The sequence below is a fragment of the Artemia sp. Qi Xiang Cuo genome, chromosome 15 (assembly GCF_049724085.1).
Source record: "Artemia sp. Qi Xiang Cuo chromosome 15, ASM4972408v1, whole genome shotgun sequence".
Taxonomy (NCBI): domain Eukaryota; kingdom Metazoa; phylum Arthropoda; class Branchiopoda; order Anostraca; family Artemiidae; genus Artemia; species Artemia sp. Qi Xiang Cuo.
The window spans coordinates 4346657-4407604 of record NC_142808.1 but is presented as its reverse complement, the minus strand read 5'-3'; the positions used below and the strand labels follow the sequence as shown (position 1 = coordinate 4407604).

At 34.9% G+C, this 60948-nt stretch overlaps 1 protein-coding gene across 1 annotated transcript; it reads right to left on the bottom strand.

Moving 5' to 3' along the window:
- Positions 1-509: 509 nt before the first annotated feature.
- On the bottom strand, positions 510-36734 carry meigo (Solute carrier family 35 member B1 homolog meigo). The gene is made up of 8 exons (XM_089101887.1): positions 36598-36734; positions 28069-28172; positions 18831-18961; positions 16546-16737; positions 7695-7821; positions 5569-5675; positions 3826-3979; positions 510-2123 (listed from the first exon to the last, which is right to left on the bottom strand). The coding sequence occupies exons 1-6, from the start codon at positions 36678-36680 to the stop codon at positions 5572-5574; spliced, it is 741 nt and encodes a 246-aa protein (XP_088958013.1). The 5' UTR covers positions 36681-36734; the 3' UTR covers positions 510-2123; positions 3826-3979; positions 5569-5571.
- Between the last annotated feature and the right edge of the window lie 24214 nt (positions 36735-60948).

Here is a 60948-nt window from a genome sequence, read left to right as displayed (position 1 = left end):
CACTTTTTCACTGTTGTACAATTTTTTCAAACAAAATTCTAAAAAATGACCATGGATTCAACTGCATTTTTCCGTTTTCAAATAATCTATATATGTAATTAAGCACCACCAGTGCCATCTAATAATTCCTCACAAAAACATATTGATAAACTAATAATGATAAATTAGGATAAGTTAGGTTAGATTAGTTAGATGGCGGTTAGGCGTTTGCTTATAAACGATTCTCAAGACTTAGAGAATAGACACAAATATTTAAAATATTATAGAAAAACTGGAAAAACAAGGAAAGAAGATGAAGTAAGAGTCGTTTTCTCAACATATTTTCTTATGCATTGGTAAGACTCTTGGCTTATACCACAAGGCCGTATCCAGGGGGGGGGGGGTTTACTCGGTTTGAACCCCCCCCCCGAAATTTTTGACCGAGTCAAAAATTAGTCGAAAACTGCGTCAAAAAATCCCCCTCCGAAAAAGTCAAAAATTAGTAAACCCCCCCCCCCCCGAAAAAAAAATCCTGGATCCGCCCTTGTTATACCAAATATTTTTTGCCGTTGCTTCATTTGGATTGTGTTGCTAAAAAATTTTGTAGATTTTTTTTAAGGTAAATTAAACGCGGCATTGCTGCGTAGAAAGTATCCGGAAACAATATAAAGTCATGAGTATATTGAAAAGGTTACAGAAGAACTAATCTAGGAATAATACGGCCAAAGCAGTTACAAAAGGTGTTTCCATTTATAGTGGATATCCAAAATTACAAAAATGATCAAGCAATGTCAACTAGAGAAAACCAAACCTAGGCGCACAGAAATCAAATTTGTGAAGTGATTGCTATTGGAAAAAAAAGAGAACTAGTGAAAATAAAGCGAGACTGCCAAATTTGCAGCCATTTGCAAAAAAAAAATAATTGAAAATAAATAAAGCAGCGGCCAACTGGTCGTATAATAATAAATCTAATTCAATAAATTTTTATTTTGGATTTTATTTAAGCAATAATAAGTTCAAATGAGCAAATAATTTTACTTTAAAATTTCATCCACTTTGTACTTTATAGACTTATATCAACATAGATAGATATCCAAGTTCCACAACTGTGTTTATAATGATTAAAATAAAAAGACTCAGAAACGAACTTAATACATGAGAAAAAAAAGGTGCAACCAGCAAATATTTTTTCTTTAAAATTTCATCCACTTTGTGCATTATAGACTTCGATCAAAATAGATAGATACCCAAGTTCCATAATCATAATAACTAAAAAAAAGAGTTTAACTCAAAGCTTAATCTTTCAAAGCTTAATCAACAAAGCTTAATCTTTCCCAAAAGCCAAACTTTTCAAATTTCCGAGATAATCAATGAATAAAAATATAGCAAAAAAACCTTTCACATCAATAAATTTTGAAAATTACGCATTCTTTTCTCAGTTAAAGAAATATAAATGACAAGGTGTTCATACCTGATTTTAAATACAAAACCAAGAGAAAAAAGGAGAAAATACACTTTAAAAAAGGAGGCGAAATATGAATTACAAAACAGTTATACGTCATAAAGCCCAAAACAAAAGGGAGTATCTGATAGTTATTTTACATGATTAGGAAAATTAAACTTTCCAAAATGATCTAGCTCCTACAGGTGACTGATTTCAACATCTAGAGGTGCACTACCTAAATGAGGTGCATGACCTAATGCAATTGAAGGAAAAATATTCTAGTGCCTCTTTCAACTAAACACAGAAATTTTCGTTGACTCATCCAATTTTAAAAGAATAGGCTACCCTCGCGGGGAGCCTAGAAACGCTAGTTTCACTTTCTTGCAAAATTATGAAATGTGATACAAGCCCTTTTCGTTTGGGCCTGACGATACTTATAGGTTTCGACAGGCCTTACTGAAAAACATTCAGAGCCAAGTCCAGCTTGCAACCAATAAGTCATAATACAAGCAATGTCACAAAGAAGTACATATAAAGCAAAAATATATATATAAATATAGCAATAATCTTAATTTATCAATATAACATTCCAGTTGAATAGACTAGTGAAAAATTCTTAGGATAAATTAGACTAGGCTATAAGCATGTCATTCAGGTTTCTTCACGCTCGATTTACCATAAATACTATCCAACGTCAAGCCTATAAGAAAAAAGGAACTTGTTAAAATCAAGAAAATAAAATAGAAACGTAATTAGATTATGCCTTAAAGGGATGACTCAAGGGCGTAAGAAGAAACCTTTGAATAGAAGCGTTATTAGATTACGTCCTAGACGAATATCTTTTTAACTTTTTAATCAACATTTTTCAGTTAAATTATTGACTGACGAATGATTATTCATTCTGCTTTTTCTTTTTTTCGTTTCGCATTCTTCTTTGACTCCGAAATTCGACTTCAGCCCTTCGGGGCTTGTGATAGTGATTCTTTGAAATAAATATCTTATCTTATCTCAAGGACGTAAGATGAAGCACTTAAATAGAAACGTTATTAGATTATGTCCTAGACGAATATCTTTTTAACTTTTTAATGGATATTTTTCAGTTAAATTATTGACTGACGAATGATTGTTCATTCCGCTTCTTCTTTTTTCATTTTCGTTTTCGCATTCTTCTTTGACTCCGAAATTCAAATTCGGCCCTTCGGGTCTTGTGATAGTGATTCTTTGAAATAAATATCTTATTTCAAGGAAGTAAGATGAAGCCGTTAAATGGAAACATTATTAGATTGTTCCTAAAGGGATGATTCAAGGACGTAGGATAAAGCCCGTGAATAGAAACGTTATTAAATTGTGCCCTAAAGGAATGAAAAACTCAAGGGCGTAATTCTCTTAAGAAGAAAATAAAATAAGTGACAACATTCTTGTCTATGGCATTTTCTGAACGAAACAAAAGTCTCACTTTATTATATGCAGAAAATTTACATTGAACGGATTTTCTGGGTCGCTTTTACTTTCATCCTTATTTTCCCGCAATAATTTTGCTTTATTAGACACAATAGAGTTATCCAACGATAATTTTTCACGTTCTCTTATTTTAAACATTTTCAATATCAAACGCCATCTATTTCATTGTCAACGAAGATTCACATATATCTGATTCAAAGATATTATAATTTTGAAAAAGCATTTTGTTATATATTCAGTTGGACCATATATTATGGTTCAACTTTTTTTTCTAATCAAAATTAATTTGATTAGTTTCCCAAAATATTTGAAAAACGAGTACGTGCAAAATATATATTTAAAAAAAATATATATATATTAAAAAAAGTATATTTAATATATATATTTTTTAAATTTATTTTAAAAATATATTTAAAAAAAGGTGGACAAAAAATGAATTAATGTGGAAGCAACGAAAAACCCCGTATGATTGAAATTTTCTACATATAAGGTAAAAGCGTGGTATTATTGCGTTCCATTCAGAATATGCCATAAACTTATTAAACTAAATAGATTTTATTCTAAATATAATTTATAACAAAATAAACGTATTCTTCAATAAACTGGGAGGAAAATTTGTGGCTTAACGAGACACATACGTGACAGAAAAGAGTGGGAGGGCACCTAGCCCATCCCTCCTGAAGTGACTGCAAAAGCTCAGATACTCTGACCTATCGTTTTAAATGTTTAGTTTTCCAATAAAAGATTTTCCCTTTTGGAAGAAAAGCAATGCTACTGTATTTATATACTAAAGTGAAACGTGTACGAACTGTCAGAACTTTAAAGAGTTTGTTGTAGCGGGATAGGGCCCTGATGCGTAACTTAAATGGGCGTGGCCCTTTCGTCAAACCTCCCCCACCCGTTCCGTACATATATGTAACAGAACATAAATAATGTTTTACCTGTAAACACTAGAATGGTTCCAACCCATTGGCGGTTGAGAAGTGAATTTCCAAAGAAAAGAACAGATGCTAATACAGTGAAGAACTTCCTCGTCGTTGTAACAATTGAACAAGGCAATGGACCATATTCGGTTACCATCAGAAATATGAAGAACTAGAAAAAAAAATAGCAATACGAATTGATGGTTTGGTTCACAGCACATTTTAAATAATATTTAGTTTTTAATTTTAGATTAATTTTTAAGTTTGTTCTTTGAAACCACCCAAAGAGTAAGGGGAATTGACAAGAGGATACTCAAGTTTATCTTAGAGACCATAAAAACATAATCTAGCGTTACCCGACTAAAGCATAATATTTTTACAAAAATCAAAGTAAAAATATAAGTAAATTTTATTTTTTATACAATTCTTTATTTTACTTTTGCTTTGAGCTAGGTCAAAGATTAAAAAAAACAACGTTCGGGCAAACATATATATTGGTAGATATATTCTTTTTTTAATTAGCTAGCGTTCTTTATAAGAACCTAACCCAGATTATTTTAAAATCAAAAAGAAACAGGTAAATCAAAAGCGCTATTACGTTGTATTTGTATAAATTCGGACACTAAAATATTGCATTTCCGAATTTGTTATCATCGGGGTTTCAAAACATAAAAACGACAAAATTTAGGAGGAACACTGCGCTGAAACAGCATGTATATGTATATGTACATATACATATATGTATAAGTACAAACAGCATATGTATTTGTACCAGGATAACTTACGGCCAGCAGTTCAGAATTAGATGGGACAAAGAGGGATGACTAACTTTGGGTTATTTTATTTCTGGGTATGGCTCTACTGTACTGTGCATATTAAAGTATGCATGATAATCCTATTATTCTAAGTAATCCAAACTTTATCAGATAATACATATTTGGACCAGCATTTGCTGTTACCAGTTATAGATTGTATCCAGATATGCTAGGGCTAGCCAGATAAGCGATCCTCGGGACGTTGAATGCCGCTCAGTAAGTAAATGAGCCAAATTAAAGCTCTGCGACAAAATTAATTTACACTTGAGGCAAAAGATGAAACTTTATTAGCCTGTTTTAAATTCAAAAATTATAAACACTTCTTCGGTAAATGTACACGGCCATCCTTACAAATCGTAATTTGGCTAACGGAAGTAGAATATTTTCGGTTTGGATATTTGCGTTTTTTTCCTTCTTCTGTAAATGTACACGGCCATCCTTAGAAATCCTAATTTGGCTAATAGAAGAAGAACATTTTCAATGACAATATTGGCTTTATTTTCCTCTAAATTATGTTTTACCTCCTAATTTTATTTCTACTCTCCGTGTGCATCTGTTTCCATAGCAACAAGTACTATTACAATACGACTTTCTAGTTACAAGAAATAAATAAAGTTTCACCTGTCAAAAAGCGCGGGCAATAGAAAAGACAAGCATGTCCCAAAGAACATATGGATACTTGGCAACCAATTCACCAAAATCTACTATTTTCGGTGAGAATATTGGCTTTATTTTCCTTCATCTGAAAATGTACACGACCCTTCTTACAAATCGTAATTTGGCTAATAGAAGTAGAATATTTTCAATGACAATATTGGCTTTATTTTCCTCTAAATTATGTTTTATCTCCTAATTTTATTTCTACTCTCCGTGTGCATCTGTTTCCATAGCAACAAGTACTATTACAATACGACTTTCTAGTTACAAGAAATAAATAAAGTTTCACCTGTCAAAAAGCGCTGGCAATAGAAAAGACAAGCATGTCCCAAAGAACATATGGATACTTGGCAACCAATTCAGCAAAATCTACAATTTCACCCGTCAATAGAAGAGCTAAAAGACAAACAAGCGAGTATTATTGTTTATTGAGGACATGAAATGCCTAGAATCTGGTAACATAAAGAAAAAACTAAATTAAATTTGATCCTAGACTGAATTAACACAATTTACAGATCAGGTTGGATTATTCCCCCCCCCCCCCCATTTCTCCCTCTTAGTAGTTCATACTAAAAAACACCTCATTTGTCTGTTGTTTTGCTTTATTAGAGTCAGCAATCCTCAATAGCTGGAGCAATTCAGCTGAAAACATCCTTTAAAATAAGCTAAAGTGTGGAAATAATAATTAAATTTCAAGTTGAGGCGGTTATCCAAAGTGCAATGTAGGTAATTAAAGAGAGTTGGTGATTAAGATGTATCTTTACTTCGGGAGTATTATCAGTAACAACCGGGGTTAAAAGGAATATGTAAAAAGTTGGATAGCAAAAGTACGAAGTGATTTTCTCGGAACGCAACGACAAACGAAAAGGTCCACATAGAGTCAAAACTCAGGATATCTGAAACGACAGTGTTAGCAAGTAAAAGCTAGAAGCATTGACACTAAAGAAAGAAGAGAAACATGTGCAAAAGTTTTTTTTATAGAAATCGTATAGAGCTACTTTTAGCCGTATATACAGTAATATATAGAGTTTGGGATATAGTAAAATATAGAGTATTATATAGTAATGTATATAATACATAGAGTGTGTAGTAGTAGCAATATAAACCAAATGCAATATGGACTTAAGATTAATTTTAATCGGAGCATGCTGTTTTTTGTATTTACGTAAAACACTGGCACATTGGGAAAACGCTTTTGATAGAGGCCTTATTAAATATACTAAATACAGTTATAAACATACTAAATATGTAATAAATATACTAAATATGTACTAAATATACAAATAATATTAAAATACTGGGAGCCTGGCGGCTTTGCCGCTGAGCCCCGGCACTCGGCAGGCTTCTAATAATAGATTACCACTGTCGCTTGTCTTCAAAACACAGACAATTTGAGCCTTTTATTGATGTCATGACGTTCAAACGGACCTTAAATTAGAAGTGGTTCCTTTGTAAAATTACACTTTTTTTTACTGGACCGTTAACGTTTGCCTTGGCTTGTCTTTTGTCATTATAAAAAAAAATTCATCGAACCCTTGTTTCTTTTAATTGTTCAGGTGGTGGGACAAAAAACTTCTTTTTCTTCCAACGATTTAACTAGTCCAGGTTTCTGATTTTAAAAGGTAAGGAAGGCATTGACAACCACCTTTGTTTCTTTTAATTGTTCAGGTGACGGGACGAAAACTTCTTTTATTGCCTTGGCTTGCATTTTGTCATTATGAAAAAAATATCACCGAACCCTTGTTTCTTTTAATTGTTCAGGTGGCGGGACAAAAACTTCTTTTTCTTCCAACGGTTTATCTAGTCCAGGTTTTTGATTTTCAAAGGTAGGGAAGGCATTGACGACCACCTTTGTTTCTTTTTATTGTTCAGGTGGTGGGACAAAAGCTTCTTCTTCTGCCTTGGCTTGTATTTTGTCATTATGAAAGACATATCGCCGAACGTTTGTTCCTTTTAATTGCTCAAGTGGTGGAACAAACATTTCTTTTTCTTCCAACGATTTATCTATTCCATATCTTTGAATTTCAAAGGTATGGTAGGCATTGATGACCTTTTTAATACGTTTTCCCATTTTTTTTCCAATGCTTAGCTCGATATTTTCAAAAATAATTTCTAGGATTGTCTCAGAAATTGGGCATTGTTGAAGTTAAGATAGAGGATATTTAAAAATGAGGAAAATGAAGAAGAAGATGAAGAAGATGGGCGTATATTTATAGATTCTTGAAATTCACCGACCGCTAACTTAGGTAATTAGCAGAAAATTTCGGAAATGAAAGGAAAAATTGAATTGGAATGAAAAAAAGATTTTTATAAGGGCATTTTAATTGACAGAATTATTGTGAAATAAACAGAAATATAATTGCAATGCAGTTGATGGGTATATTATAGTAGGGAGCATGTCTTCTTATTACTTACCAACAGCCAGGTAGCCGACGGACCAGAGATTCATGTTACTCATCATGTGACCAGATCTTGTCTGGTGCTCTGACTTCATTCTTTCTTGAACAGCACCAGTAAGGCCATCCATCGTCAGTGAAATAATCTATTATAAAAGTATATGTATAGTATTGGTAGAAAAAAAATACCAAAACAAAAACCTGTAACAAACTTCATGCTAGTAAACCCTTTTTAGAAGTTAGCGGCAGAGCACTACATAAATTGTTTACATTGCACCTTCTCAATAAATCTTAGCCCTAGGAGTGTGTAACCCAGGTGTAATCCAGGTCACGTTCAACTTTACAATTATCAAAATTTATCTTAATAATTGATATTGATAAAGTACGAGGGCAATTCAGAAACTAACCTCCGGTTGATTGAAAAAAATACACCAAGTTAAGTAAAAATATTTTAATATATACATCTTACAACTACATCTTTGCCCTATTTTTCGACATAGTCTCCATAACGATTGAGGAACTTATCGTATCTTTTCACAAGCTTTGAAATTGATTCTGCATAAAAATCACCTGCTTGTGCCTTGAGCCAGCCTGTGACCGCATCTTTGAGCTCTTCGTTGTCATCAAACCGCTGGGACCCGAGCCATTTCTTCATGTGCATGAAGAGGTGATAATCGCTTGGCGCCAGATCTGGGCTGTAAGGTGGATGGTTGAAAACGTCCCACTTGAAGGACTCAAGAAGGGCTGTTGTTCTGAGAGCAGAGTGAGGACGGGCGTTATCGTGGAAAAAAACGATACCAGAAGTCAGCATACCACGGCGTTTGTTCTGTATAGCCCGTCGTAATGTTTTTAGTGTTTCACAGTACACGTCTTGATTAATGGTCGTCCACGTCAAGAGTCTTAGAAATCTGTGGAAAATCAGTAGACAACTCCGCCATTGTGAAACGTCGATTTTCACGAACTTTTGCATCAACTGTCTGAACGAGTTCGTCAGTTACCAAGGATTGTCTACCACTCCTCTCTTCATCATGAACGTTTTCTCGTCCACTTTTAAATAAACGTACCCATTCACTGACAACTCCTTCACTCATAACTTTTGGTCCGTACACGGCACAAAGCTCACGATGAATAGCTGCTGCAGAGTATCCTTTGGCTGTAAAAAACCTTATAACAGCACGCACTTCACATTTGGCGGGATTTTCTATTGCAGCACACATTTCAAACTACCACAATAACTAAACTAGTGCAGGTACAATGTTCACTCAACTACGGCTTGATGCCGACTGACCTGCTGAGTGCGTGAATGCACAGGTGTCGCGCTACTCCCCCCACTACACGCACTGTGACCAATCGGAGGTTAGTTTCTAAATTGCCCTCGTATTATTGATAAAGAAGGTTATCAATACATATGATCAGGAGCTATTAAATAAAAGCCATTAAACATCTTACTACGATACTGAAATCGCCTGCTAATTCTCCTAGCCAGCAGATGATTTATGGAACTTAATAAGACTGTGCGAGGGGTAGTATATAACATGGAAGCGTAAACCTGTGGTTAAATCTTTTCGATGATAGATATTATATTAGTACCTTTTTATGCTTCCCCTTCTTTCCTATTAAGAAGTGGCAAGAAAAAGTCCCGCTTTTGGTACCATATGGTTCTCGCTGATGGCGTTATCTAAACATATTTATAAGAATCACGTAGATATGATTGGTAACTTTTAAATGAGCCATTGAAAACGTCTCTACGATATTGTGTAAGCCTGCTAGCATTGCAAAAAAAAAGAAATATATCAGTGCTACCCAGGCAAAAAAGTGATTTTTTTGGTCGTTCAAGGCGAGGGACTGTAATCATCCTGTCTGGTTTTTTAGGTCCCGAAAAAAGGGACATAAGGCCCTATTCTTATTCGAAAAAAAAACTCCCTTTTTAGACCCAAAGTTGAGTTTCAGAGGACCATGGGAAAGAATGAGGCATAATAATAATAAAATTAGTAATTATAAATATATATTAAATATATTAAGTAATTATAAACATATATATACATAATAATAAAACTAAAAATTAAGTCTTGTCTGAAGGAGAAAACAAATGAGCAGAATTTTTTCACTATTCTTAAAAAAACCGGGATGATGATTTACACAAATCTTTCCATTATCAGAATCTCTGTAATGACTAAGAAAGTGACCACCTGAAAAACGTTATATAAGAAGTGTACTTTCATGAGCTATTCTAGTTCTTCTAGAATTTCTTTCTTTATGTTTTATTCACGTTTTAACTTTTTACTTCCGAATATACTGTACCAAATACAAAGAAAACATCAAAGCAATATCAACAAGTAGAAAATCAACTGCTCTTAGACTTTGAAAATCAGCAACTGTTTCTTAGACTCTATCTGCTTTCAAACGGATTCGAGAGCGACTGCTACCTTTTTAATTTAGTGAGCATTGACAAGGTTGGCGTATCACGACCTTTCCCACTTGTATCTCAACCATGTTCTTCTTTTTAATGTCATTCTTCAGTTGGTTTTCGGGTTCCCTTTGGAAACTCGTTGAAAGCCAGTCCCTTGGAATAGACAGCTTTTTTGCAGGTCTTTTCTTTTATATTAAATACGGGGTTACTAAAAAAAAGCTCTCGCTTGCTGGGGCGTATCAACCCCTTAAACATACATAATACCGTTAAATAAGGACTAAAATTAAAAAACGCTAAGAGAAGAAAAGAAATAAAAGGGGGGGGGGTATCCTGCACTTGAACAGCTCCTGATCGGAACAACCGTTCCAACTAATAATTCATTCCATTTACCAACAAACCCAAAATACCTACTTCCATCCAACAAAGAACTAAATTTTACAACAAGTTTACATAAGCTATTGAACTTTTGCTCCAAATCCTGCCACTCTTTCACCCTTATTCATTCAAGGCTTTTTGCAACTCAAGGTAAAAATCACAACTTTTTCCAGCAGATTTTGCCAGTTCCATCAATATCTTCACGGTTTCCTAATTATTAGATGCATCATTACCCCCCCCCACCCCCGAATTGGCCCAAATCATCCATCATAAGTAATTTTGCATTCAAAGTCTGCTAATTAATAAAAGGCTGCCACATTTTTTAGTATTGGAAAAAGTGAGTAAAAATCAAATAATGACAAGAATAAAGGCAGCTTGCGTCCATATTTCTGTATGTTACTGCTTTATTAGATTCTATAAGTTTTGAGTTTTTTCTCTTCTTTTTTCCCCTCCTCTTATGTTTTTTCTGTTTCGTTTTAGTGTCTATTATATTCTATGTGTTACTCTGTAACCGGTTTCCTTTGATTTCTATATTGATTTGCGTTGTATTTTTCTTCGTGCTACTCCACATATTATACCTTTGTATAGTGTGGGTCAAAAATAAATAATAATAATAATAAAAGTTCATCATTTGCTGAGCATTCTCCAAGAGAGAGAAAATATCATACCAGACTCATCACTGGTAGACCCATTAACATAACTATAGTTGTCATTATGACTATACACAAATTTGAACATTTTTCTTCCTCTATCACCTAGTTTCAGCAATAATTAATCTTTCGCAGCACTGACGAAAGTGAGCATAACTGGGCTATCTTAGATGGGTCTAGCCTAAATTGTCAAATTGTCTTGCAGCAAGTTCTTTTGTACCAAAGAGGTGTGCAAGTTCTTTTGTGCCAAACTTCCTTGAAATATGAAATACTCTGAGGAAAATTCAGTTCGGAAAGCCCCATTGGGGTGTAAAGAAGTTCTAATATTTGGGAGATGTAAAGTATCTCTACAGAGAATCTCCTTCAGATCATATGCTAGTGCTACACAGTATTATATCTGAGTATGCATCGTTCATTAAACACAGCATAAAATTTGAGCAGACAGTGTTTTTAACGATTCTAAATCTCCGGTTAAGAGTTTTCAACAGAGCAGAATCAATAGCTTCTTTTTTTTTTTGGATATCATGTTTGAGGTTTTTGGCTCTTATATGAAACTTCTACCATTTAATTTTAGTAAATAAAAATTCCTGGTGTTCCCCTGAATCTAGATAAATGTCAAATTTCACAAATTGCATATTTTCTTCGTACGGCACTTTCACTGCTGCAACCATGCCTATCCTGGCTATTTTGTCCAAGCGGCAGTGCTACAGCGTTTCTCAACAGTTCACATACAAAATGAGTGACACTGAATTATCTGCAGAAGAAATTATCCAGGCTCTACATCTCCACGTTAAATGTTTAAATAAATGTTTATGAATGGGCTAATAATTAACAGATGTCAAAGGAAAATGGCTAGGAAACTCCCTTCCACCTTGAGGACTTTCAAGAGATTTTGGGGTAAGGAAGAAGAATCTTTATATAATAGGCAATAAAAATAGAAACGTTACAACATAGAAACGTCATAAAACAGTTGTCACAGAAAAACGGCTAGGAAACTCCCTTCCATCGAGAGGAGTTTCATGAGATTTTTAGGAAAGGAAGAAAAATCTTTATAAAATTGGTAGTAGAAATAGAAACGTCACAAAACAGTTGTCACAGCAAAATGGTTAGGAAACACACTTTCATCTTAAGGACTTTCAAGAGATTTTGGGGTAAGGAAGAAGCATCTTTATATAATTGGTAATAAGAATAGAAACGTCACAAAATAGAAACGTCAATGAAAACATCACAAAACTGTTGTCACAGCAAAATGGCTAGGAAACTCCCTTCCATCTTGAAGACTTTGAATATATTTTGGGGTAAAGAAACTGAATCTTTATATAATTGGTAACAAGAATAGAAACGTCACAAAACAGTTGTCCAGCAAAATGGTAAGGAAACTCCCTTCCACCTTAAGGACTTTCAAAAGATTTTGGGATAAGCAAGAAGAATCTTGTATAATTGGTAATAAGAACAGAAATGTCACAAAATAGAAACGTCAGAAAGCAATTGTCACAGCAAAATGGCTAGGAAACTCCCTTCCACCTTATTGAGTTTCAAGAGATTTTGGGTCTAAGGAAGCTGAATTTTTATATAATTGATTATAAGAATAGAAACGCCACAAAATTGAAACATCACAAAACAAGCAAATACAGAAGATGCAAAACGGGCTCGCCGCATCATCCTCGGCCAAGTTTAAAGTTATACGAGGAGAGTCTCCAGAGATAAATTCATGAAGATATGCGCTACTTATCTTCATTTGTACCATATTTTGTCGAATCTTCTAATAATTGTACATAGTTAGTTGTTTTAGTGCTTTAATTTGATGTTGATATTTGTTGACAAGGCCACTGCTATTTTTAATAATATTACAGCGCATGAAATAAATTGATTGATTGATTGAAAACAGTTGTCACAGCAAAGTAGCTAGGAAACTCCCTTCCAGCTTGAGGACTTTCAAGAGATTTTGGGATAAGGAAGAAAAATCTTTATATAATTGGTAATAAGAATGGAAACGTCACAAAATGGAAACGTCTATAGAAATGTCACAAAGCTGTTGTCACAGCAAAATGGCTATGAAACTCCCTTCCATCCTGAAAACTTTGAAGAGATTTTGGGATAAGGAAGAAGAATCTTTATATAATTGGTAATAAGAATAGAAACGTCACAAAATGGAAACGTCAATAGAAATGTCACAAAGCTGTTGTCACAGCAAAATGGCTATGAAACTCCCTTCCATCCTGAAAACTTTGAAGAGATTTTGGGGAAAGGAATAATACTCTTTATATAATTGGCAATAAGAATAGAAACGTCAATAGAAACGTCACAAAATTCCAAAATCTCTTGAATATCCTCAAGGTGGAAGGGACTTTCCAAACCATTCGGCTGTGGCAACTGGAAATGAATTGGAAACTTTCGTCCAACTCAAGAACTTTCAAGAGATTTAGGGGTAAGGAAGAAGAATATTTATATAATTGGCAATCAAGGAGGCACACTTGTGCCTCTTTAAAGAAGCGACCCAGCACAATGTTAAGCGATTTCCGGTCCTAGCGGTCGCAGAGAGACGGCGGTTATCGCATATTGTAGCCTAAGCTCAAACTAAGAAACGTGCAAAATTTCACCCCCCTCCGACTTTATCTTCATGGGGAAAAGTGGGCCGGAAGTTTCGACCCTCCCACCACAGCCCCCGTTCAACTCTGTCCGATCGGGCTGAAATTTAGAGGATAAGCTGTCCTAGGGCCTGGGAGCTTATTCTCAAAATTTCAGCTCAATCCGATCACTCCTTCCTGTTTTCCAAAAACCAAATATAGCCACTTAATGTTAATCAGGTATTTTTTTTTATCTGACACGCCTACAGGCCACAGTTGGCAACGGATCCGGGTGAATGAAGCCTCATTCGCAGCGAAATTCGACCTGTTAGGGAGTGGCAGATTTTTCAGAGAGAAAAAATTATTTCTCTAATTGACGTTTACGAAAAACCTCGTTTTCCTAACAGAGCCAATGTTAAATTTTCCCGCCACAGTCGCCCTTTAAAGTTGTCCGATCGGGCTTAAATTGAGAGGATAAGCTTTTCTAGGGCCTGGGAGCTTATCCTGTTTTCCGAAACCAAATATTAAGTTATTTTTTTTAGCCACGCCTACAGGGCACAGTTTGGAACGGATCCGGGTGAATGAGGACTCATTCGAAGCGGAATCCAACCTGTTAGAGCCTTCTTATATTTTCAGACCGAACAAATTATCCCCTTAGTTTACGTTTACAAAACACCTTATTTTTTTAGCCAGGCCAACAGGCCACAGTTGGCCCCGGATCCGGGTGAAAGAGAACTCATTCAAAGCGGAATTTAACTTGTTAGAGTCTTTTGACATTTATAGACTAAAAAAAGTATCCCGCAAATTTACATTTACGAAAATCCTCGTTTTCCTATAAGGGCCCATGTTAATTTTTGAAATTCCTAAAAGCATAACATGTCATTTTTAAATTAGATAAAAATAGTCCTCTTAACCTGAAAAGACCGAAACTACAAGCTTCGAAAGATTCCAGCTCTTTCCCAGAAGTTTTTTTTTCGAAAAACGAAAATCTTACTTTCTATTTGCTTGCGTCAAGAATAGATTGCAGAGACTAAAAATTATTTAACAATAGTATCTGATGGTACAGTGGTCACTATTGCTGTCAGTCATGCGGAAGACCCGGGTTCGATTTCCTTTCAGAGTAAATTTTTTATACATTGAATTTAAAGTAGTATCTCTTAAATTTAAAGTTTAAAAAAGAAACTCAGTTTCTTTTTTAAATCCAATCTATTAAATCCTTCGGCTCTACAGGCGTCTCCAGAATGATATCACAGTCGGCCTTCAGCTTACAGGTAAGTCTCCACTGCTTTGATAACATGCCGTATACCCGCATGCTCGAAGAAAAGTTGAAAAAAGAAAATCTTACTGTGCCTTTGATTTGAGTATTCAGGAATTAAAAGGCTTAACAAAAGAATCTTCAAAAGCGGGGGGTTTGGAGGGCGGCAGCCCCCCAACTTTAACTCCTGACACGATCAGCTAACAGTTAGTCAAGCAATAATAAGTAATAAACTGCGCAAAAACGTGCAGAAATTATTTGAAAAAAACTACGTTTTCTAAAGAGTTAAAGAGGCTGAGTCACAAGTTCGAACCTTAAAACGTACAGGAATTAGCAGGTACAGTACGGGGGATACCAGACCCCCCGCTTTTGCAGCCTTTAAATAAAAAAAAACAAGTTTTTTAAAATGAAAGTAAGGAGCGACATTAACACTTAAAACGAACAGAAATTATTCCGTATATGAAAGGGGCTGTCCCCTCCTCAACGCCTCGCTCTTTACGCTAAAGTTTGACTTTCTCACAGCCCTATTTTTGTTAAACAATGAAAAACTTTAGCGTGAAGAGCGAGGCGTTGAGGAGGGGACAGCCCCTTTCATATACGGAATAATTTCTGTTCGTTTTAAGTTTTAATGTCGCTCCTTACTTTCATTTTAAAAAACTTGTTTTTTTTTATTTAAAGGCTGCAAAAGCGGGGGGTTTGGTACCCCCGTACTGTACCTTCTAAACCCTGTACGTTTTAAGGTTCGAACTTATGACTCAGCCTCTTTAACTCGTTAGAAAACGTAGTTTTTTTCAAATAATAAGAATAGAAATGTCACAATATACACTACTGAAAAATCAAATTATTTGCGGTAGAAATTGATCACTATTTTATACTTGAAAATAAAAAATATAGAAAGGTGTGGTGGACCTCATTAAAGTCACACTTCTCTTTGTAGAAAAAATTTGCACCTATTTTAACATAAACATTTATATTAAAAATTACTAGAAAGTAAAACACAACATTTTACCACGTTTTTTCTTTTTTTTTGTAATCAAGTTTTAACGTTGGTATGAGCTTCTGATTTTGACCCTGGGAATAGAAATACAATCAATGCACTTTAAAATTATCTGAAGGAAGATATGGGCTCGCAGACCCCCCCCCCCTCTTATATACGCCTCTAGAACTTGGTAATCAGTGACTTCATAGTGTATTTATCGTTTTTAATTATGGCGAAGTTTGGCATTTTTCAAATACTAGTAAAAGATGGGTTACCTCCATCATCCAGAACATTACTAGGATTTTTCCAGTATTTTCAAAACGCAGAAGCTCACTACTAACAGACTACTAACGGAACTAACAGACATGAGACTATAAATCTACTTCGTTAGTGCTTTCCAATCTTTTCCGATATTTTCCAATGACAATGACAAAGAATGACGATGAAAAATAACAACATTTTCCAATGACAAAGTTTATCCCTCGGATTTTTCCATTAAAAATCCGCTAAAAAATTATTATGATGACGCGCAAAATTTAGATACTGTTTTTTTCATTAATACAAGAACAATCAATCTGTTTTGCACACCTTTTATAGTAACCAGCATTGAACTAGGGAGATAAACTTCTCTTACCAGCATTAGCTCCCCCATGCCTAAACCAGCGGGTTCTGTATTCTTAGCTGCTTCACTGTCCTTGAACATAAACATAGCTACTCCAATAACTATGATGAGGACAAACATCAGTTTCTGAATCGGGTATGATTTTCGACCAAAGAGGAAACCAAGGATCATAACTGGTATTGGCTTGCAGGATTTGCCAACCACCTGGAAAAACGATAATGATTAAATAAGAACAAGGATAATAGAAAATCAACATATAAATAGGTCTAAAAAAGGTTACGCTGTGAAGAAAACGGCTAATTTCTTTAATAAAGAAAAGAACAAAAGAGTTGCAGTTCTGGCATGCTAATATTAGTTATCCCTATGTGAGAGTAGGTGTTCAATCTTTTGTTAGTAGAAGTCCTGTCTACTCCTGCGTTAATCTAAGTGAGCAATAGTTCATTCAGTCAGACCTATACACGGGTCTGCAGGAGGAGGACTAGCTCGCATTTGTCATAAGACACTACTAAAAAAAGAATTGACGGTCTAATTCATTCATTTCTCCTCGAGGAATCAAAAGCCATTTTTTCACCACCATCAAATTAATCAGGTTCATTTACTTTTACAAAATTCACAAATACTTTATTTTCTTGATTTCAGGCTTTAATTATCAGGTATATGAAATGAATTTAATGTTTCTACCTGATTTCTAACTCACAAAATCTATAAATTAATGACAGATAATCATGGTAATGTTCTATAAACCACGAAAATATTTGTTTAAGAATTACATAACACCGAAGATTACATAATACCGACGTTACGTAATATTTACATAGTGAGATGAGAGATTTTAGCCAAACCTAAACTCATATTGCTCTAAATGTGTAAAGCACTGATTCCCAAAATGGTCCCGGTGAACGCCAGGGGTCCCCGGCAGATTCTACGGGTCCATGATGTGAGAAGAAAAAAAAAATTAGGTTCAAAATTCACAAGCGGGGGTCTACAAAAATTTATCTGGTTTAGATAATACAGAAATAAAATGTTGGCTTGACTTCACCTATCAATGTCGGTTGATGATATTTTAAGAAGCCCAGCGACTGTTACGTTTAAGTTAGCGAGTGTAATGTTTAATTTCAATTATATTATGACTTTATTATATATTAACGTAATATGATAAAAGTGATAATAATTAGTGTAACAAATACATAGTAGATTTCTGAATAAATAAAAAGAATTGATGCGTAGATGTCAAAACAGTAGCATGATCAATTAATTAATTAACCAATCACTTCTTACTTTTTTTTTTAAATTGTTAATTCGTGGTTGGAACTGACTCGCAACACAAATTTCCATAGTTAGCTATTTTGTCGAGTTTCGGGAATATGGTAGAAATGTACTGGGGGGATCCACCGAAACCACCAGAATTTTGAAAGTGCTTTTTGAGAAAAAAAAAATTTTGGATCCTCTGGTATAAAGGGATATATAAACAAGGAATTGCAACGGTTGAAGATTAATCATTTATCACACGGGAATTCTGTGTGAGAGAATGGGTGCTTGCCCTCCAATCTCTTGGTACTCTTAAAATGGGCACGAGAATCTTGAATTTTGAATTTAATTAGCTCCTTTAAATTTTCAGTGATATTTGTAGCTATTATAAAGTGGTGCTGCCTGTGATATTGCGTATATGCGCAGCCTACTTGCGCACAATTTTTTCATTTAATTGAAACTTATTTTTATCGTTAGCAACTCAAATGTGCAGATGAATTGAGGGACAAAAACCCATCGCAGTCAGAATATCTAAGATCGTGCGTCGGCAAGAATGTGCGTTAAAAAGGTGAAAATTTTGAACTCCTAAAAGTTTCAACTTAATACTCTTAGCGTCATTAGTTACAGTAACTGTAGTGGTGGTATTAAAAGTATACACATAGTGTTTTTTGGCTAGTTCAAAATCCCCCCCCCCCCACAACTTACTCTTAAAGGTCTAACTAAATAATATGAATTTTTCTTCAGGTATTGTTTTTCACCTTTTTGAAAGTCCACATGCTCATAGTTCCCACGACTAGCCAAAATAATAATGACACAGTATCAGGTTGGTGTTTCCGTCTCTGAAACCAAGATGATCTTACCAAATACTCAGGTCTACAAAACGAACCTTCAACCCTTCTTTTTCACAAGAGATATAACTCCTAGCAAAGTTCAAATTTTACTAGAATATGCAGGGTCGTATCCAGGATAGTCTAATCATGGTAATCTAAAGTCGTTTTTCTTTAATTTAATTCATAATATAAAATTATCAGTATTTTCTTTATTCATACCTGTGTTGGATAATTTACCCATTGCAGGGCCATATTACTAGTAATCATGGCAAGAAGATAGGTCATTGCGGATGATGCATAGTAAACATTCCTGGTTGTGTCTTCACCTTGTTTGAAAACAAATTTGAGCACTAAAAATAGAAACAGTGATAACTTAGAACACAAGTTGGCTTATAGAAACTTACAAGTGAGACTAAGTTAACAGAATATCACTTAAGCATCAAATGGAAAAGTTGGTTAAGCAACATGCGCGTACATATACGTTAAATAAAATAAGAATAAATAAATAAAAGTACAGAATAAAACATTGGCTTTTACAGTCCCGACCAGCGGTGCTGATCTCCGTTTCATGACCATTAAGCAAGGAAGTGCTTTAGCATAGTCTTTTTGTTTAAATTTCCCGGATTTCTCAAGGTATCCATTTAGAGCTGGGTTGACTCTGGCTGAGCTTACAGACTCACGCCACTGGCCCACGTTAAAACGCAATAACCAGCGACAGCAGAACTTGAACCCCTATGCTCAGAAAAAGAATTTTTAAGTCTAAAAAAATAATAAAGAATGCCTAAAAAATAATAACTCTTAAAAGAATAAAATAATGACCAGAAAACAAGAAGCTATTCCACGCACCGTAATGGAAAACATGGATCCAGCCGTTAGTATATCTCCAGTCCCATAACTCCCTACCCCGATAACAAATTAGATTATCCCTGAAGTTTGAGGTTGTGTGTGTGGGAAGGGTAGAATATGTTATGCTAGCCTTTTTTAACCTATTCAGAGAGGAAAAGAGATATTACAGCATTTTGTGAGAAGGTGGGAGGGGTAACCAAAAGTAGCTTCTTTTCTGTCCCAAATTTTATGAATTCTTTTGAAATGGGAAGAGTCCTTTGACGATTTTTTATTTTCTATGGTATTAAGGCCCTCTACAAACACAAGTGGTCCTCTACTTTCCAAAATAATTGATCTCTAATCCGTGTTCGATTGTTTGAGAGACGTCAAAAAACGTATACCAAAGCAGTATTTAAAAATATTTTTTCATTAATACGTATACATATACAAGTTAACAAGACACGTTTAAGGCTTTCAACAATTGTCTTTAATCAGATGTCAAAAGTTATTCGAATATGCGACTTTCTCAATTCTTATTCATTATTTATGTGACATAGTTGTATTTTTTTTCTTTCTACTTGAGGTCTTTTTTCTTTTTAATTTCTCGGCCGAAGGCCGAGCCCGGGTCCATTGATTACTGAATTAAAATCAAGCTGAAAGATGGCCAAGTAAAAAGTTAGAGCAATGGCTAAATGCAGAAAAAGCCAAGATAGATAGTCTGAGTCAGAGGCAAAGAATTGTATAAAAATGATGTCATGTTTTCAATGATGTCATGTTTACAATGATGTCAAGCTATTAGTGTTTGAAATGACGAACTAATCGAAAGTAGAGGCGGCCTGGAATCCAAAGCTATGATAAAAAAAAAAAATGTGTAGTAAAATTCTGATTAGATATTTAGAACAAAGACTGACATTGTTGGTAGAAATGTAGGACAAATTTAACAACACTTTCAAATGACAAATACAAATGGCAAAAGTCAAGCGAAAAACATCTGTAAGCTACATATATTCAGGAATTTATTTTGGGAGTAGGGGGAGAGATTAGGAATATAACAAAACCACAAAACACCCAAATTATAAAAAAAAATCAAGGTAAATTTAACTTTACAGAGGTATAGGACCTAGAAGTGTAGTTAGCTGGTCAGGTTCCCAATAATGCTGTGAATGAAGGAAAACCTGAATATAGTTTTGAAGCCAAGAAACAAATGTCAGGGTCAAGCATGCCAGGGGAATTTGTTTTCACATCAAGGAATTTGGAAAAGAGGAATTAGCTTTGATGATGTTCTTTATTTGCTCAACATACTGATAGTGTTGAATGATGGCACTTTTTTGCTACTAATCACAGCAAAGAGGCACTTTTTTTTATTAGTCATGGCACTTTTTTTTACTAGTTGTGACACATTTTTTTTACTAGTCACAGTAAAGAGGAGGGTCAGCTGAGATGATCAAGTTGATGAAAAAATTAGCATGCATAAAAAGGCACGTGGAAACTAAACTGGAAAAAAAAAAAAATCTTTGCTGATTTACAATGCAAACTATAGCCCACAATTTAAGTGAAATAGACGAATAGAATAGAGTTCTATTTTAAAAATTTCTCTCACAGCATGGTTGCCGAATTTGAATTTTACGTCAAAAAAGCACAAGTATATATATATATATATATATATATATATATATATATATATATATATATATATATATATATATATATATATATATATATATATATATATATATATATATATATATATATATATATATATATATATATATATATATATATATATATATATATATATATATATATAATTCATTGCACAAAGTACACACAAAAAAGAGTCAACACTTAATTAAAGTAAAAAATAAATAGATAACTTTAAAATTAATGACTAGATTTCCTGCTTATTATACAGCTCAACACAACTCGGAACAAAATTCTTGCAATACCTTTCATGTTTAGCGGGGATGGGTGTCAGTTTGGGGACTTTTTGGGATTTTATACGGGATGGTCTATTGCGGGAGGGATGGTAGGGTTCGGGATGATGGAACGTGATGGGAGCAGACAGGGTCTTGGTACCGAAACGAAGGCACAAGATGTTGCTTCTGTCGGCCACCGTGGTGAGCTTGAACGTACCTAGTACATAATGATATGGAACCTTCCCTTGACCATTTATGATCCTAAGTACTCGTTTTCGGACATTTACAATGATATAGGTATGCTCTGAAGAAAGACTAAAATGCCACATTGGACAAGCAAACTCGAGTATTGGCCGGATAAAAGAACAATAAAGTTGGGGAAGATCCTTAGGGGGCAAAAATTTTATTAAATGCTTTAGAAGGGAAACCAAAGGGGAAGCTTGCCTGGGGATGTTTTGAACATGGGCATCCCACTTCAAGTCAGTAGTAATTGTCACCCCAAGTAGTTTAATGCATGTGATAGAGATTTTGGGAGGAATGGGTTTTGTGAAAGTGGGGGATGATTTAAAAAATTAACTGTCATAACTGACGATTTATTAGAGTTTACTTTCACCTTCGACAAAGAAGACTTCTGTTTGACATCGTCAAGTAATGTCATAATTGAGCTATTAATATTTCTTCGGCAAACCTCAAGTGCAGACAGGTCTGCCACATACTTCCATCGCTCTGTGTGGTCAGTCATGAAGCTACTAACCATTGTAAGGAATAAGATGGGACCCATCAGAGTTCCCTGGGGCACCCCACAAAACATAGGAAGAGGATCGGAATAAAAAATTATATATTTAATCACTTGAGAGCGATTTAGCAAAAAGGAGGCAATAATTTTAATTAGAAAGGGACTCACTTGAAGCTCCGTCAGTAATTTATTTACAAGGATATTGTGGTCAATTAGTTCGAACGCTTTCTGAAGATCAATTAATAAAAGATTTCATGGTTTTATTATTGTTTTATTATTGCTCCTGACTTGCTGTTGATTTTTTTATTTAATTTATGACGGTGTTTCAAATAACGCTAGAAAATCCTCCTTCCCATCATGTAAAATTTCCCCTGGAATGTGCCCCCAGAAACTTTCTTTCCCATGGGAAATCCCCCCTACAAAGATCCCACCCTGAAAAACTGTCCGAATATTTCCCAATAACAAATACTATGCTATATGTGAAAAGGAGGCAAAATGAGTAACTTACAACCCTTTCTTTGGAGACTATGGGGACCGAAAGAAACAATGAATTGACAAATATGTACACCTTGATTTGGTTGTTTTTGTTTGTTTTTGTTGTTGATTTGATTGTTGTTGTTGTTGATTTGTTGTCTGTTTTTATTGATTTGCCTATCTTTGCTGTTGATTTGATTGTTGTTGACTTGTCTTTGTTGATTTGGTAGTTTTTTGTTTGTTTTTGTTGTTGATTTGATTGTTGTTGTTGTTGATGTGATTGCTGTTTTTGTTGATTTGGTTGATTTTTGTTTGTTTTTGTTGATTTTTTTTTCTGTTCCGAAATACTAAAAAAAACTCAATTTGTTTATCAAGGAATTATCAGAAAAAAAAAATCAATTTTGGCAGTTATGAATGTACAGTACTCTTAGCACTGCTGTCAGAATGAAGCCTGAAATCAGCATTAAGTTGACTGTTTTATTTGCGAGAGTAATTTTGTGGTTTGATGCTAATTGCCTGGCATTATATGTTGCTAAATTGAACTTCCTGAATAGCTTGCAAGCTTCTCAGGCTTGACCCCCAACTTCTAGAAGTTCACCTGTCAAGGGGTTCTCTCATTGCACCTAGTTATCGTTATTATCAATTCCTGGGTATTCTTCTTGATGAGAATCTTTCCTTTAGGCACCACATTAGTCAAATTAAAATGAAGAAACAAGGAATCAAATTAAAATTAAAATCAAGGAATCAAGGAATTCTTAGAAAGCTCAAACACACTTATTCTGGGTCGATTATCTTAGATTCACTAACAAAAGCATGAGAAAGAAGGGAAAGTTTCCTCACTGGTGTAGGATGGCTAAAAATACATCTAATAATGTATGATATTAAATTTATACAAAAAATTTGTTTTTGAGAAAAAAGTCAAAGTAAGATCCACTCTCTACCTGAAATGATCTTTCTCTAGAGCCTTCCAAGAATTTTTTTTGACAGCTCTACAAAAAAATAAACATTCAAAAATTAATAACAAAAATTAATTGTTGAAAAAATAAGAGATGGCTACATCACTAACAAAAGAGCATGTTGACCGGCGAATGGATGATTTAACTGCTACGATTTCGATGCTACAACAAGAAAATAAGGTGTTGAAGACAGAAAATAAGCTGTTAAAATCGGAACAGATTAAGGTGAAATCGTCTGCACTTCGAGTGGATTTACATACACGGAGAAACAATATTTTGCTTCACGGGATCGATACGCCAAATGGATCTGAAAATCTTCTTGATACAGTAAAAAATTTCCTCGGAAAAAAACTCGGGATTGCAGACCCTGATCAAATAGGTATCAGTGTTGCGTATAGGGTCAAAAAATTCACCGCGTCTGATGATGGTGTTGGCCCTAGTCTGTGGAGCGGTAGGAAAAAAACAGTTGAGCCTATTTTCGTGCAGATCAACAGTTATAATCGTTCATTGATTCTTAAAGAATGTGGTAAACTAAAGAGGACGGGCTACAGCGTGTCAACTGACTTACCTGCTGAATTAGGAAAGCAAAGAAAGGAATTATTGGCTCTCGGTTACAAGCTAAAAATGCAAAGGGAGCAGAAGGTCAGTGAGAGTCGTGTGGTCCAGCGTAACGTAAAACTCTGGCTGGAGACAAAAAAGTCAAAAAGCTTACAGCAGTGGGTCAAATACGATGATGACTGTTTCGATCCGCTAAAACTGTTTGCCAAAAATGACCCAGAGGAGGTTGTTTCCGACCAGTAGTTTTGTCATTTCTTTTTTCTCCGATATTTAATTTTTATGTACGTGATATCGTGAGAAGTTTTTTGAAGTATTGTTGAAGACGCACAGTAATTCTGTTTTAGATTATATGGCAGAGAAGGATGTAAAGCGAAAATTTTGTTTTCTTCTTTTTTTGTTTCATCTTTGTTCAATTTTCTTTTCTCTTTTTTCATCTTCCCAAAATTCAAGGCATCTAGTTTGTTGTTGTTTCCTTTCAGTGCTCCATAAAGAAGTTCAATCGGGTATGTTCATTGTTTTCGATTCCTCGCTCTTCTGGAATTTTCACGACGGACCGCCGATTGCAGTTGGTAAGTGATGACTCTTTCTTCAGCTTCATCCCCGAGAGGTATTAGAGATTTTGATATAGACTGATTAAAGAATTTAGAAGAGTCTTATTTAAATTTCAAGCTTATTTTTGATCAAGAAATTAGTCAAGAAAATGATTTCCATTTGTTTGATGTGATGATAAAAATTTTCCTAGAAGTAAATATGTAATTTCTAATTTAATTACTGGGAGATTTCCGATTCTCGGCTTTCGGTATTTCATTTGAATTGCCAAGGACTGTATTCCTCCTTTTCTGATCTAGAGTCGACATGTCAGGAGCTTAGACCAGATTGCGTTGGTCTATGTGAAACATTTATTACACAACAAACCGAAAGCCTTTTGGATATTCCAGGTTACACTAGCCATTTTTTCCACAGAAAACAGATGAAAAAGGGTTGTATAGCAATTTATATCCGCGACACACACACAGTTCAAACTAGGCAATACCTTACACGAAATATTGAAGGAATTTTCGAGTCGCTGTTCCTAGAAGTATGGCTGCCCCTAAATAAAAAAGTTATTGTGGGTGAAATTTATCGTTCTCCGTCAGGGTCAACGTTTCAGTTTATGGAACATATGGCTCAAGTTCTGGAGCTAGCAGAGTGTCGAAAAAATGAGCTTATTCTCATGGAAGATTTTAATATTAACCTCAGTATTCCGCTAACGGCCGAAACAACATATTTGCTAAATAATATGGCAGGCTCAGGCCTATATCCTGCTGTTACGATTCCAACACGAGTTACTGAGAGTACGCATTCACTTATCGACAACATATTCAGCTCCTTGCTCCCAGAGTCGGTGACAGTCCTCGTCAGCAACACATCAGACCACTTCCCCATTCATGCAACACTCGCCCTTTCAGAACCAGCTAAGATAAGATCACGAATCAACCCTATGTTACCGATTATATGTTTAACAGAGGAAAACTTGAAGAATTTAAAACAGGAACTAGAGCAATTAAACTGGGATAACGTAATGAAGATTCAAGATGTAAACGAAGCATTTGGATCATTTCATTCGACGTTCTTGGATGTATACAGTAGATGTTGCGTGAGAAACCCGAGAACTAATAAACAAAAAAAAGACCAGCCAATTAGACCCTAGATGACGGATGGTCTTCTGGCCTGTGTGAATAAGAAAAATCACCTTTGGGGAGAGTATAGATGCTTTCCGAGCTTAGCACGGCTAGAGGAGTATGAACAATACAGGAAATTCCTTCGGACTGTGTTACGAAGGGCAAAGCCTGGCTACCTGCAGCTAAAGCTGACGGAAAGCGGGAAGGACAGTCGAAAAGTTTGACAAATTATCAACTCGGTACTACGGCCAACCACTAAGTTTTCCACATTACCAGCGAAATTGGTCGTGAATGATGAAGAAATTATAGAACCTACACAGGTTGCCGCATCGCTGAGTACATTTTTCGCAAATATCGGCGATACCACAGCAAATTCCGTCGGGATACCATCTAAATCATACAAAGAATACCTTGGCCCGAAGTGTATGAAATCAATGGCAGTGAGTCCTGTAACACCAGGTGAGCTCAAATTACTCGTAAAAAATTTGAAGGGCTCTTCTGCTTCAGGTTTTGACCTGGTCCACACAAAGGCACTGAAAGCAGTAGTGACGACCATTGCTGAGCCGCTAACTTACCATGTAAATCTTTTATTAGATAAAGGGGTCTTTCCTGAAATGTTAAAAAAGGCAAAGATAATACCTCTTCACAAAGGTGGAAGTCATAAAGACACAGAAAATTTGAGACCAATCTCAATCTTATCAGTTTTCTCGAAGGTCTTTGAAACGCCAATGAAAAACCAGCTTTACCAATATTTAGAGGCCAAAGGCTTTTTTAACAGCCGCCAATTTGGGTTTAGGGCTGGCCATTCAACCGAAGACGCCCTTACTTCACTAAGTTTATTCGTAAACAGAATCCTAGATTCGGGTGCTTTACCGGCAGCAGTGCTTCTAGATATTAAGAAAGCGTTTGATAGCAAGCACCACGAAATATTACTAGGAAAGCTGGATCATATTGGAGTTCGTGGCAAAGTCCTAGATTGGTTTAAGTCTTACCTGGAAAATCGTCGAATGTACACAGGAAATGACCATAAAAATGATGTCGTAGTTAACTGTGGGGGGCCTCAGGGCTCTAAATTGGGACCGGTATTGTTTCTTGTTCACGTAAATGATCTTCAGCAAGTACTGACTCCTGCAAGTCGTAGCCCTTATTGCTGCAAACTATGCCACCCACAAACGACGCCGGGGTCTATAGTAGTAGCCGAGGACGAACTAACGGCATTTGCGGATGATTCACTTATGGCAAGCTCAGAATAGAATATCAAGTCTCTCAAAACGAATCTACAAGACATTCTTGAAGAAACGTACCTGTGAATGGACGCAAATCGTCTACTCATCAACATTGACAAATCGAGTGTTTTATTTTTTTCACGTATAGATTCGTTGGCTCCTGATGTGATTGGTATTGAAACCTCTCGTGGACTTATCAACAGACCAGAAAAAGGACACGTTCGTTACCTAGGGGTTTTAATCGACAAAAACCTCTCGTTCAGACACCACATAGCAAGTGTCGAGACGAAGCTTTCAAGGAACCTTGGAATCTTGAGGAAACTCGGTCACCATTTCCCTAAAAAAATACTGATCCTGATTTACAGTGCAGTTATCAAGCCTCACATTCAATATTGTTCTACAGTTTGACAATCTAATTTCAAGACACATTTACAGAGACTAAACTCACTTCACAACAAAGGACTTCAAATTTTAGGCCCAGCACCAAACAGACTATCAATGGCATCACTTTACAGACTATCTTGCACTGTTTTTTGTTTTAAATATTTTTCAGGAACACTCCCATCACCATTTAAAGGCTTATTCACACTAGCATCACAAATCCATAGTTTAAATACACGATCTTCATCAAGACATTTATATACCCCTGACACCAACAGCTAGGTCGGAATTTTCTCCTAGAATTGCGTGTGCTAGAGAGTGGAATGCACTTCCGCAAGAGCTGAAGTCATATGGGTCTCTCGGCTTCTTTAAAAAGAATGTAAAAAAATATATAAAGATTAAAAATTTATTTACTAGATTTATTTTATTATTATTATGTTTAGAATTTTTTCAATTTAATTATTATTTATTATATTTTAGCTTGATACTTCAAGGGATGTGAGTGGAACAGAACTTGTGCTAAATTATTGGTATTTCATGGTGGTTCGGAGTGGAAATTGGAGAAGACACGAAGCCGCGTATTTAGAGTGTGAAATTATTACGGGCCCAAACGTGCATCAATGCACAAGGAACTGAGTTAAGTGTATTTTTATATATATTTTTTTTTAATTAAAACCCATATTGAACTTGAACTTGAAAAGTGTAACTAATGGGATGCACTTACTGAATTTTGCATACAAATAATTAATGATGCATTGGAAAAACACCAAGGCCAGAGTGTATGTAAATTTCTCCTCATTTTCACCTTCTCCATATTTTCCTCGAGTTCTGAAAAGCAAACCATACCATTAAAAACTGTACAATAAAAAAAAAACACTGCATATCTATAATTTCAGAATAGTAAAAATCACTAGGCCTAGAATTTAGCTTACTATTACAAACAAATTCTAAGCCTGTGGGTTGTAGGTTTGCTATACGTAATGATTTTGATTTAATAAAAAGACCTAACCCTAAGATTTTGCTGGACCAGATGATGCTGTTAAATAGACACAAGAATTCGTGTAGGGCCATTTTGTCATATTAATCCTTTAAGTATGATGGTGACCCATCTCTAACCCTCCAGACAATGATTAAATATGTCATCTATTGGATCTAAAACTTCAGTGCATTAGATCTCTGGTTTGCATTAATTGACAACCCTGCTGATGTAACACCTTAGATGACCTAAGCCGAAAATTTTTCCAAGTTTTCCCAACCAAGATATCCCTATCTCCCATCCGCCATTCACGTTGTAACAGCCGGAAGTCTTTGTTTTAGTATCTGAGACAGTCTACATTTGCTAGATACTGCATGAATTCATCTATGCTAACTATGCTTTCAATAAGTTCAACCTTAGTGCATATAGAGGAGTGCTTAGAGTGACAAATAGTCCCTGATAAAATGGAGAACTTATATTCGTTTTAAGTTTTAAGATTGTGCTTCACTTTCACTTGAAGAAAAACTGTTTATTAAATTTAATTTCTGTCTGTTTTGGCTATCATATTGAAAGTTACAAACTCCCAGGTTTAGATATTGAAAAACAAATACTTGGGTGGGAAATTTTGCCTAACAAAACAATTTTTTTGTCTTTTAACAAAAGTTTAATCTGTTCTACAGGCTACTGTTAAAGATATTTTTATTTACAAAAGGACCAAAGGAAAACTAAACAGTAAATATGATTTTAAAACAAATGCATACTTGCAACTTATTTTCAGAAAAAATCCTAGGAATATTCCACAAAATTTTCTACCAGTCTAGATTCTTGCTGCTAAGGGTCTATATTCATAAAAAGGACCTGAGCATCAATGCTACACACAGCAGAATGAAGGTATATGGAAAAAGAATCCTAATTCTTAAAAACACAGCAACTTATCTTCAGAAAAAAACAATTCTGGGAACCTTCTACAAAATTCATACCATGCCACTCTTGATTCTTGCTGTTAAGTGTCTGGATTCATGAAAAAGGACCTGAACATCATTGCTCCACACAACAGAATGAAGGTAGATGGCAAAAGAATCCTAATTCTTAGAAAATTTCCAGATTCCAAAGAAAAATTCCAAGGAAAATAAGTGCATTGCATCTATTGATAAGCAAACTAAAGATATTTCCTTTATTTTTCAGGATCTTTTATCCATTAAATTTTTGATTATATGCAGACGATTTCAGAGCAAAGTAAGTCTAGAAAATCATGTGGAGTGTTTCCAGGCATCTATGTTTTATGTTTTATACCATTGTATAAACTTATGTTTAAAATTATTGTATAAAACTATGTTTAAAACCTGTGTATAAAACTATGTTTTATACACAGGGGGCTCAACATAGATTGTTACAAGTCAATAGCCAAGAAACCAAGCATTGAGGCAAAAATAACTCATCCAGAATATTTAGTTGGCATATGCAGAGAGATCATTAGGCCAGACTTTTGAATTTTCAATGATACACTTTTAATTTTATCTATTTATAGCTGCAACCTAATAAAGAACAAATCACAACCCATAGTAGGCAAAAATTAAAAAGAAAATATTTGAAAGAAAATCTGTCTTGTGACAGAAAAATTTAGTATATGTAGCTGATTCAGTTGTAGTAGCTGATTATTCTAATTAGCCACAGCAGTAATTAATTTTAAACAAAACTTCACAGAAAATCAATTTTTCAACAATCACCACAAATCACCATCAATAAATAAATGGAACCCACATGACCAGAAATTATAATAAATAACCAAGTCAAACTCAATTCAAGTGAAAACTAGTATGAGCAGGGATGACATCCCCCAAGCCTTCTAAATACCCGAAACAACCTGCATATTAATATGTAAGTTGCGTACATATATATATATATATATATATATATATATATATATATATATATATATATATATATATATATATATATATATATATATATATATATATATATATATATATATATATATATATATATATATATATATATATATATATATATATATATATATATATATATATATATATATATATATATATATATGAGGTGTCATAAAGCAATAATAATAAGTTAAGAAAGTCTGGTGTGAATTCAATTCCTCCTTCCTGTTAATGCATCAAGGAATCACGCATATTACAAATCATGTGGTTTCTTTTGGAGCTTGTTGTGATTCTCACTGTTTCTTCTCTTCTTCATTAACGTTAAAAAACAGAAAACATTTAAAATATATTTTGTTTTCAGTAAAGTGTTTATTTTTTAGTTACACAACTCCTTTCATTGGTAAAGAAAAGAACATCTTAAATCTTTCTATAAGAATCCATATTTTGGCTTGCTCTATATAAGTTGGAAAAAATTTTCAACAATTCTAATAATATGCACCCATTTGAAAATCTGGACAAACATAGTGTCCTTTGAGTTAGTTTTTCAAGTTTCCCTAAAAAATTAAAATCGATACCATTCCTATACCATTGTATTTATGTTATTTTTACAGCCTGGATGCATTTACACTCTTTTGATTTAGTTCAATTGTAAGAGCAGAGGCAGTAATAGTAAAAGACTTAAAAGTTTCGACTTAATGGCCCCAGTTGTTCTTGGTATATGGCTGAGACCTATTGTTGACGACCAGCATAAAAATAGTGCCTTTTGATTAAGATTTAAAGTAACATAAACTTTTCATGAAAGTTTCTACTCTACACCCTATTCTACTTATAAGATGTCCCCCCTGGATATCTTGAATATGTGGATGCACTTAAGCTATTTTCATTTAATTCAATAGTAGTAGTAATAGTAGCAGAACTATTGGTAGAAGCAGCAGCAAAAGTGGCAGTAATATTGGCAGCCCTGAGTTTCAGCTTACTATCCTATACCATTTCTAGGATATTGCCAATACATCCCTTCAATAACCCATATATACATAGTGTGTTTCATTTTAGTTCAAAACCACCCTTACCATTTTCTGAAAATTTTACCAGTATCCTTAGGATTAGCAATAGTTGTAAGCATAGTAGGAGCAATAGGAGTAGTAAGTTCCAAAGCTGCCAGTAGCAGAATTTGACCAAATTCCAAAGGCTGCCAACACTTTAGCAGCACAACATGTGTTTTGACAGCTTTTTGAGGAAAAATTATTTCTATATGTAAAAATGGTATTTTCAGACAAAATTTGAAAACTGCAGAGTAGCACTGCTACTTTGTTTCCTTGCTTTTTCCATGATAGGTGACAGCAGTAGTAGTATTAGTAATATCATTCACATTGTGCCTTTTTCGTCTAGTTTAATATCCCCTCCAAACACCCTGATAATTTCAACTTGATGCTTTAAGCTGTTTCCAAGATGTTGCTGATATATCATATTGATAGCTTGCATGCAAATGATGTGTTTTGATTTAGCCCACCATCTCCCTCAATAGTCCCTGAGAGTTCCACATTAATACCAGTAGTCTTAGTCATAATAACAGCATAGACCAGAAATGTTCCCAGAAATCAAGAGGGATTAAATTTCAATATTAAATTTTGATGTGTTCCCCCCCCCCCAGGGAAAAATAACCCCTCAAACAAAAGTCATAAATAAGGCCCTGAGGATTATACATCCATTCTACCTCCATCCTCCCCTTGTCTGTTTCTCATAACTAATTTTGTATTAATCTGAAGACTCAATGAGACTTGGGATGTTTTGGTATTAAAATTCACTGTTTGAAGCATTTCCCCCCTCCCTAGCAAGCCAAAATATTTTTATGGTCTATACAAAATTACTGTCTTAGGTAGATTCTCTGTTGTTTTACAGTTACAAATATTTACATATAAGGGCTTTAAACTTCTAAAATGGTGTTCTGTCTGTCTAGAGCCATATCAAGGACTTTTTCTGGGAGGGAGAAAGTTTAAAAACCATCAAAATGTGAAATTGATATTTAATCCCTCTTAATCTCTGGGAATATTTCTAGTCTATGCTATTATCATGAAAGTAAAAAGTAGTATTAAATTCCAAAATGAACAGAATTTATTCCATATAGGAGGGGGACAGCCCCTTCGTCATGGTTGTAGAAACTTCAGAGGATACTCATTTGATCAGAAATTGATCAAATGAGAATTGAATCCTTTTTATAAGTCAGAAGTGATTAAACCCCGCCAGCCATGGGGTGGGGGTTTTTTTCCAGGGGAGGGTATTTACCAGGGGTGGGATAAACGCCTAGACCAGTAGACACTGACAGGGTGAAGGGAACCCTTATTAAAAAAGACATAAAAAAGGGAGAAATAAATCTAAGTTTAATGGTTTGTGATGTCCAATTTTCTTTGTTTCTGTGATAACAAAACAGCAATTTCTTATGAATCATCTTGACAGGCATTTATATTGTATATGACTTTAATAAACAAACAATTCCAACAAGGTTGAACAAGTAAATATTCTAACTTGTGTTTTACCCAATAATATTGCCTCATATTTTTAGAATACTGAAAAACTGAGTATGGTAGTGCAGTTGCAAGGGGGTTCAATTGCAAAGGTGGTTCAGTAGCATAGGGGTTCATTTAAATGGGGTTGAGTTGCACGGGGATTCAGTTGCACAAGGGTTCACTTTAATGGGGTTCTGTTACATGGTGGTTCAGTTACATGTACACCAAGGTTTAGGCATGAGAAAACTGAGTGTTGTGTTTCCTCTTTGCTGGCATTGAACTAAAAACATTTTTAAGTGAACATTTTCAAGACATTGTTGTCATAGTTTAGGCACAATAAATCCAAGCTTTGGCCCCGTCTAATTACTCTAAATGAAACTTGGACCATTATTACATGCCTGAATCAAAAGTATAGCCAAAACAGTGAGCTAGAAAGGAAACCCAGCTCCAAAGAAGCAAAAACTATTGTCGTTTTTTTAGCTGGGAAAGTGATGGTGACTAATTTTGAGATAGTCATGAGGTTATCTTAATTAATTATCAACAAAAAGGGAAAACTATTACAGGAGCCTACAACACATAATTACTTGACAAGCTGAGGACAGAAATTTTGAAAAAACAGTCACATTTGAAGAAATAATCCTACCAGGACAATCCACTATCTCATACCTATATAGTTACCCTTGTAAAAATCCATTAATTAGAGTTTGAACTGCCTGACTATTCACATTACTCACCAGATCTAGCACTAAGCAAAATTTTTCAGTTCCCTTAGCTAAAATTGCACTTAGAACATTGAGATTGTAGTTAAATGAGGAGGCAACCATCCTTGTGAACATTTATATTGCACAGAACACTAAGAACTATTTTGGTGGATTAAAAAGATGAGAGTATTTCTGGGAGAAGAGTACAAAGTCACAAGGAGACTTTTTAGAAAAATCAAAGAAAAATAGAAAAAAGTCTTGTATTATTGTTAAGAAACTTTTCAAATCAGCCTTGCTTATATGTAGAAGCAGGATTATTCAAAACCTCTCCTGTGGGGAGACCTATTTTGTAATGGAATATATTTTGAATTTTGTAATTTCTAAGTTTTCTCAAATAATTTACTACATAAAAAATGAGCATAACAACACTTGAGTGCAGGAGAGGTGTGCCCTTTTAAAAATGTAAAAACAGACCCTTGCATAGAGCATATTTTTCCAAAAAGCCACTGCCTAACTAAAACCCTGTCATCCTCAGGTTGTTCCCACCTTGTCCCCCATCTGCTGCTATACCTCCTTATAATTACAAAACACATTTATAAAACTTCCTACTAGTTTCCTGTTTATTATTACCTGGAACAGGTGATGCCTATACTTTTCATTTATTTGCTTGTTTTTTTTTTTTTAATGCCTCCTTTAATTCCATATATTTACACCTATTTTTTTATTGAGGTTCTTTGTTTAATTTTTTTTTTTTTTTTGGTTATTACTAACCTCAGTTTAAATAATGACTAATGTCTTCATTCTGAGAGTCACTATTTGGGCTACATATTTGCACAATATGAATGAAGGAGAGGTTAAGCAAAGCAAAGCAATTTAAAGAATGATAAAAGTAGGAATTTCAGGATTTCCATTGTTATCAGAAGTTTATGTTTACTTTTGTGTATGCATAACTATAGACTAATGCCTTGCCTTAGCCTATTGATGAACATTTTTGAATTTTTTATTTGTCTTCATTTGGTAGGTTAAACCAATGATTAATGATAAATTAGCCCAAAAACAATAATCTAAACCAACATCAGACAAGTTTTGTATTCCTAGCCAATAGCTAGGCTATATCAGACCCCATTAGGGGATATGCTTGGATTTATCAGTTTGTCCACTAGGCCTGGCCTAGGGATGCACAAACCAAGGGAAAACATGAATTATCATTGAGTAATTTTTTTCTTAACAAAAACTGGACTGATGTGATTTATTATAAAAAGAGCCCAGCATAATCCACTGCCATGCTGTCTATTTGCAGAAAACCAATTTCAAAGCAACATAGGAGTTCTGTGATCACTTATAAACAGTCAGATGTTTCCTAAGAATGGCAGCTGAGGGTTTGGTATCACCTATCTCTTTTAATACTTTTGGCTCATCAGCTGCATTCTGTTCAGTTCTTCCACTATCCCTGAATTTTTTGGGATTCCCCAAGAATCTTGCAAAAATGGAGTGGCAAAACACTTGGGCATAGTAGCATTAAAGCTTTAAATTTGACCATATTAGGGGAGAGAAGCTGGTTTATATTTGTAAGGGTAACAATTGACTTAGGCTGTTTGAAAGAGTGTTAAAACGCACACTGAGTGTTATCATAAACTAATGTTCATTCTTTAGGTAACAAATTAATTGAGGAAACCAAAAAATTGTCTTTAATTTCAGTAAGACAAACATCAAATGCACACTGGTTGGTATCCTAGGCCTCTGTTTATCTTTTTGGTGACAAATTAGATTACACCTATGTCTTTAGACATAAGTGTATGATCATAAGGCAAAATGTTAAGAAAACAATTCTTACTTCATAATATGCAGAATAATCATAGTTAACACATTTTCCATGGGGAGGACCTTTATCTTCACTTTTTTTTCATTTTTTTAAAAAAAAAAAAAAAAAAAAATTAGGCACCTAACAAATCTCTAAAATATAAGCATGGATTCAACTAGCGTTTTCTCCATTTTCAAATAGAAATTAAACACTATCTGTGCTATCAAATTATTTCTCATGACACATGAAAATAGAAAAATAGTGAGAAATTAGGTCATAAATTTTGATCAAATCATATTATTGATTTACAAATAAAGTGAATATACCACTTGATGCCTTTTTATATGCTCTTTCCAAATAGAATAATCATTTTTGTCAGAAATGAATTGAACCCCACCTCTATATATACCAATTCAGGGTATATATTTGCACATTAGGGGGGGGGGGCAAATTTTATTTCTGATGTAAATGGGAGGTAAGTTTAAACTTTACCCCCCCCCCCCACCTAATGTGCAAATATATACTCTGAATTGGTATGGGGTAAATACACAGGGGTGGGGGTAAAATTCATTTCCAAAAAAAATGATTATTATATTTGGAAAGAGCATAAAAAAGGCATCAAGTGGTATATTCACTTTATTTGTAAGTCAATAATATGATTTGATAAAATTTTGGTAAAGTTCTACCAAATCATATTATTGAGTTAGGAATAAAGTGAATACACCATTCAATGCCTTTTTTATGCTGATTACAAATATAATAATCATTTCTAGCGGAAATGAATATCAGCCCCCCGCCCTATATATACCCAACCCAATCTAACCTAACCCTGAATTGGCATTTATAGGGGGGGGGGGGGTTTAATTCATTTCTGTTAGAAATTATTATTATATTTGTAATCAGCATAAAAAAGGGCATCAAATGGTGTATTCACTTTAGTCCTAACTAAATAATATGATTTGGTAGAACTTTACCAAAATTTTACCAATTAGGTTAGGCTAGATTACATGATGGCTGGGTGTTTGTTTGAGCATGTTTTAGACACACAAATTTTAGAAATGTGGTAGAAAACTGGAAATACAGTGAAAGAAGTGAAGATAAATGTTTTCTCTGTGCAAAATGAGTTAACTAGCCTATGATTATTCTCCATAGGCCTATTATGAAGTAGGCCTGAGGATTGTTTTCTTAACATTATTCCTTATGTGGAGTATATTTTCTAGAAATTAGCCTTTAATTTCAGTAGGATGCACTTCAAATACTCTTTATTTAAAGTTATACCCAAGTTTATAGGCACCAGCAGGCCATTTAATTCTACTAGTCAAATACAAAAAAGTTCAGAGGCCTGTAAGAAATTCACCTACATCCTCTCTTGAAGTATTCCAAAAAAGAAATAACATGTAAAAATTCCAACTGCATAAAAGAAGAATTTTGGCTCGTTGTACATGTTAAAGCAGAGGAAATGTCTTTCAGAGATTCAGAAGAAAATTATGGACTGAGACACGTCATCTAAATTTGAATTTTTTGTACTACCTCAGTTGCGTTTTACGTCAGATGTTAAGGCCGTTAAGGGCTGGACACACGTAGCTTTTTAAAGCTAAACAATGCCGCGTTTATTGAATATGCCCGTATTCTAACCCTTTCAGCCATTGTGTCCTATGTTTAAACTGTGTTCTGTTTTCACGAAAAAAGCTTTATGATATATATGTCTAACAAAGCAATTTTATGTAATCCAATTTTTTCCGAAAGAAAATCAGACAATTAAAAATAGTTTGTAAATTGGTCACAAATATTGACGAGATTATTCATCAATGTTAATCATATCATTGCGTGGCAATATTTTTTTTATTAAACATGGATTGATTGTTTCAATTAATTAATGATCTAGTAATTCTTGCATCCCTATCTCCCAATGTACACTATAACCATCACAAACAGCTCTGAGGCCAACTTAATCTTAACACCCTCTTTTTCGTCGTTTCAGGATATGCCAGGTAGACATTTGTTTTATATTACTTTTGTCCTTGCCTCTCCTTGAAAGAGAGGGCCCTGTAACAAATAGTAAGTGTGTAGTCTCTTGGATTATTCACTAATAACTCAAAAATCTACCAGATACACTACAGCTACTACTAACAACTTGTTGTAGCACGAAGCCTACTGATGTCGATACAGCTGTGCACGCTCATCCTGTATCCCAATGTATCCAAAGCCTCCCTCTTTACACCATCCTATGAATTTCAAGTGTCCTTGAAATCCTTTTTGGCGGCTGCCTCCCACCCCCTTCGGGGATTAGTTGCTTCTCGTTTGGTCATAGATGATTAGTTGAGAACAACTATATTTGGCAATCGGTCATTTTCATCCCCATTAGGTGTCCTAGCCATATGAATATCTTTCTCTTTATAGCCCTAGTTAGTAGGATAGAACCATATTTTTTGTACAGTTTATAGTTTGAAATGTGGCCGGTCAAACGGCTATGGTCTCTGTCATCACAGTTGTTCGCATCTTGGTTCATGATCTTCCAGTTCTTTCAAACTTTCTTCAACTGAAAGAAAACAACCTGGGTCTTCGCTATTCTACTTTTACATTTTCATTGCATCCGGCATTGTTACTAATAATACTACTGAGTTAAGTGAAGCTATCCACTTGCTCCATTGTGATATTGAATTTTACAAACTATATTCTACATACAATATACACTAGCAAGCTATTGAAGAATACTTTGTTGCAGGATAGCTGCTACAAATCTACATTGTGGGGGCAAGACACAGAGTCCATTTTTGAAATGGATAATTGTACTGTAATATGACAATATCTAGTCCATTTTGTCATCCTCTCCTATATACTTTTTTCATATAGTCTACTGATAATTTGAGGTTTACTCACATCCACACATTCGTTCAACATCTTATAGAACTTGATTACCACACTGACTTGTCTGCTTCCAAAAAAGCTCTAAATAAGAGCGACTACTATGCAATACAATTACTTTAGAAGACATTTATGTCACTTGTAGATTCATAAGAAGTAGTTATATATATTTGCCATCAGTCTCCAGTTTTGTGCAAGATTGTTGTTTTGTGTAGTTATAGTTTCATGTAATTTTCTTTAGTCATTTTCCCCAGTCAAAGCTACGGAAAAAAAAAATAACTTGCAAAATCGAGATTGTATTATAGTCAAATCCAAGTTCATTCAAAAACGGGCTAATACGATTCTTCCGCTGATACAAAAATTTTTCGTTCTTAGCTGATTTGTGTGTTTTTGCCTTGGTACACCTCAGAAGTGAGAGTTTTTTCTTACACTAGTACAAGCCGAAAAATTTTCATTTCCCATGGCTTGAGTTTTCTCTTATCTATTGCTTCATGTTTTATCTTATGAATTGTGTTTCAGCTCCATCAAGTCTGTTCGTCTACTTTTTATGGTCAGATACAGTGATTTTCTTAGTCTTTTTCTTAACTTGATTGATTATTGACAAACATATCTATATAATGGAGATATTTTGTATTGCATTTCTTTACTCAAATAAACACTGGAAGACGCACTCAGCCCCTGCCAATTTATAGTCTAGTTTGCAGTTCATTTCTATACCCTAATTGAGTGTTGTAGAGAACAATTTTACAAAAGCAATATCCTTCTCTTGTATCTTCGTAAAGAGGGAATAAGGAGGGTTACCTCTAATCATGGTGGCAGCACCAGCTCTAATCTGTTAAAGAACGAACCACGGCCCATAGTAAAAGAATCCTATTTAAGACATCACCTCTTCCTAAGAATCTTGGTCTAAAAATCCACCTTTAAATTAGTTTTCAACGTTCTCTTACTGGGAAAATCATAATACATTGTTTAAACAGTCAATGTTACACAGAATATTGGTAAGGTTTGTGTGTTGTATTTTTTTTTTGTAATCTTTAAACAACCACCACATACCCATTTGGACAACAGAATAATGCTCCCCAATATAATCAACAAAAAAGTTCATATATCTATTCTTTCAAATCGTATCAGCTGGTCGTCATTCCTGAAATATAGCAATATTATTGATGCACAAATATAATCATCGTTTGAAATCTTGTTAAAGGCGTGCCATGGTTGCAGCGGTAGTTGCAACCAAGTAAAGAATGGACCACGACCCGTAAAAGTCAAAAATTTAAAAACACGTTACAAAACCCTGCTAGTTAGGAAAATTGTCATTTGTAGCTTATTACGGAATAGTAACTATTATCTGGATAAGTCATAATAGTGAAATGTTTTTTCGAGAACGAATTTATGGAAATTTAAAAAAAAGCCTGAAACAGCCCCGAATCCAAAGAAAAAGAAAACAACTAGAATCACAATGGCCAGAGACCTTAAACAGTAAACTTACAGATACCTGGTTTGAACAAAAAGGAAAATTACTCTTTTGCATGGTTAGCACTAATGTGTTTTCTTTTTTCCTCCAATGCTTGCAGAGGACTGAAACATAATAGAGAGCATTTTGGTGGCTCATTTTAAAGGGAATCGACATAACTAGGACCTTTTGTAATTAACAAAACGTAACATTAAAATAAATAAAATGTTGACAAAAAACTTCATCTTTGTATGCAAGATAATATTGTATTGGGCATGATGTCATATTTGAGTGACTCTGCTGCGTGATTCCCTGTGGTTCGCTGTTTCTATTTTTAACCAAGGAAAAGGCGAACAATTTTTTCTGCGTGTGATACACGGCGTATGTGCATGTCGAACACTATCAAATAAAGAGTTTAAAACTTAAAATATATTATTACATTTGATTATCCGTACGGTAGCACAGTAGATTGATACTGTGCTTAGAAACACAAGGACCAGGGTTCGATTCCAACAGCCGTAAGGCTGGGTGACAGGCTTTTTGCTACCTCCCCCTGTAAAAAATTGCAGTGGACAAGTTAATTTGACGCTATACATTATCAATGGCTTTGGAGGATCTGTATCCTTGATCCTATTATTATATAAAAAAACATTTTCACAAAATAAGTTTTTCAAAGAAAAGTAAGGAACTCCCCTAAACCAAAAATGCACAAGAATAAACTAAATAATCTACAAAGCGTGATACTACCACAAATCAGCATCGATAAATAAATGACTCCCAAAACGAGCAGAAATTACAATAAATAACCGAGCCAAATTCAAAACGAGCAGAAATTAACATGAATAGGGCTCAAAATCTCTATGCTTCCCAATGCCAGGACATAATTTGAACTTTACTGAAAAAATATAAATGTTTTAACTTTAACTTTAACTTTAATAAATAAAATAATATTAAAATTTTGATTACTAAAGATCAGCATATGTATATTAAACTGACAATGCACATTCATTTGTATTTTTCAGTAAAATGCAAATTATGTTCTGGCCTTGGGAAGGCATGGGGGTTTTGAGCCTTACTCAAAACCTCTACGTTAAACGAAATGGCTATCTCAAAATTTTGATTGGATGTGTTTGGGGAACTGATGGGCGTGAGAAGGGCGTTAGCTGCTCTCCAATCACTTTCAACTATTAAAAAAGGCACAAGCCCTTTCAATTTCCAATCGAATCAGCTCATTTAAAGTTTCTACGACAACACTTTCAATAAAACCTTATATGCCCCCAGGGCATAACTTACAATCCTTACCCTGAGGGCTGGGGGCTTGTTGTCGTCCTCAAAGACATATTGTCCAAAACCTTTAACAACGTTGAACAAATTTGCTATCTCAAAATTTTGATTGGATGTGTTTGGGGAAATGGTGGGAATGAGAGGGGGGTTAGTTGCCTTCCCATTACTTTCAAATATCAAAAAGGGCACTAGCCCTTTCAATTTCCAATTGAATGAACCCTTTTTGAAGTTTCTATGACAACGGTTTTCTATAAAAACATTATATTCCCCAGGGCATAACTTACAACCATTGCCATGAGGGCTGTGAGGGGGTTTTCATCTTCAAAGACATAGTTTCCGGACCTTTCAACTACGTTGAACAAAATGGCTATCTAAAAATTTTGATTGGATGTGTTTGGGGAAATGGTGGGCATGAGAGGGAGGTTATTTGTCCTCCAATCACTTTCGACTATTAAAAAGGGCACTAGCCGTTTGAATATCCAATTGAATGATTCCTTTTTGAAGTTTCTACGACAGCGCTTTCTACAAAAACCATATATGCCCCCAGAGCATAACTTACAACCCTTGCACTGAGGGCTGTGGAGGGAGTGTTATCCTCAGAAACATAATTTCCCGACTTTTTAACTACATCGAACAAAATGGCTATCTCAAAATTTGGATTGGATGTGTTTAGGGAAATAGGGGTGTGAGAGGGGTGTTAGTTATCCTCCAATCACTTTTGACTATTAAAAGCCACCTTTTAAATTCAAAGCGAATGAGATATTTTTGAAGTTTTTACAACATAACTATCTATGAAAACGTTATATGCCCCTAGGACATAACTTAAAACCCTGGCCCCGAGGACTCTGAGGGGGTTATAATCCTCCAAGACCTAATTTCTGAAAATTTTAACTACGTTGAACAAAATGGCTATCTAAAAATTTTGATTGGATGTGTTTCGGGAAAAGGTGGACGTGAGAGGGGAGTTAGTTGCCCTCAAATCACTTTCGTCTATTAAAAAGGGTGCCAGCCCTTTGAAACACTTTCTATAAAAAATTTACATGCCCCCAGGGCATGTAAGGCTTTCTAGTTTCTAGTTTTTTCTAGAAACTAGTTTCTATTTTCTAGTTTCTATGATAACAATTTCAATAGAAACCTTATATGCCCCAGGGCAAAACTTATAACCCATGCCCTGAGGACTCTGTGGGGAGTGTCCTGATCAAAGGTATAATTTCTAGAACTTTCAACTGTGTTGAAAAAAATGGCTATCTTAAAATTTTGATTGGATGTGTTTTGGGAAATGTTGGGCGTGGAAGGGGTGTTAGGAGCCTTCCAATCACTTTCGACTATTAAAAAGGGCACTTGCCATTTCAATTTCCAACCGAATGAGCCCTTTTTGAGTTTTTACGACAACACTTTCTATAAAAACCTTATATGTCCCCAGGGAATAACTTACAATCCCTGCCCTAAGGGCTGGGGGGGGGGTTGTGATCCTCAAAAACCTAATTTCCAGAAGTTCCAACTACGTTGAAAAAAATGGCTAGAGGGAAAACAATAACGTATTCAAATTACTTGTGATATTTATTAATTTCTTATAATAATTCTAAGGAATCAAATATCCAATTTCCTGCTTTTCCTGGAAAATCTTCATAGCCAATTTTTGGGTTGCCTTCAATAACTATCCAACGATATGTACTGTCCCTTGACCTCCTATTTCCTGTTAAGCCAACTGAAATTCTCCTTGCCTGAAAAAACCCTGAGTGTCAAAGTTGAAGAATGAATACGTGCTTAAACTTTGTTTTATACAGATGGACAAATTTATTCTAGAGATTAGCCCCAGTGAGCCACATATAACACAAAAATATTAAATTAGCACGGTCAAACAAATATTGTAATATGCATTGTATCAAAACTCTTAGAACTAGGTCTGAGAAATCGATTCTTTGAACTTGCTGTCCAGTTGGCTGTTAGGTTAAAAAAAAATATTTTTTTTTGTGTTACAACTTGTTTCGTTTAAAAATTAAAAATTTATTGCAGAAATAAGTGCCAGTGGCTCAATCACTCACAGAGATATTTTATTTCAATTTAGTTCTGTCAAATTAACATTGTAAGAAACACTCAACATCTACCAGTTTATAGTCTAGCTTGCAGTTCATTTCTATAAAATTTTTGCCTGCCACCCTGTTTGGGCTTCGCAGAGCACAACTTTGACTGAATAATTATTCTTCTCTTTTACCTGAACACAGAAGAGATAAGGGGAGTCCCCGTGATCTTACTCAAAAGACTCCCCTCTCCATGAAAGTCTTGGTCTGAAAATGCACCTTTTTCATTTGATTTTAACCCTTTCCTTCAGGGTAATATCTTACAATCATTAAAAAAGGCAAAATTATGCGCACCTTTGGTTTAGCTTAGATATTAGAATATAAGATATAAGATTAGATTGTTGTTTATTTTTTAAAGTAATTTATGAAAGAGCAGCACATACCATTTGGTCAACAGGATAAAGCCCCAAAAATCGACACTATGGCACATTCATATATTTATTTATATAGTGTTGTTTGACAGATTTTCTATAATTATATCATAACGATCGATCCATGAATATGATTATGTGTCTAAAACTCGGTTCTTAATTTATCCAAGATGTAGTAATACATTTTTTACTAATAACACCAACACCACCTTTAAACAATTTACAAACTAGCAACACCCTTGTCAGCGGTGTGGTTGTATCTAAGATACATTTGTTTTGACTTCAAAAACAAAACATGATGTCAAATGAACTATGGACCTGAACAATTACTAGTAAAGTGAGTGGAGTAGGGTAATTGAGGCTATATTTATGAGGAAAGGGGGCTGAAGGGTGGAGATATATGCGACTAAATTTGCAAAGCCGGTTGTAAGTATTCACATGATTTGAAATGTTATGTTATACGGGGGTTAAAAAGTGGGCTGAAGGGAGGAGATGTATGCGAATAAATTTGCAAAACCGGTTATTGAAATAGAAAGTTCGGAGATTATTAAAGAGTAAAAATTTCCACAATTTTGCTTCTTATTTAGCGCATAATCTCCAGTGTTTGGGGTCCATTTGTGATTGATGTAAAGCCTGAAGGTGCTTACTATTTCAGCCTTCTTATATTTTTCAGAAAATTCCTAATCGTAGGAATTTTCTAATCGTCTTATATTTTTCAGAAAATCGTAGCTAAGAATAAGCTACAAAAGAAAAGTAGATATAGATTTTCAATATGCACTATTATTAACATCCGAAATTTCAAATATTACCAGAAGTGCCTTGAGACCAAGATTTTCCCGATCTCTAGTACTGTGCTGTGCAAGTGGAAGGCTTGTATATATGTGATTCTCGTTGTCCCTTGTTTTCTAATCGCAGATTAATGTGAAATTCTTTTCTAATTTTCCCCAGTTATTATTTCTGCTTTATTAACTATGTTATATAATTCAGAAATACCCAGGCGTGTTTCATTGCACACATCCTCTGGAATATCTACGTATTAGTATAATCATCGTGTTACTCTTAAGTTGTAAGCCATGGAGTGGGAAATCAGCAATTTTGTTTCATTTAAAACATTCTGGCGTGAATTTAATGATTTTCTTTATTGACGAATCAATTGTTTCAGTGAGGCTGCTTCGAAGTTGAAAAAGTAAGCACTGACAGAAATCACTGCAAAATATTGCAAAGCTATTGCTGATGCTCGTTCATTAGCATTGGCAAGTCTCGTTTATTACAAACCCAAAACAAAGTAAACCTGCTTTAACAAAAAAAATTTATTATTTTTTTTCGTTTTTTTTTAATTTTTGTTAAAGGAGAGAACAATAGTAAGTATAATACCTTTAGATAATCACTTGAGCTGAACTCTGCCAGTGTTTCGTAAGAGTAAGTGCTTCCCTTCGAATGCTGTAGTGCCAATGTTGAGTTAGTTTCAGAATCAGATCCAAGACATTTCTTCAAATCAAGTTTAACATACCGAAGGACAAAAAGTATCTCCCTACATAAATAAACATATAGATCAAGTGACAGCAAATTGATAGCAAGAGAAAAATAGGAGACAAGCACGTAGATAGGGAGCTTCTAAAATAGCAATGGTATCATTGCCTCCTAAAATAAAAAAAAAATCATATAATAGTTTCTTAAAAAATGTCGGTAGGTAAAAATTGTCGCAGCCTTGGGGCCCATTAGGATCTCAAGCCCCTTTCCAAAAAAAATGGATTAACCTTAATAAAATGTTAAACAGATTATGACTCAAAGATTCAAATTGAAAGGCAGTCAATACGTAATGAATGTTGTATGCTATGTTTTTGGTACGCTTTCTATCTTTATTTCTATAAAGTTTTGTTACTCCAGCGAAATTCTCATTTTCTTATAAAAATGGATTAAATCCCCCTTAGTAGCTGTCTCAGCAATAGGCCACCCATTTCCATTCAGAAGTTAAATTAACTCAGTCCATTTTTTTATATATCAAGCGTCATGAGAGGCACGGATTGACTATAAACTACAAGAAGTCACAAACATATTTGCTAAAAAAAGGGGTTTTGAGAAACCTTACCTTACCTTAAATCCTCCTGTGCCTTAGATCCTTAGGATATCTGAAAGAGTCGCAAGTCATCCCTTATCCCTGGGGCCGTCCAGAAATCTTCCCATTCAGGTTGAAGCAAAAATTAAGATTTCAGAGGTTAGATCGGTAGGTGCTTTGTAAGTTGGGTTTGGGTGTTTTCTTCTCCTTGTACCGCTTGGCTGTCACTGAAGAACGACCTTTGGCATTTGAGTTTTGGGCCTGCGAACCACATGTCCGAGGTATCTGCAGTTTAGGTATTTAGTAAATTCAGTATTCAGCGGCTGGGGCATCTTTTGTCGTACTGTAGCATCCCTTATTTCTTAGGTTCAATGGTCATACAGAATGTACCTTAAACATACATGTTCGAATGTGAGACAGTTTTTTTTCTCAAGAGAAGGTGGTTCAGTATCAAAGGCTTGGTCTAGAAATAATGCAACAAGTATATCTAAAAGAACAGCAGGTGGCGGTCTATTTAGTAATTTGTCGAAATGTGTAACGCAGGTTTCATTTACTTTGTCAGGATCAGTAAGGAGTCATCCAGTTTCATCCTTGACGTCTCTATCTATCTTTGAGCAGTTCCCGACTATATCGTTGGTGATGCGGCATAATGACCGGTAGTCTCCCTCTCTAGCCGATCCTTCACTATTCTAAGCTTTCACTTCAAGATTACGACGCTTGTCAGTGCAGACGATTTCTTGATAGCCGCATCAAGCTTAGCACACTCTAGTACAAGGACTTGCACCAGGAGACAACGTACTGAGAAGTGATTTCTTCTCGTCAGCCCTCTTTTCGATCAGATCCCAAGCTGAAATCCACTATTCCTTCGACGACATTTTCAGGCTAATTGTTTCATTGGCGATATCATTGTGGGTTTTTATGATAACCGTCCAAGTTGTCTCTTGGTCTTCATTTCTCAGTTGACCGAGGGATTTGAGCCTGTTGCTAAGCCTCAGTGCAATCAGTGACCAGATTTCTCTATTGCTCAGTTTTTCATAGTCGTAAGGATGTTGCCTAGCTGTCTTTACCCGTATTAGGGTCAACAGGCTTCACAACTATAAATCTATGGCTAGAGAAGATATCAACACCTTCAAATGCGCCTAGGTCGCACGCCGATGCTTGGAACTTTTTATGCATACAGAAGTGGTCGATATAGTTTGTTGCGTGTTCGTCATGTGATTTCCAGAAGCGCTGCTAGATATCTTTTTAGGCGAAGGGAGTGCCATGAGCAACCAAGCCACAGAACTGAGCCATTTCTATTAGCAGCCCCCTCCCCAGTTTCATTGTGTTCTCCAAGACTACGGTTGTGAAGGACTTAGACACAATAGTCCTAGCCAGTGACACAGAACATGCCATATCTGGGTACATCTTAGAGGAGAGAGTTCAGTTCGTTGTAGAATGTCTCTTTTTAGTCACCTGTAGCTTCACCAGTGGCTGCATAGAAAACAACCAGGGTTGGTTTGGCATGCTTCTTATGGATTCAAACAGTTATAATACGGATGCTCATGGGTTTCCAACGAATTAGTAATTTTTTCCCAGGTCTTAAATTACTACGGCCACTCCAGGTTCACGTCTTGCTGGCCATAGAAGATTAAAGTATCTCCACCACTGAACAGTTTTCTTGGTTTCTCAGCCATTGTACTTCTGAGAGGACCATGATATCTAATCGATAGTAATTCATTCCCTTCTCCAGTACTTCTATTTTCGATAGCTATTCTAGCGTTTGAATGTTCCAAAATCCAATTCTCAGTATTATTTATACATGGTGCTGGGATTGACATCAAAAAGGGATTATTTTTATTTTCTTATTTGGTGCTTCTTTTCAAGGTATATTTACCCGGGGAGTTTCCTCCTTGGTTTTAAGAGTGGATTGTGAGCACACATCCCACCCTTCTCTGTCGCATACTTGGGAGTGCAGGCAGGTTATCAAGAAAGCTCTAGGTGAATTATTAAGAAAACTCGTCATAAATACTTTAAAACTAAAAACGAAAAATGTTTTTTTGGATTCCCCCACCCAGTTTTTATTTTTTAAACTTTTCCAGGTCAAGCTCCAGGCAATTTAACTTAAACAGTGTGAAATGCTTAGCAACTAGAGCCATGTTTCTTCCACTATGATTTTGTTGCTAGACTTAGGAGAGAGAATTAATATCTAGCCATACTTCATCACAAAATGATTCAAAGAAGTATGGTCATTCAGATGGAAATTAAAATATTGAAATTGTGTATGTAAAAGAAGATTTAAAACATCCGTTGAAACTTCAAGAAAAGTATAAAAAAGCAATAAAAAACTGTAAAACCCAAAATTAACACATGTTAGTTTTTTAAATAGTATAATTTTCAAGTCTTACTGCTTGAGAATTTCAATTGTGTAAGTCATTACACACTGAGCCGTTTTCTTTGAAAAATGAGAAATATTTTTTGGCCGACCAGAACATCTACCGGTAAGCTCCAGATGTAGGTCAAAACTAGTTAATATTTTCTTAACACCACGGTTGCCATTATTTCAGTATGTAATGCCAATAATTTCATAATTCATTAATCGAAGCTAAACTACAGTCGTATTTCCTTAGCTACTTATGGAGTATATGATTTTTAAAAACCAACAACTGTTTAAAGTGTCTGATTTAAATATTTGTCAGTTTCAATTACTCCATATTTCAAATAATTTACATTACTTATAATTTATAGAATTGGGGTATAAAAAGGGTCTTAAAAAAGATAAATAAAACTAGTATTAAAAAACTTTTATTGAATTAATCTTACTTATTAATTAATCTAAACAGTGTATATTTCTGGCATTTACATTATGGATATAGCTTTTATGAGGTATAATCCTCTTTTCGTGACTTCTTTTGCTGTTCCTCCCATTAGACACATTTTTATGTTAAAATAAAATTCTTCCTATAGATAGCTGCATTCGTTGTAAAATTTTAAAATTTATCATTGCCACACAAAAAACATGTGTTCTCTTTGGAAAGAACTCATTATTACCCTTCCCTCCTCCTTACTAATTCACCTGAACATCAGAAACACGAATAAGGGAACTAACTACTTGAGGGAGTTTAATTTTAGGGATTGACCTTTCTTTACTTGAAATTTTGCATATCATTTTATTACTAGTCTAGAGCATGTTGAATAGATTTTTCCAATCCCTGAGAAATTACTCGGAAATCTCCATCAGAATTAAAATATTTTCTGCTTAAATTCTTTTGAAAAAATTTGAGTAAGTAAGCATCATCTTGGGCACTGACGCAAAACCTAAAAATCCGTTTTTTATGTTTTTAAGTAAATATTATATATTTTGATTACAATTTTGACATAACTCTTTGTTTAAGGTTTAAAATTTCTCACCAGTACTTGTCTGAAATCAAATGAATTATTATTTGCATTTATTTTCTTTTATTTAATACATTTTCATTTTGTTTTGTAGGTACCTGGGTTTTGGTTTCATTCTTTGTTGGAGATTTAATATTTATTTGGAGTTTGTGTCAGAGTTAGCAATGCTAGATTTTTATGTTAGTGATGTTAGTGTTAGTGATTTTTGTTTCACTGTTTTTAGTATCATGTTTTTTATTTGAAGTTTTATTAAATTTCATAATATTTCTCTAGAATAGGTTTACTTGGCAAAAATATTGGCTTCCTAACACGTTAGACTGCATGGTATATGAACAGTACATAGTTGAACATAAATACAAGTAATTTTTACCAATTTCTGCCATTTAGAACAATCAAAGGGAGTGACTTGGCCTAATCATGTATTTTTGATTGTTTAGAAAATGATTTATTTTTTATTTTCCAGTTTATATCTTTCCTTTTTCCTTGCTCCATCTCGTTTTTGCATTTTTTGCCACTGTGAGGGGAGAGCACAAAATTATCTTATCCTAAGTGTTCTTATTGGTATGGATAGTGGATGCATTGAAGGTTTGAAAATTACAATAGCCAAGAAGGAGAATAATTTTCTTTTCTTTTTGCAATTAAGTTTGCTTTGAAGAATTCAAAGATAAATCTGAAAATTAGTATTACCATACTAAAAGACTCGGTAGTGAAAGATATCAAGTACAGTACTGAGTCGTGAACGTTTCAAAAAACGTTCAAAAACGTTTCAAAACGTTTCAAAAGCGTGTGGAATAGATCCTAGTTCACCAGAAGAATTTGGTGCTAATTTGAATTATCATCCATCAAATAGTCAGCTTTGGTGCTCACATGAATCACAAGGTGGAGGTTTCATGGACAGTTTGGTGCTCATTGGAATGACCATAAGTAAAAAAGTGAGCTTCACAAAAAAAATATGGCTCTATCAAATTTTCTAAGGCTAAAACAAAAGATAGAATAAGATAGATAGATTATGTATTAAAGATAAAAGGATATGTTTGTTGAATTTTGGATGTTGGTTGATGGTTATGTTTGTTGGTTAGGTTTGTTGGATGTGATTATTGGTTATATTTGTTGGTTTTGTTTGTTGTTTGTTGATTATGTTTGTTGCTATGGATATATTTGAAGATAAATGATGTTGCTAGCCAATGCCTCCCCTTGTTTCTTGTTTCTAGGGGAAACGAGACCTATTATTCCCTGCCTACCCGGCAAGGCTAAAACTAAAGATAGAATAAGATAAATAGATTATGTTTTTACAGATAAAAGGACAAAGATTTCTCAGAGCCATTCGTGGCACATAGGGCGTCAAATCGACGCTTCAGTTGCTGGGTCTTTGGTACAGGGACAAGTAGCAAGATTGTCGTGCAACCTTGCAGCGGCAGGGATCGAGCCCCGGGCCCGTATTTCCAAGCCGAATATCAATCCACTGTGCTGCAACAGGGTAAGACTATATCTTAGGGATGAAAAGTAATTGGTTGCAAAACATCTTACAATGAAGGAATTTTAGAGGCAGAATCGAAGGACGTCCACGAATGGGACGTCCACGACGTCCAAAAAATAAAATTAAAGGAAATAGAAGCTTAAAGGGAGAGAGTGAAGAATGAAAATCTAAACAAAACAGGTGGAAGGGGATTATGTGCAGCTACATTGACATAAAGTAGATGAATGCTGCGATGTTGTTGTCAGGCGTAGCAGTACAGTATCCCTTAGAACAATAGCTAAGCAATATAAGTATTAAAACAATATTCAACTAATAAGTTAACTCACCTATTGTCATTTGTATTCATTGAACGTGTCATCAAAAAGCTGTATTGACAGGAATCCAGAATCAAGTAGTTTCCTCGGCCTAAGGGGGCAGTGGGGGAGCATCTACTATCAATTCCACCAGTAAAGAAGCTCATGACTGCACTATTTTCTTTACCATTGTCAAAATTTTCCACTTTTCGGATTTGTTGCTTCTTGGAATGATTCTTAGCTGTACAAACAGGGCCTATATTTTTGAATATAAACTCCTTTAATTTATGCACAATGAAAAGGGGGAAACATTAATTACTAAAAAACTACTGCTAAACTAGGTTAGGATTGGCCCCTGAAATTTAAACTTTATAGCATTGAAATTAAATTCCCACAAAAATGTTCATCGACTATGGGCAGGAAAAATGCCAAACAATTTGAAGGAATTTGCATATTGGGCCATTGCATGACGTCAATACGCTATGGAGCAAGACTATTTCTTTTAATATTTTTTGCTTTTATCTATTTTGCCGTGATCATGAGTCTACAATGTAGTAGAGGCAAGATATGTCAATTCGAAGATCTTTTCTGATATGAGGATCATGAAACAGAAAAGAAAAGCTATTTTGAAATATTAAGGAAATTCAGTAGATCCGAAGACTTGAATTTTTTTTTTAGACTACTAAATAATATAGGAGAATGACACCACGAAACTCTCCTAGACAAGAGGTATAATTTCTAGAAATCTAGAGGGGAACCAAATGTACGTCATTTTAAATGTATGGGCGGTAATTCTGTTGTTTTGGATTATTTTTTTTAATGGAAACACCAAATAAGTAATTTTCAATGAAAATAGCAAAAATCCCTGCTCTTCAAATAGTAGGAAAGGGAGTGGGACCAAAGAACAATTCAGTCTGAGCTTCAAAAGTAGGCCACCTAGATCTTTAATATCAGATTTGTTTCAGAGTAGTATTGCAATAATGATTTTAAAGAGTCAGTACCCACCCCCGTCCCCCACAATGCAGCCGGTCAGGTATCCCCGCAATTCAAACGCAGCCCTGTTTTAAAAGGTCAGGTGCCCCCGCAATACAAGCGGCCAGATATCTTTGCAATAGAGGCGGCCATGTATCCCCAGAATACAAGCGGTGCCCATCATTCCATGAGAGCCAGCAGGTATTTGTTACGTCATAGGGAATGTTTACTTTTGTTTACTACGTAATTGAAGTTGAGGATGACGTAATCTTGCGTGATATGATATACTTATTGGGGGTGAAGTAATCTCACCTGACTTGGTAGACTTCGGGGCCTCTTGGGGAATCCCCGCTAGTAGCTGAGTAGGATGTTCACTTGGAATGTTACGTGATGCAAAAATTACTACATCATCAGCAAACATTATAATTTGACAAAGAGGCAAAAGTTCTGGCAAATCATTTATAAAAAGAAGAATCAGAATAGACCAAAGGACAGAGCCCTGAGGCACTCCGTAATTAATCGGAAAAGTTTCAAATTAGAGATCACGAGATAAATCAACACATTTTAGTCGGCTCCCAGAAAGGTAAGATGCAAAAAAATTAACAGCTTGTGTTGAAAACCTATAAGACTTAAGCTTAGAAAGAAGCAACGAATGATTTACGATGTAAACGCCTTGGTGACATTAAGAAAAATCGCTAAAGCATGTTGACCATCATCTAGTGAATGATTAATATTTAGTAAAAGCTTATAATTGCCAGTTCATAGACTTTCCCATTATAAAACCATATTGAGACGTTTGCAAAATCTTACTATCAAAAAAATATTTTTGTAATTGACTATTTGCAAGTTTTTCAAAAATTTTGCTGAAAACCGGAAGTAGAGAAATACCTCTATAGTCTGAAGGGTCTGTTGAACTTTTAGCTTTAGGTAAAGCTATAACATTTGCTTTTTTTAAAAGCTCAGGAAAAACCCCATGCATAAATGATAGATTAAAAATATGTGCCAACAATGGTGAAATGCTTGGCGCTACTTGCTTTACGGTTTGAGCCGAAAATACAAAGTTGTCCGTAGAAAAACTGCGTTTAAGCTTCAAAATAATTTTTTCAATCTCATGAGGCACAATCTCAGTAAAAGAAAAGGAATTTTCTGCATGTTGCTAATTAACTGGAATAAAAGGGGATTTCAGTTGCATATTAATAGTCGATGTAAGTCTAGATCCACCATTACTGAAATAATCTCCAAAAGCATTTAAAATTTCATTCGGCTCTGTAATATTTTCTCCATTTAAAACAAGGTAATTAACACTAGTACTTTTACGACTGGGAGGACATATCTTTTCAATCATGAATTGCCATGTCATATCTGATTTATACTCAAAAAATTTATCTTTATAGTATTTTCTCTTCCCATGTCTGGTAATTGAATTTAACTTATTCCTATAAACTCTGTATTCTTCAAACGACTCAGGTGTCTGTTATTTTAAATAATTCTTAAACTTTCTATTTTTATGTTTTAACAATGTCAAAATACCTTCAGTAATCCATGGGTCAAATTACTGCGCAAACTTACCATGCGAAACACGTGTCGAAGAAGCCCGATCCCGCAGTCACATCATTTGATCAATAATATCTGAAAACGCAGCATTTGCGTCATCTGAGCCATAAACCGAACTCCAATCATGGTTACCAATTACTGCCGTAGGACTTTACAATCAATTTACGTATATCACCTTTTTTATTTATCTGTTGTTGGCTCTCGATGTTGTTTATTACTGTTTATTACTGTTGTTTATTAAATTATTTAAATTTAAAAGAACGCTCACCGGAGAATGATCTGACATGTCAGACAAAAGTCCTGACAATTTTTCAGCATCAAATAAAACAGGAGAGAAAAATATATTATCTAATAATGTAGCTGTGTTAGCTGTAACTCTTGTCGGCACAGAAATACTTGGAAGAAAACTAGAACACAACATCATACTGAAAAACTCCTTTTTATTTCCAGCATCGACATTCAAAAGATCAAATTTAAAATCATCCGAAATAATACCCGGTTTTTTCAACGCTTTCAGGTTTTTCAACAGCGGTTAAAAAAACTTCAAAAAATCTTTTTGGGCTACCCGACTGAGGTCGATAAACAGACCCGAAAATAAATGGAATACAGCCCAAAGGTACAACTGCAACAAACATAGTCTTACATGACCCTTCATCAAATACAGACAAATCACCGAGAACTCTAAAAGACCATTCATCACGAATACACTGCATCTGACATCTTCTCGCATTCTGACACCTTGCACATGAAATACACTTCATCCCATACAGATCGAACATTGTAAGGGGCTTATTAGCAGACAAAAATTTCCCAGACTCCAACAATGTCTATAGGACTAGATGCAATCAAGAGCTTCAGTTCATTGAATGCACTTTGTAACCCTTTGGCATTTACATATAACGATCAGATCGGAAAATCAAAATTTTTAGTTTTATCAGATAGAAAGTCGCCTGAAGAATAATCACATTCAGGTGAATTATTTACATAAGGCATATCTTTATCACTTACGGTAGCTGAATTTAAGATAACATCTAATTTCAAACTAGGATCAAGAAAACACTGATCGATAAGCCAAAAAAAGAAAATAAAAATTCACCGTTTCTTAGTAAAACGACAAGTTCATATGACACATTGCGAATCTCAATTACGTCAGAAATCAGTTTACACGACATGATATTTGAACCGCACTTGACATATACCACACCTCGTAAAGTCCATACATTTTTCAATTCAAGCTTATTGCACGCAAGCTTATAGATTTCTTGCCTTTTCCTGGTTAGAGCCTCATTAACATAGATTCGGGAACCTTTCAAATTCTTGCGATTGCGCAGGATCTCAACTGCAGATGCCTCAGTAAAAAAGGTAACTTCGATCGGAGTTTTTATTTCCGAGGAAGCCCCCAAACACCTTGGACCCTTGACAATGGATTTATTAAGATTGTGTCCCATTTCACTGTTAAGTCGAACTAATACTTTACAAAGTTACTGTGTTACTAATAAAGGTAGCACAGATAAGATAAATCACAACAAAGCCCGACAAAAACATACTTAGTCATACTTTTCAAACGAAAAACTTCCAAAATGCACTTTGAAACACCAACAAAGCTAACGCAGACAAGATAAACCACAAAAAAAAATTCTTGGTAAAAAGAAAAAAAATGCCTTGATAGAAAAAGATATCCTGAAAAAAAGTTCTTGAAATATCTTGAGACGGCTTGAAAAACGTCTTGAAGAAAAATGTCTTAAACAAAGTCTTGAAATGTCTATAAACTTCTTGAAGAAAAATGTCTTAAAAAGGTCTTGAAATGTCTTGAATCGGGTTTTTAAGAGGAAATCTAGATTTGGCGGGGGTCTCCTAGGTTCTTTAAACATATCATTTAAAAAAAATCCTAGGGTAAACAAACCCTGGCCCTAGATTTCTTCATGAACAATCAAAGAAATCCTGGGGTATAGAAGCCCCTGAAAGACTTTTAAAGGGAAATCCTGGAGTATCGGAGGCCTCTGAAGGTTTGTAAAGGTAAATGCTGAAGTAAACAAGCCCTGGAGGTTATTTCAAAGGACACTATAGGTTTTAAACCTGTAATTTAAAAACTATAGCTATAGAAGCTATAGTTTTTAAACCTTAAAACCTACAGTTTCAAGGAAACTATAAGTTTTTAAAGGAAAATCCTATGGTAAAGAAGCCCTCGTAGGTTTTTAAAGGGAAATCCAGGGGGTAAAGGAAGCCCCTGAAAGTTTTTAAGGGGAAATTTTGAAATAAACAAGCCCTGGCCCTCAAATATTTTTTCAAAAAAAATATTTGGTAATACCCAAGAAACTCTTGATTCAGGGGGCAACCTGAAGGTTTTTAAAGAAAAATCAAAGTAATCCTAAATTAAAGGATCCCCTGAAGGTGCCCTCTGGAATTGCTTGCTAGGGTAGGTTAGCCACATATTGTTATTGTGATGTGGATTGTGTTTAGTCTTGGATCAAAGAAACGTGGAATTTTCATTAAAAGCTCTCAATGTATCTTAATAGGACTTAAATCTTACCTCTAGTATGACTCCCCTCCCCCTCTGGAATTGGTCCTTAGGAAACCCACAATTGCCTTCATCTATCAGATTCCAACAATGAAATGCTAAGTCCCGCTGTTCAAATAAACACAGAGTTCAATTTTAGATTTATAAGCATTTTTTGTGGGGAAAAGGTTGAAAATGTCCTAAGGGTGATGACGGATGCCCAGTGGATGGCCGGGGACAGCTGCCTAACGCCTTGGAGGTGTCTGGTGTTTCTGGGGGGGCATCACGGAAGGGTTGGCTCGCAAAAACATGAATCAATGGATTTAAATCATATTTTTATCAAGAATTGTCTAGAAATGTCTTAGGAATGATAATATATGTCGTAGGATTGTCACCTGGGCAGCCACATATTGCCACGATAGTCTGCATTGCTTGGACTAACATGTTCTACAGCTTAAAGATAAAGTGGGGGTGTTAAATGAATTCTTTGATGGTGTGGTGACTGAAATCTAACATGCAGTCAAAGAAATGAGGGATTTTCATTAATATCTCTCATTAATAACTCTTTGTTATGTTTAAATTTACCTCTAATATTAATCCTCCCCTCTGGAATTGGTTGGTAGGACCCTACCTTTCTTTAATTCATTTTTTTTGCTTATATTTTATCCTTAATGTTTTTTTTCACTTTTTATTTTTTCCATTTGTTGTGTTTTAACTGCTTTTTCTGTGTTTTAATAATGCTTGTAAATTTGTTTTTATTAAAAAAGTGTATTAAAAAAAACCTGCTGGAATTACTTGCTGGGGGGGATAGCCAAATATTGTCACGCCGACGTGAAATATGCATCGTCTTTGGTTAAATAAAGGTGGGATTTTGTTAGAAGATCTCAGAAACAGCTATTAATAGGGCTTAAATTTGCCTCTAATATCATCCCACTCCTTAGAAATGATTGATAGGGTTCCAAGCTTTCTTTAATCCATGGTTCTTTTTTGCTTATATTTTATCCTTTGTAAGTTTTTTTCACGTTTTGTTTTTAGTTTGTCGTGTTTTTAACTTTTTTTTTTCTGTGTCTTAATGATGCTTGTAAATTTGTTTTTATTCACAAGACTTTTATTTACAAAAGCCTGTGTCTTTTTAGATTTATTGTTTTAGAATAAAGTCTCGATATATTTCACTAATGCAATCAAAAATCTAATGCAAAGGTTATGTAAAACCTACTATGTAGCTTAACCTGTCTAGGTCCTGTTAGAACATTGCAGAAAACAGGCAGGTGTATCTAATAATGCAAAAATTGATATGATTGGGATGCTTTGTGCTCTCATGTGTAAAAGGGTTGGAAATTATTTAATCAAGCCAGTAAACAGAACATGGGATTCTTATTGCATACTAATGGATATCATACAGAAAGTTTTCTTCGAAACAGAATATTGGAAAGGGTTTCATAGTCCAGATGATTAAGGCACAGTTCCATTGTATTGAAATGGCCTTTCGAGTCCTAATGGGCACAAAAATCATTAGAATACAAAGGTTTCCCGAGAAAAACATATTGAAAGAAAAGGGAATCTGAAAAAGTAATATGTAACACCCCGCGTGTGCATCGTCATTACGTAAAATCCTGCATGTGTGTCCACTAGAGTTAAAAGCGGAGATCCACCATGGGACCTGAAGAAACATCTCAAGCTAGAATGTCTCATCCGTAACACTGGTAAACATTCCCCATTACGTAACAACTAAAGAAATCTTGAAAAAACATCTCGGCAAAACGTCTTGAAAATGGCTTAGAAAAAAACGTTTCGAAAAAATATCTTGAAGGAAAAAAATACATTGAACGAAAAAAACACCTCGAAAGAAAAAGAAATCCCTAAGAAAAAGAAATCTCTAAGAAAAAATCTCTTAAAATATTATTGAACAACGATGTGTGTCCCGTCATTCCGCAACGTCCCACGTGAGCACCCTCCTCAGTTAAAAGCAGGGACTTCCAACGAGGCCCTGAAGTCTATCAAGTCACGTGAGATTACGTCACCCCCAATAAATATATAATATCACGCAAGAATACGTCACCCTAAAATCCAATTATGTAGCAACATTAAGTAAACATTCCCGATAACGTAACAAACACCTGCTGGCTCTTATGGACTGGCGGGCATCGCTTGTATTGCGGGGATATCTGCCCGCTTGTATTGCGGAGGTATCTAGCCGCTTGTATTGCGGGGAACCTGACCATTTAAAACAGGGCTCTGCTTGAATTTCGGGAATACCTGGCCGGTTACATTGCAAGGGTACTGACCCTTTAAAATTATTATGACGATACTACTTTTAAGACACAAAAAAGAAAAATTCTCTTATCGTGTAGAATTCCTAATAATGATTCTGCACAAGTGGGTCAAGAAATGCAAATTTTTAAAATAAAATTTACAATTTTGTTTGAGCTTTTTTTAAAAAAAATTTAATTCAAGTGAGGTAAATAACAGTTTAGCTTAGGGTCAGCTGGATGGGATATTCAAATAGAGAGAGTTTTCAGAATCCTTTCATTTGCAGATCTACCAAAGGTGTTGTTGAGTTGCATCTCAAATAATCCCTTCGATAGTCTGAGGCCTATGATATAATCAAACTGTACTTGATTCAAGACTGTTTTCAGTTATTATTTGATTATAAAAGGAACGAAACTAGCTGCCCTTTTATTCCTTACAGTCTTTGCAGAATTTGAGGAGCGTTTCAAGTTCGTTGACGACTTGTCATAGCTTCTCAAATACATAGTAAAAAACGCAGTAGCAAAACAGCAGTTCGAACAAACACTTATTTCGGACTTCGTTAGCCAGTGTAAAACTAATAGCTTGCAACTGAACGAGCAGAAATAGAAAGTTCTACGCTTCAACCTGCTCAAACGACATATTACAATACCAGATGTTCCCTTTCCAACTATTTCGTCCGCGACAATGGTAGGCGTGACTTTTACAAGCGATTGCTCGTTTAAACTTCACGTAGACAATATCGTGGGCAAAGGACACTACTCAATCCAAAGTCTACTGAGTATGTGAAGGCTGGGTTTCTCAGATCGTCGGCTTTTACTGGCTTACATGACATACATCAGACCAATCCTTGAATATTATTGTCCTGTCTGGGGTTCCCAAGCACAAAACAATGCCTACATGTCAGAGGAACTAGAAGACGTTCATAAACTTGCTACTAAAATAATTCTTGGACCCAGGTATGAGAGTTACGTGCATGCCCTTGTGGTTCTGAGCTTGCCCACTTTGTTCGCCCGAAGACACGATTTGATAATGAGATTCGGGAAATCATTCATGCCAAACGAGAAACATCACTCAATTCTTCCTCCAACCGCACCGACCCCCAAACTCACCAGGTATCAAGACAGACTACAACCCGTCAAGTACCGAACGAACAGATTTGCAAATTCCTTCGTACCATATTTTGTAAGTGCATTTAATAAGTGATATTTTTTTCTTAAATGACTGTAAAAATAGCATAATTTAGCGTTCAGTTTCGTTTGCTACGAAAGCTATTTGATTAAACGAATACGAATACGAATCTTCACTTTGAGTAAGATCTATGGTTCTATTATGATTTTAGATGTTTGGACACAATCTGTAGGGGAGTAGAACAAGGGTTTCTTCTTCCTTTTTGGTTATTTGGAGATACTAATGCATAATCTACGTCCAATTCCAGAACCTGGAGCAATGCCCGGGGTTCCATATTGCCAAAAAATAAATGAAAAGGACTTCTTGTTCTTCTTTTGATAAGAAAATCTATTTAAAAAGATTATAAGACCCTGGCCAAATTTGGTAGGAAATGAGAGTCAATGTCCAATTTATGCCACCGGGAATAAAAATTTTGCAAAAACATCTTTGGGGATCGATTTTAGGATGGGCAAAACTAAGTTTACTTGTTTTATGTTTTGTGAGTCTAAATATAACCTCGCCTCTTGGGAAGGAAACCTCGTGAATTCAGGCGAAGACAATGCCAAAAAATATATAGTGATAGGAAAGCAGCCCACAGCAGCAACAGTGATAGAAAAGTTATAGCAAGCTGCAAAAACTAATATTAAATTGTATAATTAATGAACATTAGGTTTTGCTGGACAAGAGACCCAGAAAACAAGAGATTCATGAGACCTAGATTAAACTATAACCATAAACCTCGAAAACTAATTATTTAATGAAATAAATTCGAATGAAACAGAAAAATCAATTATGAACTTAAACTGGATAGCAATCAAATAATAACTGAAAAAGTCTTGAATCAAGTACAATTTTAGAATATCATAGGCCTAAGACTTGCAATACAACATACCAAAACAGGAGATCAAGACCCTCTGAGTATCCCATTACGTTCCATCTATACAGTTCAAAAGAATTTCTATCCCCCAGTAAGATATATGAGGGTGTGGACGTCTAGTTTGTGCTTGGTATCATAATTATGCAAATTTTGGGATAGGAAAATAAAATCCCAATTTAAATGATACAATTTTAGTTCTTTAGTGTTATGCTGAAATCTAAAGACAATAGTTCGAAAAATAAGCAGTTGGAAAACTGGACTCATATCTACATGTTTATATAACGATACAGCATGAAAACTGTTTGGTAGACCAAGTTGTAAGAGTATAGAATATTCTTGAGTATTTAGCGATTTGTTAGGAAAAAACTGATAGATTCATATAGTTTTACGAGTTAAGAAATATTCTGTAGGACAATATTGTTCAAGAGATATTATTCGATGAATTGCCCTTTAAAAATACTTTAGAAGCGTTCGGATGTAATTATTATGTTAAGGGAACTGAAGACGTACGGTATATGGGTTAAACGTTCCTCAAAATGCGAGCAGTCACTTACAATGAGTCAAAGAGTGAGTAATAGCCAAACCCGATGTCACAAAATCTCGTATATATAGCAAACTGGAGCAAATAAACTGGAACTAGGCAGGGCACAGTGTGGCGAATAATTTTTAAACCCTTACAATACGGTAAAATGCCCTGAAATATTTTAACTTAGTTTCGAGTCAATGTCTTAAAAGATATAAGTATATTATGCTTAATTATAAGCCCTTGATAATTCACAGAGTCTAGCCCGAAAACTGATTCTACATGCTTCTACAAACAAATAAGATTCATGAGAAGATACCAATTAAACTTTCGACAGTAAGCTATAAAGTTTGTTTGGAAAGTTTCAAGTAAATAAGGATATAAGTATTAACCACATCACGAGCATAATAATTGTTCTCAAAGCGTACAGCTGCTGTGTATTAGCTACAAAATGCATTTGAATGAGAAACAAAATGAATGAGGTGGTGTAAAACCTGTTGATATCATAGGCAGTGCGATAGCGCTGCTTAAGTAAAGAAGGATGTGGGCACAATGTATTATTTATTTGTCTTCTTCTTTCTCCATACCCGGGCACTTCGTATCGAAGGAGTTGTCGT

Bases quoted from the DNA above. Each gene is read 5' to 3' on its own strand.
- meigo (XM_089101887.1), bottom strand. From the start codon at position 36,680: ATGTACAACGAGCCAAAATTCTTCTTTTATGCAGTTGGAATTTTTACA. The intron at 28,173-36,597 runs GTAGGTGAATTT...TTTGCTTTTCAG, and splicing joins GGAATACTTCAAGAGAGGAT to AACTCGAGGAAAATATGGAG. The intron at 5,676-7,694 runs GTAAGTAATAAG...TTTGTCTTTTAG, and splicing joins CGTCGGCTACCTGGCTGTTG to CTCTTCTATTGACGGGTGAA.